At 43.7% G+C, this 72,089-nt stretch overlaps 1 protein-coding gene and 1 long non-coding RNA gene across 2 annotated transcripts; both read left to right on the top strand.

Annotated features, from left to right (window-relative positions):
- Positions 1-37,696: 37,696 nt before the first annotated feature.
- Positions 37,697-48,201, top strand: AGA (aspartylglucosaminidase). Its single transcript, XM_027077052.2, has 9 exons — positions 37,697-37,845; positions 39,688-39,841; positions 40,616-40,728; positions 42,025-42,137; positions 43,571-43,685; positions 44,632-44,707; positions 45,552-45,659; positions 46,372-46,505; positions 47,956-48,201. Exons 1-9 carry the CDS (start codon positions 37,719-37,721, stop codon positions 48,054-48,056), a joined length of 1,041 nt encoding a protein of 346 aa, XP_026932853.1. The 5' UTR covers positions 37,697-37,718; the 3' UTR covers positions 48,057-48,201.
- Positions 48,202-70,041: 21,840 nt separating this feature from the next.
- LOC128314210 (uncharacterized) lies at positions 70,042-71,627 on the top strand. Its single transcript, XR_008295702.1, has 3 exons — positions 70,042-70,173; positions 70,448-70,639; positions 71,396-71,627. It is a non-coding gene; the product is annotated as an uncharacterized LOC128314210 (long non-coding RNA).
- The last annotated feature ends 462 nt before the right edge of the window (positions 71,628-72,089 follow it).

Here is a 72,089-nt window from a genome sequence, read left to right as displayed (position 1 = left end):
ACTGATAAAAGGCAGTCTGATCCTCCATAGGCAGAGGCTTCTAAGTCTTTACACGGAGCAGAAGGGTATCAAAGTTTCTAGGCTGGATTCAGGAAATCCAGTTAACGTTACCTTTTAGCCTGAACACATGGTTTGAATACAATAGATGGTTTTCATTTTCGTGGTATAAAGTCAGATGATATTTTGGGATTTGACCCAACTATTCAGAAAAATTGCACATTCCCCATGAAAGTAAACGGATAGGCATTTTTTCCATCATCAAATCAGATTTACTTTCAAAAACGGATTCAACATTTCATTCCCTAGATCATGTTATCTAATGTTTTCTTTTGTCTTTCTTCTTCATTATCAAAAAGGCTTTATAATTTTAGCGTCCTATCACAGCAGAAGAAGTTATAATTTCAGGAAGTTATATGCTGTCATGGCAATCACAGCCTGGGTTGTGGAGAGTCCCATGTGCAAAAAGATTACTGTATAAGAAAGATGAATTTGGCGATGATGGATAATAAGTACGGAATAATATTGATACCCAGAGTCTTTGCTCCAGAGTTTTGCTCTCTGGCATCCCTTTTCAGAAATCCCCAAATTAAAGTGGTATAAATGTATTATTTGTATGTCTGTAACCAAATATCTATGACTTGACCCCCACAGGCAGAGCAAATGGGAGTTGTAAGCAATTACCAAATGAGGCAAGGGATAAGAAATCTGTACAGGCCCATCAGAAATGCTCTGCTTTTCTGTAAAGGGATTTTCCCTTCTAAATCAAACAGATGAAGGCCTCAACTCGTCACTTCCTTTTCTTTGGCAGAGAGAACCTAACAGGGAGGATGCTCAGTGGTGCATTCTGGCTAACACCCCTTTTCCCAGCCTAGTGCTATGGAGCAGGTCTTAAGAAAGCATGTAGGTCACCATGTTTCCAAGCACTGAGGCTGAAGGAGTTTGGACTTTTTTTACCTATCAGAACTACTATGAAATGTCATTTTAGTGTTTTATGTTCATACCAAGCTGAATCTGGATAGATTTTAAACAAGAAAATATAGCAGGTGAACTCTGCTTCATGCCATCTGCTATAATGGTTTGGTTTTGTTTTTCAATATTTTCATTTAAAAAAAATTTTTTTTCAACGTTTATTTATTTATTTTATTTTTGGGGGGGGGGGACAGAGAGAGACAGAGCATGAACGGGGGAGGGGCAGAGAGAGAGGGAGACACAGAATCAGAAACAGGCTCCAGGCTCTGAGCCATCAGCCCAGAGCCTGACGCGGGGCTCGAACTCACGGACCGCGAGATCGTGACCTGGCTGAAGTCGGACGCTTAACCGACTGTGCCACGCAGGCGCCCCATCATTTATTTTTTTTAAAGTAATCTCTACACTCAAAGCAGGGCTTGAACTCACAACCCTGAAATCAAGAGTTCCATGCTATAGTGACTGAGGCAGCCAGGCACCCCTGGCTTTTGTTTTGTTTTAAGTGGGGTCTCAGTCCCTTTATTCTCCTTTATATACCCAAAATAATATAAAATGCTATACATCATTCTCTAAAAACACGTCATACTCTGCTACATTCATGGATTTGGCTTGCCATTCTTTCCACTTGGATTGCTCTGCTCCAATTTTTACCCATTATGTCTTTCAAGACTCTGTTCATCTGCTAACTGCTCAATGATTACCTCGGACAGATAGAATTTCCCCTTACTCTGGGCTTATATAGAATTTTGGGCCACGCTTGAAGTATGTGTTACTTGTTATATTTATTTAGTTCTTTTCAAACTAATTATAGCAGCAAGGGTAAGAGTAGGAAAAGGGATGCTAACATATTCTCTTATCACCAATAGGCACTAATGCATGCCTATAAATAAAAGGGTGTCCTGGCAATCAAGAGTGAGTCTACGTGTTAGCATGTATTTATTAAATGCCACTTACTAAAATTTGTGAACTTTTTCAGGAAAAAAGTCTAACTATGGCAATGCTTTTATGAACTTATGGTAAGCAGAGGAAATCACATTTTGTATTTAAAATTTCAAACAACCAAAATTCCCTAAATACTCAACGAACACCGGAAACCATTGGCCAACATATGAAAATAAATAAAGAAAATTCATCTTTCTGGTAACCCACCTTCCCTAATCACTAACAGTTTCAGTGTGCCTCATTGTGAGAAACTGCAGTTAAGGAGGCAAGCCCAAGAAATGTCTTATATCTCTCCTTCAATTCTTGTCATCCCTTCTCAAGAGTCAAAATTGCCAGAGGAAGAGAGAAAATTCATCCTGTACGTCTCTTATTTTGGGTTGTTCTGAAGTTTTCTTCTTTTATCTATATTTTTCACGTGAATCAAGTTTTCATTCTACACACACTCTTTTTCTAATCCATAGCAAGGTTTTATATTATGATGTCTGCTTTGCTTTAAAGCATAATTGTTTATTTTTCAAATCCTTGAGAGTTCACCTTATCTAAATGAAACCTCTACATCTTTTCACTGGTTTATTCTTGCAATTGGTGTCTGAATTTTCTCAATTTTAAAAGTTTTAATATACATACCAAGCAAGAAATATTTTTGGTGTTTTTCCAAAGTCTCTCCTTTCTCAGTCTTTTCCAGAATCTCACAGGCTGGGTCATCATCACGCATATTGTGCCCTAAAGTTATCACCCTTGATCCTGAAGCAACAAAGCAGCAGCATATCTGATTTTAGCTCTTAGCTTTGAATCGAAAGGAAAATCTCTCATTTTATGTTATCTTTTCTATTATTTATTTTATATTTATATATATGATATATGATATATGTTACTTATATATCATATATCATATGTAAATAATATATAATATATAATATATAGCATATTTTATATATTATATATTTTTATTTACATATTATTATTTTATATTATCTATATTGCTTACATACATTATCTAAGCTGCTTAAATGTATTAATAAGGACTCCCAACTTAATATGCACTTATTTACTCGTTCTTAGAGACCTTTATGGATGGTCCCATGAAAAACACTATTCTAATACCTCAGGTTAGGGATCTGTAAACTTCTTCTGTAAAGGGCTGGATAGAAAATATTTAGGCCCATATTGCAAAAATATTTAATACACTAAAGATAGTAAAATACTAAATATACTAATAATACTAAAATATTTTAGTAAATATTTGGGACCCATACAGTCTGGGTCCCAACTACTCAGCTTGTCCATTATATCATGAAAGTAGCCACAGACAATATGTAAAGAAATGAGTGTGGCTGTTTTCCAATAAAACTTAATTAACAAGACACTGAAGTTTTAACCTCACATAATTTTCATGTTTCAAAATATCTCCTTCTTCTGATTTTTTTCAACTATTTATAAATTCAGGGGCACCTGGGTGACTCAGTGGGTTAAGCTTCCCACTCTTGATTTTGACCCAGGTCATAATCTCATGGTTGGTGGGTTTGAGCCATGCATGTGCCTCTGCACTCAGTGTGGAGCCTGCTTGGGATTCTCAGTCTCTCCCTCTCTGTCTCTACCTCTCTCTCTCCCTCTCTCTCTCTCTCTCTCAAAATTAAAAAAAGAAAGAAAGAAAGAAAAGAAGTGCATTGACTTTTAGCTCATGGACTGTTCAAAAGCCTGGGGTTGACTTGATTTGGCCCACAAGCCACCATTTGTCAACCCAGTTTTAAGGACATTAGGGAAATCATATACAGTGTTTGTAACTAGTAGGAGAGACATGATACATAGACACAATAGTAAACTAGAAGGTACTGTAAGAAATATAAGTTATCAGGAGACCTCAGAGAAGGCATAAATAAAATTGCATAAAGTATCATCTTATGCATAATTCTATTGGCCATTAATGGAATATTCTAGTAAAGTAGTGTATGCAATATTAACTTAGAGTAACTATAATTACAGTATCACCCATTAGAACCACCAAAGAATTCTCAATTCTATCTGCTCAATACAAGCAGAATCGGAATGAGTAAAGTAATAAGAGAAATAACTCACAAGAGTACCACGTCGAAGAGGAAGAAGAGGACAGAGTAGGACACCAAAGTACACACACAACACAGTGGAAAACAGCCCCTTCAATCTAGTGTTCTCAGGCAAGGAATGAATATTAGAATGGAATCAGGGTAAAGCAGGTGACGTGAAACGCAAACCAGTAGAATAATATTCACACCACCATGAACCGACTCTCAATGGTGCTCGTAGAAGGGGCACCTTAAAAACAACAGCAGTGCAGCCCTACCCTCCTCCAAACTATTCAACCTGTCAGATTTCAATGAAAAGGATAGTTCAGTTATGAGAAAACGGGTGATGGAGGAGCCATTTCAAGGAGCGCAGAGGGAGCTAGATGCCTGGCCCTGTTGAAAGAGATCATGCTGCGGAGAAATGGATTTGAATTATTTATGTTAACAACCAAGTCAAGACTCGGTCTAACCACATTTTTTTTTTTCCCTGAGAAGTGCCTATCACTGCTGACAGTTGGGCAGTGCAGGCATTGTTAATGAGTGATTTATTCACATACGATTATTTGCTCTATTAGGATATCTTTATCCGGGGCTAATCCATGATGCTTTTCCTTTATTGTAAATTTGGCCATTTTGAGATTTCAAACTTACTTTGGGCATATCACTGGATGGAATAACGATAAAGGGCTTTACCTTAGTGAAGGTCAAAATCAGACTGTCTTTTTATAGACCAGTGTTTTTATTTCCTCTCCATTTATAGTGGATTTATTTTCTTTTAATTCTCCTCTCCCTATAGTACCAAGGCTGGAAATTCTCCTCCATGCTGACGTAGAACTTCTGTTCAGACATTTATGAATACTACACCCGTAAGGTTAGCCTGGTCTCTGCTTGGTCCCCCAGTCCCCACACCGGTAATGCCTTGCGGTTGCCCTCACACTACTGTTCTCAATCTTCTTGAATTGGTGCAAGCTTTTACACAACACGAGCAAAAAGATCTTACAAAAGAACTTAATTGTCCAATTATCAGGTGTTATCAAAGCCTAATTAGGGGGAACAGAGTAGACCCAGTGACCTGATTCTTAAGAGGTCAATGGGGAGAAAAACATCATGTTTTCTGCTAAATGCAACCACTTGCAAAATCTTATGTTAGCTCTGAGAAAGTACTTCCTTTTTAAAAAGTTCTCTGCAGAATTTATTTTTATTTTTTTTATTTTTCAGAGAGAGAGAGAGAGAGAGAGAGAGCGAGCAAGCATGAACTGGGGACAGGAGCAGATGCAGAGAGAAAGAGAGAGAGAGACAGAGAGGGAGAGAGAGGGAGAATATCTTAAGCAGGCTCCACACTCAGCATGAAGCCTGACACAGGGCTAGGTCCCATGACCCTGGGATCATGACCTGAGCAGAAATCAAGAGTTGGATGCTCAACTGATTGAGCCACCCAGGCGCCCCACTAGAATTTAGTGGTTTAAAAAACAAAATAATACAAAACAAAACCCTGTAAATCAAATATGTTTCTCTTTCTAGGCTCTGTATATCATCCAGTTATTTCATTATATTTTATGATTATACAAATTTGGCTTAGCTATGACGGCCAGTAACATTCTTGCATTTTACAGATCCTTCCAGGAGAAAGTGGACTATTGTTATAAAGTGCTTCCTTACAGAATCTGGCTCCCAAAGGAAATGCAGCCCAGGTCTCCAGTATATGCCAAATAAACTTTACATTAAAGCCCTGGGGTTAAAAGGGGAAGAGGAAAGGAAATAGCATTTATTGAGTTGTCACAGGGTGCTAGGCCCCAGACCCTGAGTGCTTTATGTACTTTTCAGCATTTGATCCTCTGACCCCAGTTAGGCAGATATCAAGATCATTTTACAGAAATCTAGAGATTGATATTCCAAGGTTATCCAGCTACTCACAGACAGTGATGAGTCTGATAGGTCCAAAGTCTATATGGACTTTGGAACATAAACAATGTTCTATTTGTTAAATTGGAGGATGAAAAAAAAAAAAGATCAGCTTTGATTCAAACAAAAATGCAAGAACAATTTTGTTTTTTGGGTTTTGTTTGCAAATTTTTTTTTTTTTACTGTTTATTTATTGACAGAGAGTACACGAACAGGGGAGGGGCAGAGAGAGGGAGAGGGAGAGAGAGAATCTGAAGCAGGCTCCACACTCAGCACAGAGCCTGATGCAGGGCTTGATCTCACAACCACAAGATCATGACCTGAGCCGAAAGTGAAAGTCGTATGCTTAACTGAGGCACCCAGGCACCCTTGAAAATTTTTTCTTTGTTGAAAACCCCGCCCGTCTTTCCAGGCCTAAATCAAATACCTCTTCTTCCATTCTCTTCCCTTTCTGAGTCACTAACCAGAAGTGACCTCTCCCTCCTAACCCTTTCCGTGTGTTTTTTTTCAATCTGACCAAAATCATTAATGTATGGTATTGACGATATGATGCTAAATACCACAGAGTCCCTTCTTAGAGCCACAGACTGCTCACACTGGTTTCTCTCATTGAATGGCCAGTAGGTCAACTGATCTAACATCTAGAGGAATCTCCTGGCAAGATCTCGGACTGAATAAGAGCCCTTGATTATTGGTACTGTCTCTCCATATTCTAATTACTGCCTTGGTTCACGAGCCCTCTCTCAAGGATAGACCCCAAAAGTTAAAACCAGATATAGATCAGAGCACGTACCTCATGCTATGTCTGAGACCTATTGTTCTTGTTTCCCATCATGCTTTCTTGCAACACTGACAAAGATGTCTTACAATGACCACAGCATTCCAATTGCAGGGCTGGAAAAGCCTTGATAGTAATGGAATGCCTAGTGGACCCCACACCATATGTCCCTCTCCCCCTACCCATGATCCTAAACACATTTCAACCCCACCTATAATCACGTGCCCTCTGCCTTCTCCCTTGCAGGTACCCCCCTGACTTCTCCCTATAATACTCTAGGCGTCCATCTTACCGGTGGAGATGTGGTTGTTAAGGCTTGAGCCTGCCACCTTCCTCAGCTGCCAACCCCCGAAATAAATTTCTCCCTTTCTCTTTTCCAAGACTTCATCTCTTGCATCATTGGCTTCTCTTGCAACGAGTTTATCTGAGTTTGTTTGGCAACACTGTTGGCAAACCCAGCCAGGAACTACGCTTTTGACTTGTCCAGGCCCCCTGGGTGGGGACAGAGCAGTTGGCCATGGCAGTGTGCCAGGGCTTTGTCATTCATTTTCTGAGTTAGCTGCTGTGATAAATCAATAACATCTTTAATCTTTCTCCCCCCATCCCACGAAAAAAAAAAAAAGGCACTGAGAAGACCTTGCTCAAAATAATAACTTGATAAATATCACAGATAACATGTGCTTCTAAATTTGTGCCACCATCCATGACATTTACACACGCAAACTGCCTGACAGATGTGTGGGGTCAGAATGGGGAGCCTGGGTTCCGCTCCAGCAGAGAGCCTGGGGCCAGCAGTAGGATTGGAGCAGGAACTCAGGCACAGGCTATCTGGGTAGGTGGGGTCTCAAACAGCCTCGCAGTTTCTCTGTGTGACCAGAGGCAGGTGGAAAAAGGACACAGAAGACATGTATCAGGAATAACCTGGACAGGAGAGACCACTCAGCATGATGGACGGCTCATCTCAGCAGACGACCATACAGGCAAAGACATGAAGGTCGGCCCCGCTCTCCCCAGCACCCCTCCAAAGCCCTGTTACTCTCAATGTTCCCAAAATATACACTCAGTCCTTAGGTGGAAGGAGGGGGCAAAGTAGACTGGGATACATCTGCTAAGGAAAAGCAAGTGGCTCAAAGCATAACTTTTGTTAAATAGAAATATAAAAACACACATTGCAAGTATGAGTTGTAAGTACTTTATACGCCTGAACTCAATTCTCACAAAAAGCTATAATTTTTAACGCCAATTTACATAAGCGTAAACAGAAACATTTTATAGAAAATGAAACAGTCAAATAACTTGCCCTAAGTCGCACGGCAAGTAAGTGGCCAAGTTAGAATCTGATTCAGGTCGTGTCACTATTTATTATTATAATATCAACTAGTTAGCTGCCCCCTTTTGTATTAATTCATAGCTCTGTTTCCCAAACAATGACAATAAATTTCTAGCTCATAAAACTAAAAAAACAAAAATGAAACACAAAAAAACACTATGATAATACAAAAGGTCATGAAAACACCAACAACAATTGGCTAATGAGGTCTGTTTCCCTCTGTATTAATTTAATTAGAAGTATATCCCTGTGTTGTGTAGCATTCGCTAGAAAATTCAGAAGCCAATATAAAATGCACATTATTGATATATTTAGTAGTGTTTTATAATAACTATAATCCATTTTACTTTTTTAATGCATATAAAAAGGAAGTAATAATAATACACCAATCTTTATTATAACCTCTCGACCATCCACACAAGATTACGTTGAAAGATACGGTTTTATTTTCTTGCAGGAGAAGAAAGACATTTCTTTAATTAAAGCTCTATTTTTCAGATCAAGATGTTTTACTCCAGTCATCAGCCATCTCTCTTTTAGAAAGGAAAAGAAGAAGAAAGATCCCGTATTAGAGTCTGGCATTTTCTTCCAAATTTTTACTCAAGAAGCTATATCCACATAGATATGGATTTTTCTTTTCTAAGTCATTGGTATCAATAGCAAAATTAGAACCGACCAGAATAAAAAATCTGCTCTTCAAAATCATAACTAACGCAAATCTAAAGCACGTCTCATTGTCACCAAATTGAATTAAAACTGTCTTCACTGCAAAAGAATCTGAAATTTCAATTAACCTTATATATTTTTAAACTCTTACTTCTGATGTTCTCTTCCTTAACCTTTCCGTAGTTAATGATGTATAAGAATCATATTCCCTACGCAAACTAAAATACAAATATGCAAGAACCTCATTAAAAACCAATTGGTTGAGCTGTGGATTTGGTCATTATTTAAGTTAAATCATAAGCCTCAGACTGATTAGAAAGGATGAATACCCACATCTCAGTAACTATACACCAATCCCCAATCATGGGGCCTGATCCCCTGATAAATAAGAGAGTAAAGAAGGGAAAGAAAGCAAGAAGAAACCCAGACGTGAAGTAGAGTTGTTACGTACAGCTTGGGCTGGTTTGGAGGAGTTTGGAACGAAGCCATTTACCGAGAACCCATGTGGCAAAACGCTCCCTAGGGATGATCAGGAAGAAGGCGTTGCGGTCTGTATGGAATTGTTTAGATATTTTTCAGAGGTACCTGAAAGCAGATATCTCCTTTCCTTTCTGTGCCATTAATGTATGTTTCATGCACATCTGGAACTCTGAATGAAAACCCTAACACGAAACACTACAGGCGGTCCCTAAGTTATAAGCAGGTTTAGAATTCTAAACATGGTTTTATTTGGAATTTGGAATTTGTTTTCTTACAGAAACACGGGTATCAGTGGTGCTGAGGATCTACAAGCTAATAAAAAAAATCTATTTAAACTATTATGCAAATTGGGACGCCTCGGTGGCTCAGTCGGTTAAGCGGCTGACTTCGGCTCAGGTCATGATCTCACAGTTTCTGAGTTTCAGCCCCACATGGGGCTCTGCGCTGACAGCTCAGAGCCTGGAGCAGGCTTCAGACTCTGTGTCTCCCTCTCCTGCTGGCTCGCTCGCTCGCTCGTTCTCTCTCAAAAATAAATATTCAAAAGTAAAATAAAAAATTTTTTAAATTAAAAAAAATATGTAGTAAACTCTTAAATGCACAGGACTTTCCAAAATGGTACAAGAGTCAGAAGTAAATAAAAAAAAGTATGAAACAAATTAATCAATTGAATAAATCCATTTTATATGTTATTTTAATGATAGTGCAGAGAAAAATAGTATTTACAATAGGTAAAATGAGAACTCTGTTGACAATATTTTTTAAAGCCTGTTATATTAAAAGGGTTTAGATGTTCCTTTTTTCTGTTTTAACACTTACAAAATCCTCACTTTGTGTGAGGGTCTTTGCTAGGTTTTGTGATAATACTAATCCCTAAGGAGCTCACATCTTGCCTGATAGCATTCTTTCTTCCCCCAGAATAATTCCAATGAGAATATATTTTTTTAAATTAATAAAATATCAAAAAAGTAACTTGGTTTTCCCAAGCCCCTTGGTTCTTAAGTCCATAAAGGATTTACGCTTACTGTACAAAGACAGTAATCTCTGAAATGACCTCCCTTTGAAGGCAGGCTATTCTACTCTGCATTCTGCTTAACTTTTTCCCCAAATAAACAACTAGCATTTGAATTACAAATGTGTTGAGTGACACAAAGCCATTAACACTAGTCAACGGAATTAGGGAAACTGAGTTAAGTGCATTTCTCAACTTTCTCTTTATACATTTCTGCTGTTTGGTGTGATACCATGTATATATTACTTTTGTAATTTTATTTTTTTATATTGAAAATTTTATTTTTTTCACAGTCCCAAGGGAATATTTCATTTTATTTATTTTATTATTTTTTAATATGAAATTTATTGTCAAATTGATTTCCATACAACACCCAGGGCTCCTCCCAACAGGTGCCCTCCTCAATGCCCATCACCCACCCTCCCCTCCCTCCCACCCCCCATCAACCCTCAGTTTATGCTCAGTTTTTAAGAGTCTCTTATGGTTTGTAATTTTAAAAAGCACCAAAGAGGAAAACAAAAAGAATCTGCAGAAGCGGCTCCACCAACCTTAACTCTTCCAAATGTGCTTGCAATCACCTTACCAAAGATTGAATCTGGTGCCCTCTGTGGCTGCCCGCCTTGCCTTTCACTTTGACAATGGAAGAAGAGAGTGGGGTTTGAAAATAGCATGTACCAAGTTCTGTTGGTTGGCACGTCCTCATGATTTCTCGTAGCTAGTGCTTACTGACCCCTCCCCGCAGGCAGAAACCGTTTTAAGAACTCTGTGTTAATGAACTCATGCAATGTTGAGTTGCCATGCCTTGTATACAGTCGAAGATGGTTTTTCTTTCTGTTTTCTTCCTGTTTCAATCATTTTCTTATTTTCTGTTTGTTGCTCATATGCTGCAGAATTCACATTTGGTGGCTCAGAATCATTCTTACCAAAAAAGGGTGTTGCTTATAGACACATAGAATTTCTTTGATTTTTCTCACCACTTAGTTTTTTTTTTTTTAATTATCGTGCCCACTTTTGTATCATCATAATTATATCTATGTTCCTACTGGCACTTAATTCACTATAATAAATTCCTTTGTGCTTAAAATAGCCAGATGGGTTTCTAGTCACCAACCCAATGCAAAATAGCTCTCACTCTGCTCTTTATTCTTTCTACATTTAGTTGTAGGGCTTCTTCAAGCTTTCTACTCTCTCAGTATAATTTCGCTTAGCCTCAGAAAAGCAGGATAAAATGTAGAGTGTGCTGTTCTTGTGGCCAAATAACAAGTTCAAAGTTCAGCTCTCCTCCTGATGAGGCCACATGACCCCTGAGTGCTCTCATTTACATTCTAACTCAGGAGAAAGATTTGCAGCGTTTGCCTTGGGGCTGGAAAGTAGCCATCTTGGACTTCTGTGTGAGTGGCCGGGACCCAGCCCTAAGCCGGGGGTATGAAGATGTGTGGAAGGACAATGTCTATTGCTGAAGTCCTGTAAATGCAGAAGCATCACTGGACCAGGAAGGGAGAAGGTGGAAAGGAGACACAGGAATAAAGGGGGTGAGGAGGGTGGCCTTCAGCATACAGGGCAGGGATTACCATTGAGGCCACTCTCCTAAGAGAATGGTGGATACTGCTTTCTCAGTAGACAGGAATCTAGCAAAGAATCCTAGTCCTGGAGCCAGCCAACTCACTTGAAAGTCCAACCACATGGTTTGGATCTCACTAGGTAAGTGGAACATAAAAACATAGCGATATCGGGCCACCTGGGCAGCCAGAGTCCCTGTTGGTTAAGCGGCCTACCTCAGCTCAGGTCACGATCTCTGGGTTCATGAGTTTGAGTCCCGTGTCAGGCTCTGTGCTAACAGCTCAGAGCCTGGAGCCTGCTTCGGATTCTCTCTCTCTCTCTGCCCCTCCCCTGCTCACACTCAGACTCTCTCTCTCTTAAAAATAAATAAACATTTAAAAAAATAGCAACATAATTAAGCAAATAAAGCCAAAGTCTCCTTCACTATTTCCACAAGGAAAGTCTAAGGCTGTATATAGAACAACAACAAAAGCCTTTCAGATGAAGAATTCTATAAGCTACAATACCTTAACTGTAGAAATTCTTGATCCCAAATCTTGATTAGTCCTTTCAATCACTCAAAAAAACCAAAAAACAAAAAACCACTAACTGGAGAATTAGCGACAGTCATACTATATGCTGAGTGAAGGGCATTTTGGTGAGTAAGACAAAGCATTCACCTTCATGAAGCAGACATTCTTTCCCAGGGAGAGCAACACTAAACAAGTAAAAATGAAAGTAACATAATTTCATATAAATGCTAAAAACACAGAGCATAAAGAAGCAGGGAGTGGCTAAGCAGGTTGGTCGAGGAAAATGGATGTGTAAAGTTAACATTTGAGCAGAGATCTAAGTGTGTGGAAGAATCTATTATCCAAGAATCTGAGCAAAGAATGATCCATGTTGGGGGGTAGAAATGAGTTCAGTCTGTTCAAAAAACAGCAAGAAGACAAGTGGAGTTGAAGTGGGGGGAGAGGGAGAGAGAGGGAGAGAGGAGAAGGGATGTGAGAGAAGCAGTTTTTCAGTCTTGGGTGAGCATGAGAACCTCCTCAGGGAGCTGTAAAATGCCATTTGCCCACATAAGTTAATATTTTCAAACTTTCTCGATGTGCAGTCAAGATTAAGAATCTAGAGATGTTTTGGCCAAAAAGGATTTGGGTCTAGGTTTCATGATAAGCCCCAGGTAGCTTCTGTTTTATTTGTTTCTGTTTCTAATTGAATGTCATTATCGAATTTATATTTAGAAAAAATAATTCTGTCTGCAGCAAGATGGCAGAATGCAGAAACAGATGCAAAGCAGCCATAAGTGTACAGAAAAGAAACACCTGCTAATGGGTTGCTAAGGCCAAGGGAGGGGAGAGGGGGATGGCAGGGAAGAGAGGGCAAGGGAGGGGGGGATGGCAGGGAAGAGAGGGCAAGGGAGGGGGGATGGCAGGGAAGAGAGGGCAAGAGAGGGAGGGGGGATGGCAGGGAAGAGAAGGGCAAGGGAGGGAGGGGGGATGGCAGGGAAGAGAGGGCAAGAGAGGGAGGGGGGATGGCAGGGAAGAGAGGGCAAGGGAGGGGGGATGGCAGAGAAGAGAGATCAAGAGAGGGAGGGGGGATGGCAGGGAAGAGAGGGCAAGGGAGGGGAGGGGGATGGCAGGGAAGAGAGGGCAAGAGAGGGAGGGGGGATGGCCGGGAAGAGAAGGGCAAGGGAGGGGGGATGGCAGGGAAGAGAAGGGGAAGGGAGGGAGGGGGGATGGCAGGGAAGAGAGGGCAAGAGAGGGAGGGGGGATGGCAGGGAAGAGAGGGCAAGAGAGGGAGGGGGGATGGCAGGGAAGAGAGGGCAAGAGAGGGAGGGGGGATGGCAGGGAAGAGAGATCAAGAGAGGGGGGATGGCAGAGAAGAGAGATCAAGAGAGGGAGGGGGGATGGCAGGGAAGAGAGGGCAAGGGAGGGGAGGGGGATGGCAGGGAAGAGAGGGCAAGAGAGGGAGGGGGGATGGCCGGGAAGAGAAGGGCAAGAGAGGGAGGGGGGATGGCCGGGAAGAGAAGGGCAAGGGAGGGGGGGGGATGGCAGGGAAGAGAGGGCAAGAGAGGGAGGGGGGATGGCAGGGAAGAGAGGGCAAGAGAGGGAGGGGGGATGGCAGGGAAGAGAGGGCAAGAGAGGGAGGGGGATGGCAGGGAAGAGAGGGCAAGGGAGGGGGGATGGCAAGGAAGAGAGGGCAAGAGAGGGAGGGGGATGGCAGGGAAGAGAGGGCAAGAGAGGGAGGGGGGATGGCAGGGAAGAGAGATCAAGAGAGGGGGGATGGCAGAGAAGAGAGATCAAGAGAGGGAGGGGGGATGGCAGGGAAGAGAGGGCAAGGGAGGGGAGGGGGATGGCAGGGAAGAGAGGGCAAGAGAGGGAGGGGGGATGGCCGGGAAGAGAAGGGCAAGAGAGGGAGGGGGGATGGCCGGGAAGAGAAGGGCAAGGGAGGGGGGGGGATGGCAGGGAAGAGAGGGCAAGGGAGGGGGGATGGCAAGGAAGAGAGGGCAAGAGAGGGAGGGGGATGGCAGGGAAGAGAAGGGCAAGGGAGGGGGGATGGCAGGGAAGAGAAGGGGAAGGGAGGGAGGGGGGATGGCAGGGAAGAGAGGGCAAGAGAGGGAGGGGGGATGGCAGGGAAGAGAGGGCAAGAGAGGGAGGGGGGATGGCAGGGAAGAGAAGGGGAAGGGAGGGAGGGGGATGGCAAGGAAGAGAGGGCAAGAGAGGGAGGGGGGATGGCAGGGAAGAGAAGGGCAAGGGAGGGGGGATGGCAGGGAAGAGAGGGCAAGAGAGGGAGGGGGGATGGCAGGGAAGAGAGGGCAAGAGAGGGAGGGGGGATGGCAGGGAAGAGAGGGCAAGAGAGGGAGGGGGATGGCAGGGAAGAGAGGGCAAGGGAGGGGGGATGGCAAGGAAGAGAGGGCAAGAGAGGGAGGGGGATGGCAGGGAAGAGAGGGCAAGAGAGGGAGGGGGGATGGCAGGGAAGAGAGATCAAGAGAGGGAGGATGGCAGAGAAGAGAGATCAAGAGAGGGAGGGGGGATGGCAGGGAAGAGAGGGCAAGGGAGGGGAGGGGGATGGCAGGGAAGAGAGGGCAAGAGAGGGAGGGGGGATGGCCGGGAAGAGAAGGGCAAGAGAGGGAGGGGGGATGGCCGGGAAGAGAAGGGCAAGGGAGGGGGGGGGATGGCAGGGAAGAGAGGGCAAGAGAGGGAGGGGGGATGGCAGGGAAGAGAGGGCAAGAGAGGGAGGGGGGATGGCAGGGAAGAGAGGGCAAGAGAGGGAGGGGGATGGCAGGGAAGAGAGGGCAAGGGAGGGGGGATGGCAAGGAAGAGAGGGCAAGAGAGGGAGGGGGATGGCAGGGAAGAGAAGGGCAAGGGAGGGGGGATGGCAGGGAAGAGAAGGGGAAGGGAGGGAGGGGGGATGGCAGGGAAGAGAGGGCAAGAGAGGGAGGGGGGATGGCAGGGAAGAGAGGGCAAGAGAGGGAGGGGGGATGGCAGGGAAGAGAAGGGGAAGGGAGGGAGGGGGATGGCAAGGAAGAGAGGGCAAGAGAGGGAGGGGGGATGGCAGGGAAGAGAAGGGCAAGGGAGGGGGGATGGCAGGGAAGAGAGGGCAAGAGAGGGAGGGGGGATGGCAGGGAAGAGAGGGCAAGGGAGGGAGGGGGGATGGCAGGGAAGAGAAGGGCAAGGGAGGGGGGATGGCAGGGAAGAGAAGGGCAAGGGAGGGGGGATGGCAGGGAAGAGAAGGGCAAGGGAGGGGGGATGGCAGGGAAGAGAAGGGCAAGGGAGGGGGGATGGCAGGGAAGAGAGGGCAAGAGAGGGAGGGGGGATGGCAGGGAAGAGAAGGGCAAGGGAGGGGGGATGGCAGGGAAGAGAAGGGCAAGGGAGGGGGGATGGCAGGGAAGAGAGGGCAAGAGAGCGAGGGGGGATGGCAGGGAAGAGAAGGGGAAGGGAGGGAGGGGGATGGCAGGGAAGAGAGGGCAAGGGAGGGGGGATGGCAAGGAAGAGAGGGCAAGGGAGGGGAGGGGGGATGGCAGGGAAGAGAAGGGCAAGGGAGGGGGGATGGCAGGGAAGAGAGGGCAAGAGAGCGAGGGGGGATGGCAGGGAAGAGAAGGGGAAGGGAGGGAGGGGGATGGCAGGGAAGAGAGGGCAAGGGAGGGAGGGGCGATGGCAGGGAAGAGAGGGCAAGGGAGGGAGGGGCGATGGCAGGGAAGAGAGGGCAAGAGAGGGAGGGGGGATGGCAGGGAAGAGAAGGGCAAGGGAGGGGGGATGGCAGGGAAGAGAGGGCAAGGGAGGGGAGGGGGGATGGCAGGGAAGAGAAGGGCAAGGGAGGGGGGATGGCAGGGAAGAGAGGGCAAGAGAGCGAGGGGGGATGGCAGGGAAGAGAAGGGGAAGGGAGGGAGGGGGATGGCAGGGAAGAGAGGGCAAGGGAGGGGGGATGGCAGGGAAGAGAGGGCAAGGGAGGGAGGGGCGATGGCAGGGAAGAGAAGGGCAAGGGAGGGGCGATGGCAGGGAAGAGAGGGCAAGGGAGGGAGGGGCGATGGCAGGGAAGAGAGGGCAAGAGAGGGAGGGGGGATGGCAGGGAAGAGAAGGGCAAGGGAGGGGGGATGGCAGGGAAGAGAGGGCAAGGGAGGGAGGGGGATGGCAGGGAAGATAAGGGCAAGGGAGGGGGGATGGCAAGGAAGAGAGGGCAAGAGAGGGAGGGGGGATGGCAGGGAAGAGAAGGGCAAGGGAGGGGGGATGGCAAGGAAGAGAGGGCAAGAGAGGGAGGGGGGATGGCAGGGAAGAGAAGGGCAAGGGAGGGGGGATGGCAGGGAAGAGAGGGCAAGGGAGGGAGGGGGATGGCAGGGAAGATAAGGGCAAGGGAGGGGGGATGGCAAGGAAGAGAGGGCAAGAGAGGGAGGGGGGATGGCAGGGAAGAGAAGGGCAAGGGAGGGGGGATGGCAAGGAAGAGAGGGCAAGAGAGGGAGGGGGATGGCAGGGAAGAGAGGGCAAGGGAGGGAGGGGGGATGGCAGGGAAGAGAAGGGCAAGGGAGGGGGGATGGCAGGGAAGAGAGGGCAAGGGAGGGAGGGGCGATGGCAGGGAAGAGAGGGCAAGGGAGGGAGGGGCGATGGCAGGGAAGAGAGGGCAAGAGAGGGAGGGGGGATGGCAGGGAAGAGAAGGGCAAGGGAGGGGGGATGGCAAGGAAGAGAGGGCAAGAGAGGGAGGGGGGATGGCAGGGAAGAGAAGGGCAAGGGGGGGGATGGCAGGGAAGAGAAGGGCAAGGGAGGGGAGGGGGGGATGGGAGGGAAGAGAAGGCACAGAGAAATGGTGCAGGTGGTTGCAGTTGGAATGTTTTACTGAGAGTCTCTAGGGGGCGCCTGGGTGAGTGGGTAGATTGAGCGTCTGACTTGATTTTGGCTCAGGTCCTGATCTCATGGTTTGTGAGGAATGTGGGACTGACCGCATGGAGCCTGCTTGGGATTCTCTCTCCCCCCTCTGACACTGCCCCCCCCCAAAATAAATAAATTTATTTATTTTAAAAAAGAGTCACTAGGACTTGCTGATGGGTTGCAGATGGGTTTGAGGAAAGTAAATCAAGGCTGAATCCCAGGTGTTTAGTCTGAGCCACTGGAGGAAGGGGGTGCCACTCACTGCGCTAGGTTTTAAGTCTTTCGAAGCTTTCAGCTACGTCAGCTTTGAGCCTGAGACCAAACAAACCATGTTTGCAACTCACTGTTTTATCAAATGCAATTCCTAAGCATGTGTAGACATAACTCACACTGCTTTTCCTTCCTCCACTTGAAGGTAAGGCCCAGAGCAGAGCTGGTCTTGCTCAGGGATGCTCTATGACAAGGAAGTTATGCATGTTTTGTGTGGTTTTGGTTTTGTTTCGTTTTGTTTTGTTTTTGTAGGGAAGGGTTAGAAATTGCCGCGGGTCATGACAGAAATATTCTGAACGGTCTGTCTTACACTTTCTGGGGCAGAGAATTTGAGCTGACAGAGTGAGCTTATGGTAAAATTAATTTTTTACATCTGTGCCTCTGGCATAATACCGTTAGACCTTACACTTACATTTCATTGGAGTCCAACTCACGGCATATCTCTACAACGTGGTTTTGCTTTCTTGGCAAGGCACAGATTTTACTGGAAACAGAGAGTGCCATATCCAATGACCAAGGAAATGATTCATAAACAAAGAGGCTTTAAGGAGATGTTTTTCTATTGCTAGTTAATTTCCCTTTAGGGAGATATGCAGATATCTGTGAAATGGACAAATGTATTTTCTTTGGCATGCCTTGTCTAAGAGCAATGAGTCATGGGTATACACGCTATAGAAACAAGTGTTAAACTCTACCAGAGAACTGTGTAGCCATATTAGTCGCAGCTAGCCCCAAACTGGAAACAATGCAAGTAATATTACAACGGATAAAGTATAGAACAGTGTGCTACGTACCAATGAACACGAAAAACCTATGGCTTCCTGTAATGATGCAGATGAATCTCAGAGGTGTGGTATTGAAAAAAAAAGAAGCCGGACGCAAGAGCATACAAACTGTATGGATTCATTTGCACAAAGTTCAAAAACAGGCAACCTCTTCTACAGCAACAGAGGTCATAGGAGGGCTTATTTTTGGAAGGAGGTGTGAACTGATAAGGACAGCTATTGGAAATGTTCTATACCTTGATCTAGGTGGTGGTGATATGGATGCATTTTTATACGTAAAAATTCACCAAGTTGTATACCTCATATTTGTGCACTTATACATACATAGATATATGGACATATATAGATTATGCACTTATACATATAGATACATGCATATATGACATACTTAAAAGTCTTCTGTAGAAATATGTAGAAGCTATACCTACAGATATGATTTATAGACCTCAATACACTGAAAATGATAATAATGGTCATAATATAGGATTAGCCAAGTCATCATTAGAAGAAAAAATAAAACAAGTGTTAAAGAGTTTGGCTTCATGTATAGATTTTTCTGAAGATACCTCATCATACACATACGTAATGGTTGCATATCCTGAGCAACCAAATCAAGTATCTATAAAATAAGACTTAGGTTCAAGAGCGATATTAAAATTACTTAATTTTTATGCATTAGCATTAGTTAATTAGAATGGATACCTGGACTATTCAGAAGAGATGTCAACTATTATGACAGAACATCTCCTCTGCCTTTTATGAAGATGGTGAATGAATCCACCGAAGATGAAATTCACAGCCAGAAATGAAACCTTTCTACGATTAGCAATACACAGCTCTACATGACAAACGGTGAAGTTTACACAGTGGCCTCAGACACATGCAGATTGAGTTCAGGGTATAGTCTTAACCACTCGTCCCTGCTTCCTGTGCACAAAGACACCAGGAATATGCATTTGACTTTTGACTTCCTTTACTCATAAACCTTAGCCTTTGCTTGTGCTTTCTCAGATTTATTTTTTAAGCATGCGTCTGTATCAACTAACGTATATGTAATGTTTGTTCTTCTGGTTAGGCCCTGAATATGACGGGAGTGTGCTTTAGCTCTGTATTTCCAACCAGAGTTCTGGATGTCTAATTTCTCAAAGGAATTGCATTTTTCCAGGTCATACGGTGGGAGGCTTGGGCTTTCAAAATCACTGTGATGGGAAGAGTCACCTACAACACTTCCAGCAGGCACACTAAAGTGTCCAGTGTCATGACACTTCCTACTTGTCACTATTAACTAATCTCTTCACTCTGGGAAGAGTGGCTCCAGTCACTTCATGCACAGTATTGTGTAGGTCATACCTATGTTTATGGAATGAGTTTTTAAGGTCAACCAGTCCATTCGCAGCTCTTGAAACTATTACATTTGCTTCGTGTCAGATAAAAGAGAATGTCTGTAATAAAAAATCAAAAAGGGTAATTTCTATCCTAATATCTAAGATTGAATAACTTCATTGTTCAGGTTAAACCTCATGTTTAAATAACCTAATCCTTTAGGTGTCATCTTAACCAGATTTTTTTCCCAAAGTCTCCTCAATAATTATTGAGCTTGAAATTTCACCAAACGTGTTAAAAAGGATGAAGAATGCTGGAAGATGGTACAAAATTTTAGTGACCTAGAATGAAGTGTTAAAGTAATGATAACTTCTAAAAGACGTTTATGAAGATAAAATGAGTTAAAGTATATATTTGAGATTTGGTCAGTGTTGCAAAGTCATATTCTGTATTTTTTAAATGTTTTTTCAATGTTTATTTATTATTGAAAGTCAGAGAGGGTCAGAGCATGAGCAGGGGAGGGGCAGAGGGAGAGGGAGACACAGAATCTGAAGCAGGCTCCAGGCTCTGAGCTGTCAGCACAGAGCCTGATGCAGGGCTCGAACTCGCAAACCGCAAGATCATGACCTGAGCCAAAGTCGGACGGTTAACCGACTGAGACACCCAGGCGCCCCTATATCTCTGTATTTCTACAAAATAAGTGGGGGCACCTGAATGGCTCAGTCGGTTAAGCATCCAACTCTTGGTTTCAGCTCAGGTGATGATCTCATGGTCCCTGAGTTCCAGCCCCACCTCAGGCTCTGTGCTATCAGTGTGGAGTCTGCTTCAGATTCTTTCTCTCTCCCTCTCTCTTTCTGCCCCTCCCTTGCTTGCTCATGCCCCCCCCCAAAAAAAATTAAAAAGTAAAAAAATAAAAAACAAGCAAAAATGATGAAGTGATACTTTATACTCCTGACAGCATTATTTTACCAATTGCATAACTTTTGTAACTAAGAATGGGCCTAGAAATTGTGGAAAGTTCAGTTAATAGCAACATGATGATTATAGGGTTAGCAAGTTATAGATCCGCACATACGATTGAGGAGTACTTCATGAAATGTATCATTTGCATAAACTTCAAGTAAGTGTTTTCAGATCATTTCGGTTTTGCCCCAAACTTTCTTTTGTTCCTCTTTCCAAACCAGTAGTAATAAAGCCATCGTATATGTTTTAAGTTAAACCTCCAGCTTCACATCTTTCCTTCAGAGAGGATCACGTCTTTCACCACAGGGTAATCTCGATGCTTACAATTTTTCCTAGAAAGAATATGTGTTTTCTCTTAACCTAAACTACGACTTGGCTAGAGGCCTCTAATCCATGAAGAGGTTAACCCTTGAATAACTAATTCCTGTTTGGTAAGAATTGAGTTGGAAGATGTCTTGGCCTGTCTGGCCAACCCAGTAGTTTTTAAGCTTTTCCAAGTACCCTTAGACCACACGAGTGATTAACTAACCTTTCTTTGGGTATCTATAAATCATGCGTTATTTCTTAGGAAGAACAGAGCACTTCATGTCATGAAACAGAAACCAGACCTCGTACAACTCCCAGGCGCTAATGAACCAGACCCCCGTGCGCAATCTTGGAGCCCTGGGATAACATCTGGGGCTGGCACCATTGAGTCTGCACGGCACCCAGAAATGTTACAGACCATGTACATCCTTTACTGATTAACTGCCCTCGACACCTTTAAAAATCCTTGGGCCAGGCAGAAACCTTAAAGTTGGCCTTTAGACAAGAGTCTGCCTTCTCCCCAGTTGGGTCAGTCTCCTAGAGAAACCTCATATTCCTTTCCGATTAAAACGCATCTCTTAAATGACAGGCAGCCAAACTTGGATTTTGGTAACAAGTTCACCTCATGCAGAAGGACTTGAAAATGCCTTGAAAAACACCACCATTCAGCTCCTAAAGGATGCTGATGATACCATTTTCCCAATGGTTATGTAGCCATCTTTGGTCTACATGTTTATACACACACACACACACACACACACACACACACACACACACACCATAGCCCTTATAATTAAGTTGCATCAGTTTAAAGGGTAGGGGGGGCACAGCACAACTGTTGGTCAAGTTCAACACAATCACAGAGGTGGAAGGATCTTAGGGATCCAGTTAACATTTAATAGGTACCTGAGTTGTGTCTCTACAGCTTTGATCTATTGCACAGAATCCTGGAAAGATTTACTTCCGTCTAAACCAGAGCTGCCTTTTTGTGAGCAAAAGTCATTTCCTTTTGTACCATCTTCAGGGTACACAGTTTGTGGAAACTTGTGTCCTTCATTTTTCAGAACTTTTTTAAACGTATTTCAGTATAATTGAGGTAACGTTACTAGTCGAAACCACTCTGTTCTCTATACTCCAGCACCCATTTTAGTAACTAATGATTTAGTACCTAAATGATTCTATTGCCTTTTACTCCATTATCTTCCAAATTGCTTTCCTCAAGTTCTTTCCAAAATATGAAAAGGCTTTGACTTAAAAAAAAAAAAACCTGGGAGCCTGGGGAATTGTGAATCTAGTATATTTAACATATTCTAAACACCATCATTTCTTTGGTTGGTTATTTAAGAAGAGGCGGGGTGGGGGGGGGGGGGCGCCTGGGTGGCTCAGTTTGTTAAGCATCTGACTTTGGCTCAGGTCACTAACCATGAGTCCCAGCCCCACGCCAGGCTCTGTAGTGACAGCTCAAAGCCTGGAACCTGCTTCAGATTCTGTGTCTCCCTCTCTCCCTGCCTCTCCCTACTATTGCTCTCTCTCTCTCTCTCTCTAAGATGAATAAACATTAAAAAATAAAAAAAGAGACGACATGTGCATTACATATTTGCCTATTTTGAATCCTGGTTGTTTATGAGATCCCAATCAGATATATTCTATAATATGTTATAAAACAACATCAAATCATAATTTGGAGGCAATATAATTTAGGATAAAAGGATACGGTTTCCGGAACCAGACATTACGGATTTGTATTCTGGCTGTACTGTTTACGAGCTAGGAGAATTTGGGCAAGTTCCTTAACCCCTCTGGGTCTTTCCTCACCTGCACAGTGTGGGTAATAATAGTGTTGAGAGGATTAATAAATTAACACAGGGAACACTTCGCGTAGTGCTGGGTTCACCGTAAGCACGCAATAGATGGCAGCTGCTCGTCATCGCGGTCACTGCTGCACAAAGAACAGAACATACCGACATGCTTCGGCACCATCAATGCCACAAGTGCTAGTCCGTTTCCTGCCTGGAAACGAAGCTCACGTCCAAGTCAGGACAAGTGAGAACACAACAACAGGGGCCCGTGGGTGGCTCTGTCATGTCCCACTTAATGTGGGACATTAAGTGTCCCACTCTTGATGTTGGCTCAGGCCACGATCCCACGGCTCATGGGATCGAGCCCCGCGTCAGGCTCTGTGCTGACAGCATGGAGCCTGCTTGGGATATTCTCTCTCTCCCTCTCTCTCTGCCCCTCCCCTCGGCACACACTCTCTCTTTCTGTCTCTCTCAAAATAAACAAACATTTAAAAACAACAACAACAAATTCCTTCTACTGTAGAGCATCTGACCCCACAACAGGTCCCTTCACACAAACATCAAGCCGTCTTGAGTCATTTCCACCACTACTCATTTTTTCCCAGACAGTTTCACAACACAACATAGGGATTATATAAATATCCACATTCATCTCAAGTACTTTTAAAATTCACTCAGTCAAGAGAGTCACGCCCACATCCCATTTTTGAAAGAAATAACACACACAAGATGAAAAGCCAAAGTCACTAAATATTAGTTTTCCTTACACTTTTCTCAGTCTATCATCTTTTTGCTGTAAGAAGGGCTATTTACCATCACTGGATGGCTTGTAGACATCACGGTGACTTTGGTAAAATTAATTTTCTAGGTCCAATAATGAAACCTCTAACACCAAGTACAGGTAATTTTCAGTTTTCATTTGTCTACACCGCGAGGTACCGAAGCAGGAAACAAAATTATTTTTTAAAGTATTCGAGCTGAAAAGAACAGTCTAAAACTCAACAACCATCCACAGTTTAAATTTGAGAATAAAATATGATGCATACTATGTCTCTCAAATCTTTGTAAATTTAGAATTTTTGTAAATTTCCTGTTCTCCTTGCCGTTACTCCTTTTTGTCTCATGTTTCTACCATGTCGAGGTCAGCCCTTCATGCTGCACAGAGTTGCTTAAAATGGTACTATCGGCCCCATTTAGTCCAGGGAATACGGTATGGAGTGGGGTACCTGTAGAATCTGAGGGATGGATTTCTTATCGGGTATTCAAAGTATTAACCATGCTTTTAAAATGGCTATTTTTGAGGAATCACTAATGAATATATAATCCTGAGATCAATTCTATCTTTTTATTCTATTTTTTTTTTTGACAGAGCGAGAAACAGAGCATGAGTGGGGGAGGGGCAGAGAAGGTGAGAGAAAGCAAGAGCGAGAGTGAGGGCGAGCGAGACAGAATCTGAATCCCAAGCAGGCTCCAGGCTCTGAGCGGTCAGCAAGGAGCCCAACGCGGGGCTCGAACCGACGAACCATAAGATCGTGACCTGAGCCGAAATCAGATGCTTAACCAACTGAGGCACCCAGGTGCCCCTAGAAACAGGTCTTAAACTTAATTCCCTATTATTAAACTCTGTATTTAGAATCAAAAGCAAAATAAACCAGCAAACCTGACTACGCTGTGGTGATGAATTTCTGTGTCAACTTGACTAGCCTAAGGGACCCCCGGACTCCGGTAAAATGTTGTTTCTGGGAATGTCTGTGAGGGTGCTTCTGGAGGAAATGAGCATTTGACTGAGTAGGGCTAAAAGATCCACAAGGGCAGGATCACCTAATGTGTGGAGAGCCAAAAAGAACAAAAAAGAGGAGGAAGGGCAAATTCTCTCTCTTTTCTTGAGCTGGGATGTCCACCTTCCCCTGCTCTCCCGCCGTGGAGCTTCTGGTCCTCGGCCTTTGACCTCAGATGTGAGTAAGATCACTGGCTCAGCGTCGGGCTCTCTGGCCTGTAGCCTAGTACTGAATTACACCGGAGGCTCTCCTGGCTCTTTGGTCTGCAGACCACATACTGTGGGACTTTTCAGCCTCCAAAACCATGTGAGCCAATGCCTATAATAAATCTCTTTTTATCTCTGTACTTATCTGTAGCCTCATGGTTCTGTTTGCCGGGAGAACCCTGATTAATGTATACACATCAGATGTTTGCATTCGTAGCCTTCTCCGTGTGTTCTAGTTACTCACATCATCCGACAGAAGATTTTCGCCAAACACATTTTGAAAAGAAAATAAAGCAAAGGGTCTTTACTGAATCGCTTCTCTACACACACCCACCTTCAGTTTTTTCTGTGTTTAAACTAGCAATTGCGCCCGGGGGGCTTAGTCAGATCTCAGTTCGTGAGTTCGAGCCCTGTGTCGGGCTCCACGCTGCCAGCTCAGAGCCTGGAACCTGCTTCGGAGTCTGTGTCTCCCTCTCTCTCTGCCCCTCCCCTGCTCATGGTCGCGCTCTCGCTCTCTCTTTCTCTCTCTCTTGAAAATAAACATTGAAAAAAATTTAAAAAAAAGAAAAAAGCAATTGTGGTTCTCAGAAGAAAGTTCCATCTAGAGAGAAAAGGTGAGTTTTTCCAATTAGAAGACACGGAGTAGAATAAAGTATATTGTTTTAAAAAAAGAGGAAGCCATTTCATCTTGAGGCCAGCTAAATTATTTGACAGCTAACGTACATGAATATATACCATAACTCTACCCTGCTCAGTAATGAATACATATCAGTGCCATTTGCTTTGGAGAAAATGATCTATGAGGCATTGAGTAAGTAAAATATTGCAATAAGTTATAATAAAAGTCTGTTCCTTTGAAGATGTTAAAAAGCGATAGGGATTAATTCCATAATACAGGAAGTGATACACAGAAATGCCTCAAGACACCGGAGCAGTCTAATTTGTCAAGGTCTTTTTCTTTCTCGAGATTTCGTGATTAAATATACTCACAAAAGGTCAAGGCGGCACTTGAAGATCCACCCCTTGAACACAGCTGGAAGAGGGAAAGGGGTGGACCTGACCACGGCAATGACTACTGTGAAAAATGTTGTTGCTCCCTCCTACTTCTCATGGCTACCGACAGAACGATCACTGCCTTTGTTGTCCAACTCGGCCTTTACACATCACCTGGCTCTTCCTCCCATCGCGCCCAGAGAGACGAAGAAAGTCCGTTCGACGGCAGGTGCGGCCCCCTCCACAAATAATCTGAAGAAGACTGAACAGCTCCGTTCTCTTCAGCTCTTCTGCTTTATTTCCCACAAAGACAATGAAACGACCGAACAATTTTTTGTTTGCCTTTAGTTTGGCCAACGCCGTAACCGAAAGTGTAGAACCAGTCAATGTTACCTCTGGCTAAAATTTATTTCTGAGGACTGTCCCAGAGGAGCGATTTCTGAAGAATAATAGGCAGCTTTCAATTTACTTTATCACAGCTGGATATGAAGTTAAATCCCTGGCTAGAATTTAACCACCCAGAACCAAGCACCAGATGGCTTGTGTGCACCTCAACCCGACAGCTGTGTCCTGATATGCACAGCTGGGCTTCCCATTCGAACGACAATATTTAAATGATAACATTATGTAATGCAGAAAAATGTGTTTGGGTAGCGTGGGTCTTGAAAACTAGATTGCACAGTTGCTCTTAATAGTAAATGCACAGGCTCCGCGGCTAATTCGCATTCCTTCTATTTGTGGTGATGGGTCTTGGCTGGAGATAAGAGTTTACTGCCACGTGGCAATGTTCCAGTGCTATCTGCCCGTAAGGACTCTCCTGGGTGCTCACCGTGTTAGGTTTCCCCTCACATAAAAATAAGCACAACAGAGTTTTCACCGCGGAGCTGGAGACTTCTAAGGCTTTGCGACAATTGATAGACACCGCATTCTGCCAAGGTGGAGGAATTAAAAGGTACTTGGTAGAAAGCAGCTGCTGTCGAAATTCTTCAACAGTTTGCGGACTTGACTACTCATTTCCTCGTTGAGTCACAAATAGCACCGGATGACAAACATAACAAAACCAATACCAAAATCCAGCACTTTCAACAAACAAACAAACGCAAAACTGCGCGAAGGGCAGCCCTCAACGGAAATGTGTTTGAATGCATTTCAGACGAGAATGAAAAATCTGACCTATTTCAAGTGAGTGATGAATGAATGATGTGCGAGGCTTTAACTCCTAAGATATATAGAGGCGAGCTTTTTTTTTTTTTTTTTTTTTTCACAGTTTGACTGAGGTTCCCTGCGGGGCTGTGCAAACTTTGATGAAGGTATGACTCACCCCGGTGATGCAGAGGAAACGTATCCTTAATATACACCCAACGTAGTTGAAGATACAAGAAAGACAAAACATTTGTTTAGTAGGCAGGAGACCTGGATATCTTATCTCACTGCAACTTTTAGCTATTTAACTGCTATAAACTTGAATTTCTTCACCTGCAAAATGGGGGCCATCGATGAGATGGCCTGTGTGAGCGCGTTCAGAAACTTCTATGAAACAGAAGAAGGTGGGGTGAGCATCATCGCTGTTTCGCTCCCTGGGGCACCTCCTCCACGGCGCTCCTCTCCCTCGCCTCTGTTCTGAGTGAACTAAAATAGAAGATCCAGGCGTGGCCGACAGATGCCTGCGAATCACTCTGAGAACTAATAAAGGCTAAGGCAGAGGAAATCCCTTACTTTGAGAGTCACATGGGCTTCCTGGCATTAAACCCAGATTTGGCCAAACTTAACCCAGCCAGGCAGGAACGAGCAGGGGCAAGGAATGACAATCCTGCCTGTCACTCGGCCTCCAGAGGGTGAAGGGCACAGGTGACCCTGTCCAATTTAGTCTCCCCAAATCTGTCACTGGAATAGCCGCTCAGGGGAAAGGAGTAGAGAGGCCAAGGGCTCAGTGAATACCCTCAGCAGGAAAGAAGCTGGAGCAGTGAGGAAAAAGGATCCCTCCCTAATTTCGCTCAGCTTTTCCCTCTCTTCCTCCAGGCGACTGACACGGCCATGTTGGGTCAGCCAGGGTCTGGGTTCCTCTCCTCAGGAGGACCCTGCGGTTTTGCAGGACTGTCTGACTTCTGCGCATATGAAGTCCATCCCTCCACACCAGGAGCCACCCCCGGGAGTGCCTTCCTGACACCACTGGGAGCAATGCAGATGTCACCCTCCTAGGATCAGAAACACGTCAGAGCATTAGAGTAATTAAATCAATGCCAAGGTTGCTCTGCATCCAAAGGCAAAAATGTATTCCTTATCCCATTTGTCATTCTGACTTATGTCCGGTCACATGGTCCGACAGAGCTAGTGGAACCTCGGTGACAGGCCTAAGTCCTTTCTTCCCCTTACGGGACACACCTAACCCAGAGCAAGCCTGCACACTCTTCCATCAAAATCTGCAATCTCACCACTTCTTGTCACCTTCACCACTCCCCGCGGGCCATCCCAAGATCTGCCTCCTTTTCCACTGCTCTTCAAGGTACAGTCTATGAGTTTGGCGCTTTCGGTAAGTCCCAACAGGAGGAATATGTCTGGTCTGCTCACCACTGTATCTATAACACATAAAAACATGTCAGAGTAAGCAACTAATACACACTTTTGAAAAGAAGAAAGTGAAGAAGGAGAAGGGGATAGAATGGGGGATAGAGGAATAGGGAGAAGAGGGAAGAGGGGGGGAGGAAAGAAAAGAGAATGAGGAAAGGAAAGAAAAAGGAAGGTATCAGCCACTAAGGACACGCCCAGGTTGTAAGTCTTCCCTTTTTCACTCTGAGGATTGAATCTGCCTTTAAAAGCCCAGAATGTACTAGTCAGCAGTAAATGAAAAGCACTGTTGTAATTTATTACACCCTCCTTATTTTTGAACTCTCTCGCCTTGGACTTCCACTAAAATAGGCAGTCTGCCCTCACTAGGATTTCCAGTCTCTCAAAACCTTCCACTGACCGTGTGTTAACTCTCCATCACACACACACACACACACACACACACACACACACACTCCCAGGGTTCAGGAGCACAGTGGATTTTGCCATGATCAGCTATACCAATAAATTTCCCACCAAACCAAGTAGACTCTCTCTCCAGTAAGGGATAATTCTCACTTTTTACATTATAATTGAGGTACCTTGAAATGATATTACAGCAAGGCAAAAGACCGTGATCATTAGGATTCACTAATGTCTGGCTATTTGATTTAAAAATGGATCTTTGTTTATGCTCCACAATCTTTCTTGTTCAGTTATTGCCATCTTTATGAGACTTCCCGTAATGAATCCTCTAAAATCTCTCACCAATTTCTCGTCACCAGTTCCATTTCAAACCTGCTATAATCTTGGCAGGTGATTTCCACTACTCCTAGAAAAGATCAAGATTATCAGGCGGTAAGTCCCCCATTTTCCTTTCATCTCTTATTCTCAAAAATAACCATCTTTTTATCCCAGAGGGGGAACTGCCCTTTTCCTCTCAATCTCCCACTGAGCACCAGCCACATAATTCGGATGTTGAATGAGGTGTCTTTGATCCCTGAGATCTAAATAAGATTGGCTCAAACTCCATATTTACACTCTGCTGAAGTCTAAAGTCCTTCAAAAAGTTTCTAGAAATTTAGAAAGGTCTTGAATTCTCAAGGCTGCCTTGGTATCTGACCTCTTCCTGTATGTATTGTTCCTATGATGTACTACACCGAACCAGAAGTGACATCCGGCCTTGATGACAAAAAAAAAAAAAAAAAAAAAAAAAGGAAAGAAAAGAAAAAAACATGTTGCTGAGCATTGTAGGGCTCAGCGAAAAGGCCAAGCGACATCCTTCTGGCCAATGAGAATGAAGCCATATTCTGCTGGCAGTATGTGGGGAATGCTCCCGTTCTCCTGCTCAAAAGGGTAGGGTGTGGCTATCACACCCTTGACTTGGCTTGAGTGGGCTAAGTCTAGAGCCACAGTAGCTGTCTTGTGACCATAAGGCAACGAATAAGTTCTGACATTTTAGAGCTATTGAACCAACGCCAAAAGTTTTACACTTATTGTTTGGTACAAAAAAAAAAAAAAAAACAGAAGCAAATCTCTTTTTTCTTGAGCCACTAAGTTTTCTCTTATTTGGTACTGCAAGCACTTAAAGGTGACACAAAATTACGAAAGTTTACAATCACAGTTATAACCCTACACCGAAGAATTTCAGCCTTCAAAGATGTATGATCTAAGCCTTCACTACAAGAGCCATGCGGTAATCAGGGCACCTAAACCACCAAGTCCCATGAGGGCTTTGAGATGCAATGAAAATTATAAAGATGGTGGGAGGGTCGAAAACCCTCTCCTCAGAGTGATACCTCGTGCGATAATCATGTCTTCAAACCACCTGACTCCTTGCATTTGCCCTGAATTTCGAGACCTGCCTAATTTCCAAATCTGCCCTGATTCGTAGGAAACCCAACTATTAGTAATAGACGACCTCACAGCTCATCACCTGAGCCGTGCAACAGTCCTGGATTCCCACTGTCGACCTTCACTCATGACCCAGCACGACACTATTTTAATTGCTACAGCCAACTGTATAAACGCAGTGTAATGTCTGACAGATTAACTCTGAGAAGTTATTTATATATACAGAACTACAATTTATTTTTTTTTAATTTTTTTTCAACGTTTTTTATTTTTATTTTTGGGACAGAGAGAGACAGAGCATGAATGGGGGAGGGGCAGAGAGAGAGGGAGACACAGAATCGGAAACAGGCTCCAGGCTCCGAGCCATCAGCCCAGAGCCTGACGCAGGGCTCGAACTCACGGACCGCGAGATCGTGACCTGGCTGAAGTCGGACGCTTAACCGACTGCGCCACCCAGGCGCCCCCAGAACTACAATTTAAAAGGCAGTAGAAAACGACACATTTTTGTTCAGCCATAAACGAATGTTACACCTCCACTAAAAGCGTTGTTGTATGAGCAGGTAGAGGTTTTCGGGGATGCTCAAAATATTCTATTTGCTGGCACGAGGAGTGATGCTATGGGTGTTCATTTTATGCAAAATTCTTTAAGCTGCCTATTTGTTTTATGGACTTTCCTAGATTTACAATGTACTTTACAATATAAGGGGTTTAAAACAGCATCAAGAATATTAGTGACATGCAAAGAGGTTAAAGATAAAAAACAACGTTACACGACAATGTGCACGATGCTAAGATTTTTCTCCAAACAGATATATCCAAAATGTTAAGAGGTATGTGATCTTCTGTGACAGTGAGCATAGAGATTGTTGAAGAAGCACGTTTCTAAAAAATGAAAAAAGTAAATACTAAGTCATATGTAAAATAATCTTCGTATGAACCATTGGGAAGTAACATACTAGTTGGATAGTCACACACAAGATACATTTGTTCACCGTTACGTTTTCCCCTTTAAGTTATGATCGACATAAGATTTATTTTACATAGTGACAGGACTCACTAACAATGACTTACTGTCCTAAAGTCATTGTTACTTTAGCATTTTGCTTTGTTAAAGTTCTTCACTAAAATAATCTGTGACACTAGTTAACAATGTCACAGTGATTTTTAAAATGGTAGGAAGACATCATGAAGCGTGTTCTGTTGCCCTAGACCTTTATTATTATAATGGATCACATTCATGAAGGCATCATAACATTATAAACAACTGTCGTAAAGAACAGATTACACTATGTAACATGATGTACTATCTCCTTGTTATGATACCTTTATTGTAGCGCTGGCTGGTATTAATATGAAAAAAACCTGAAAATATATTGTATGTAGTTTATTTTGAGAAGAAATCACTTAATAGGCCAGTATTCCACTACACGGTCCTATAAGTCACCAAGGTGACTTCTAAAGGTTAAAAAGTCAAAAACAAGTTTGTGACCTGAATCTGTCACTGATGTGACAAATGGTTTCAGGGTCATAAACCAGAAAAAATATTTCAGAAACGAAGAATACTTTCTTTCCTCATTTACAGAGTAGCACTTACTTCTGTATAATGAAACACACGCTAATTTCGTGCAGGACGTACAATCAGAAAGTAACATCACGTGCTCACAGATTAACGTAAAAACAGATTGAAATTAGAAAGGCGGTACCACAACCCTCTAACATTAGCAACAACAGCTGCTTCTAGTTTGCGAAACTGACAAGGGCAAATGCCAATCAAACAAATAACTTGTATTTAGATAACCCAGGTTCAGCGGGGAGTTTCTGAAAAAGAAATTATTATTTCAATGCCAAGTCACGCTTACAGCTTTGAACAAGGAGCCAAACATGGGCATGTTTCTCAAATGGATTTCACAGCATCAGTGCAAGAGCCGGAGGGGATGGCTTAGTTTTTTAAGCCTCAGATTTGAAATACCGAGACTCCCTGCAACTCCAGCGTTAAATCCTCTGTGGAACCACAGCTTCAAATGCTATCAGGAGAGACTCAACTCTTCATCCCTCTGAGACTGATAAATTGAAAGCCATGAAGTTTAGAGGAAATGGAGGGGGGCCTGGAGCCTGATGAACCCCCTCCCCTTCCCCACCCCGCACAGGAGATCTCTATTTGTAATAATATCACTTAAGGCTCCATTTCAGGCTGTCGCCTTGGTAAGACTTGAGGCTGATGTTTTAAGACATTCATAAATCTCACAGCCCTGCAATGGACCATGTTTATAAACATGTAAAGTTTAGACAGCTCAAAGTAGGTGGACAACTTTATTTTTAATTCCTATTTAAGATAGTCGAGGAAATTCTAAGTGCTTGCTTTAAAAGGCATTATAGGTAGCTGGCCTACTCTTTATAATTCCTGTAGAAACTTCTGAATTTCAAATTGATTTCTTTTTGCTGCTTTGTACATTTCTGGACCGCCCCCTCCCTGACATCATTTGAAGGCTGCTGGCTAAACGCCAGTTAAACAAAAGAAATTGTATTTGGTCTGCATGGCACTCTACCCTCACTCACAAAACTTTAAGAACACTCACGTTCTCCGTGTTTCAGATAAAGAAAAATGGGTGCCCCGGGAAGATTAGATGGGTAAATCATGGCCAACAGGTTGTTGTCCTAGGTTTTAAAATCCATGTCTTGTGGGGTGCTTGGGTGGCTCAGTTGGTTAAGCGTCTGACTTCGGCTCAGGTCATGATCTCACAGTTCGTGGGTTTGTGAGTTCGAGCCCCACCTCAGGCTCTGTGCTGACAGCCTGGAGCCCTTCGGATTCTGTGTCTCCCTCTCTCTCTGCCTTCCCCTGCTCACGCTCTGTCTCCTCTCTCTCTCCCAAAAATAAACAAACATTAAAAAAAAAAATTTAAATCCACGTCTTGAGAATCTCCCTGAGATTCTATTCTATCTTATTGAATAAGGAAGTAAGTTCTATTTAGGAACATAAACATCTTACCAAAAGAAAATCTTACCAAAGAAAATTATGTAATGCTGTCCACATTGTAATAAAAATAATCTATAACTAATTGTTTCCTCAGTAATGCTACCTATCTCTGCTGTTACGCATAATAAATGATTTAAGAGAATGAAAAATTGGACAGGATGCTGGGAAAGTCATGGCACAATTTTTTTTTTTTAAAGGTCCACTACCTACTTGGTCAACAGACGTTTCATTCAGATTCACCTCAAACTAAAGCATAAGCCTCTAGTTCTATGAAAACCTACAAATAACATGAGGGGCCTTCCAAGACTAAAACTCAAACTATTCTCAAATGTTAGTCAAAGAAAAATTAATCCATTAGAAATGCAAATACCCAGAGCATGTTACCACCTTTATGATAAGAGCTGCAGATAGGACATTAAGTTTAGGTTAACTGGATGGTGGACCCAATGGGTATTTTAACAGATGCTAAGAAGCCACCAAATAAGTCTGATTTCTTTGGGGTGGCATATTAATTATTTTAAGTATAAATATCCTTGGGGAAACTGACCTACTGAAATCTTTTCTCAGACATTCCCATTATAGTATAATTTAGCTGTGTTGCATTTCTCTGACAGGAATTGATTTCAAGTGGCAGAATTTTTTCAAATGGAAAAAAGAGTGGACTTAGTGGAGGTAACAAAGTTCGGGCTCTGTCAGCTACAAGAAACACAAATGCCCTAAGAACAAAGGAGGAGTGACAGGCAGCAGTGGGCCGACTTCTCATGTATTATATTACACAATTTTATATTATATTACATATATATTATATATACCATGTATAATATATATTATATATACTATATATGGTATATATAATATATATGTAATATAATATAATACATACCATATATAATATATATTATATATAATATATACCATATATAATATATATTATATATAATTATGTATAATATGTAATATATAATTATATATAACATATTATATAATATATTATATATTATTATATTATATAATATATATTACATATTATTATATAACATATTATATTACATAATTTTTTGCTGAAGTCTTGTCCTGGCTCCTGAGGTATCAAAAATACTAAGGCTCAGTTCGGGTGCTAATGAAAATTAATAAATGCATGATATAGGTTTTCCTTGCTTTCTTATTCTGTTTCATCCCCTCTTTTAAATTTCACATTTACCCTGATTACAGCAGCACAGATGACTCAGTCCTCCTCCCCAATCACATAGCAGAGGGGCACCTGGGTGGCTCAGTTGGTAAAGTGTCTGATTTGGACTCAGGTCACGATCTCGCGGTCCATGAGTTCCAGCCCCGCGTGGGGCTCTGTGCCGACAGCCTGGAGCCTGGAGCCTGCTTCGGATTCTGGGTCTCCCTCTTTCTCTGTGCCCCTCCCCCACTCACACTCAGCACCCCCCCTCAAAAATACACATTAAAAACATTAAAACAAAACAAAAAAACACCCCCCCCAAAAAAAAAATCCCACAGAAGTTTATATCAGTTCTCCTCAATTGCACCCACCTTTAATTAACAGCGCTTCCCTGCCTTGCAAGAATTCCTCCAGGCTACTTTGTGCTGTTTAAATTGTGTCTTCACAGCAATGAAGCCTTGAAGATTTGGAAACTTCACAGCTCCCACTAAGTGAATATTTTAAAAGTCTGGAGAAATTTGTAAAAATGTTTGTCAAAAGCAACAGGATCAGGTACTCCAGAGCCCCAAAGGGATGATGGGTTCGTGCTGGCGCATAGGGCCCAGACAACCACACTATCAAAAATAAGCAACGTCTGCCATGCATGTTGCTAAAAACGGAGTTGTTTATGCGAAGGCCTAGTCACCAAGACAAGACTTACTTACCGTTTTGGCTCTCCCAGAAACAGAACCTTAAACCAGTCAATCAGGAATCTCATGATGAGCAGGTAATCTGCCGGATGGTCCCCGGCCAACCCCCAAAAAGAAAGTAGTAACCTTGTAGGAATGAACCCACTGTTTGGACTACTGTAACTTCCTTGTTCCCGTCTCGCTCTCCCTATAGAAGTCTTTCATTTTGTGCAGCTCCCTGGAGCTCCCTTCTATCTGCTAGAGTGGATGCTGCCCGATTTGAATCCATTTTGCTCAAAGGAACTCTTGAATTTGTCAGTAGGCCTGTTTCTGTCTTAACAGTTCTGGGGCGGGAAGAGAGAACCCAGGGAGCAACAAGCAACCAGGTGAAGGTACCTGTGAGTCCCGGGAGCTCGCTGCTTTCCTGCTGCCTCTGGGGGTGCCAGCTGGGTCCTCCTGGGATCTGGGATGCTGGTTGGGTCCTGCTGGGATCTGGGGGTGCTGGCTGGGTCCTGCTGGGATTGGCAGCATTTGCATTAGGAGCTTTCAGACTTCATCTGCTGGTTTGTTTTTCCCGCTCAGGTCTGACCTAGAAGCTAGATGGGTTCTGGCTTAAAAACCAGGACAGGTCCTCCTTAGAAACTGGGCCGGGTCCAACTCGGAAACCGGGCCAGGTGCTCCTGCGAAACCGGACCGGGTCTGGGTCGGAAACTGAGCCAGGTCCTAAACTGGCCAGAGTGCCGTGGGTCTGGCATAAGCTGGACCAGGTCCAGCGTGAGGTGAGGGTGAGTAAAATTTTAAGTCTCAACAAGCAGGTTAAACTTACCAAAACTAATCTTGAATTACAGTGGCCACCATGGAGAACTTTAAATCACTTTTGATAAACTTACCCATTTTAGGAAGTGCCCTAGAATAAAAGGGGTCTTGGTGAAACACTACCATAAGGCGGGGAGGAAAATTATTTTTCCTCCTCTACAGTTTCTGGGGACCAGGAGGAGACTTGTAGGACACCCCACTCCCTCTGCAGCCTACACACAGGATCCCGGGAAAACTGGCCGAAGCTGGCAAATGGCAAGAATTCTTACCAGGGTCAGCTCTCCCAGATCTCCGTCTGGGGTGTCTGGTTGAGAGAGGAAGGTAAAAGTCCACTCTGTCCCTTCCTTTCCAAATTCAGATTGGCAGGCAAAAAAACATTTGAAGAATTAGATCTTTGAATTGCGACACATGAATTTGCTTTTAGGTGCCCTCTGGCTGTCAATCCTTTCTCTCCCAGGGACAGCTGTTGCATTCTTCTTTGTCTCATTTTGTGTCTGGAGAACTTGGCTTGGCACCTGTCCGGATTGGGCGCCCAGAAATATGGCCATGCAGAAATGCGGGTTGCACTCCATTTGTGCCTGTGGTGCTACTGATTGCTGTCGGCCCTCAGGAAAATTGTCTTTATTTCTTCCGGTTATCTTTGAGAGTGGCTCTGCTCTTGGTAGGGTAGGAACTTTTAAACCTTCTCTGAGGACGCCTCTTAAATGCAAAGGGTTGTTCCATACCTTCAGGGAGCATTTACTATTTGTCTCACCTGAAGCCTGACAAGATATTCAAAAGGATGCTTTTTAATGTCAGAAGGTGGCCAAATTGGAAATTGATAGAGTTTGATAAAAACTTTTTTAGGTGGGGCGCCTGGGTGGCTCAGTAGGTAAAGCGTCCGACTCTCGGTCTTGGCTCAGGTCACCATCTCACCGTTCGGTTCCTGGGTGTGCACCCTGCTTTGGGCTCTGTGCTGAGCCCCTTCCTCTCTCTCAGCCCCTCCCCCGCTCATGCTTGCAAGTGCCTGCAAGCCTTCTCTTTCTCACAAAATAAATAAATAAACGGAAAAAAAAATAACTTTTTAAGGCCTTGTCCCCTAAGCTAAAATGAAGCTACGTACCCAAAGGGAAAGAAAAAACATTCTGAAGCCCTTGTAGAAGGATTTACTAAAACATTGCAAAGACACACAGCTCTAAAGCTAGAAGACAGGAATGCTTTGATTTCCATCTCAACCGAAAATATTCTCCCTGATATAAACATGCAAAGTGGCCGTAACAGATTTGAATGCGTGGGTCAGCCAAGTGACATCATTCGGGATGCAACCCAAGTCTTTGAGGAATTAAATACAGCTGTACCTGTCTTACAAATTAAGTCTTGACAAGAAATGCGGCTCCAGAAACAATTCAAAGGCCACCTATTCCTTTTATTAATCCCCCAAGCCTCCCCTATTAAAAAGATGTAAGTAAAACTTTACCAATGAACTTTTCAACAATACATTTTATAGCACGTCTACTTAAAAATAGTTTTCAAAATCTTTACTATTTTCAGTTTCTCTTTTAACAATGGCAAGTCTCCATTCCACCTTTATTCAAACATACATTTAGCACTTAAAGGTGTCAGGCACAAGGTGGAAGACACTAGAAACGGGAGCCGTTCTTGCCCTGAACCCCGGGGAGGGTGCACTTCGGTGAACCCTCCTCTCCGCTTCTTCCGGCTCAGCGACTTATCATGACAGCACATCCTGCAAAGAGCTGTGGTTCTCAGCAAGCGTGATTCACCCCTACGCCATAGCCTCCGCAGATCTCTGAGGCCAGGGATCCTGGAGTACATTTTGAATTTGGAAATTTGTCGACTTCAGCTTTTAATGTAAAGAATAAGGTTAAAGCCAATGAAAATGTTCCCAGGGCCACGCAACCGCGGACTGCGTAAATTTCATACTGATTTCTCAACACAGGACTCAGTCTGCCTTTACCAACGGGGACGGCAATCATTCGGTCAACTCGAAGAAAACACAAACCCCGGAGGACCTGAAGGGTCCCCGAGCACCGAGCCACAGCGCCCCCAGGCCAGGAACCTCCGGGGGTGCCGCGGCTTCCGCGGCTTCGGCGGTCCCGCGGCGGCCAATCTCGCGAGACCAGAGAGAGCCTAGACCGCGCCCCCGAGGGAGCCGCCGAGCCCGGCGGCGGGCGGCGGGAGGCGGGGCGCGGGGCGCGGCCGATCACGGGTTCCGCGAGCGCGGCCCCGCGGGCCTCTGTCCGCCGGGCGCGCGGCCATGGCGCGGAAGTGGAGCCTTCCTCTGCTCCTAGTGCCGCTCCTGCTCGGTCCAGGCCTCGCGCGCAGCTCCAGCCCTCTGCCCCTGGTCCTCAACACTTGGCCCTTTAGAAACGCGACCGAAGCAGGTGCGCGGCGGCGGCCGGGGGCGGGGGCTGCGGCCGGCGGGCTGACCCCTGGGCGGGGACCGGAGCCTCACCTCCGGGCCTTCCTGCACCTCCTGCACCGCTGCGCCTCTTGCACTGGACCCTTACGGAGTCCTCCCTATCCGCAGCCGCTTTTTACGTCCCCACTTCGCATTCCGCCTCTGTTCAGCCCCGCGCCCCCATGCTTTCCGCCCTGCTGCTGCCTGACCCGCAGCAGTTAGGGCCTTTCTGCTGGGACTCCTCCACGGGCGCCTACGCGGTCTTGCCTGACATCCATACTGCTGTCCCGGGGGGGGGTGGGGTGGGGGGGTGGCTGTCTCTTGTCTACTGTTCTACTTCACCTTTCTAGCCCCTCGGATCTCCCCAATACCATGAGCTCAAGTGCAGCTTTGCAAACGGCTATTAATTTCCCATACAGACCCTTTTTACATTTACTTTCTGGTGTTCTGTGCTGACATTCTGTATTTGCCACCTGCCGTAGAGTTTCAGTCTTGGTTGGCCATTAAAATCATCTGTGGAACTTCCCGTGCCTGAGCCCTACCTCCTGAGATTTTGATTTAACTGCTGGCAACAAGACGTTTGTTTTGTTTCCTTTAAAGCTTTCTAAGTGATTTTGATTTGCAGCTAAGATGGAGAACCACTAAGCTATCACCTCTTTCGCGATTTATTGCTCTTAATGCCCAGTCTGCGTGAGGTGCCTATCTACTGTGCTTTCATTCAATCCTGTCCATGCCATGAACTTGTCATTTATTCATTGGATTGCATATGTTTGTCTCATTCATTCCAAGACCTACTACCCCAAGAGTAATTTCCGACTCCTTTCCCCCCTCCGTCTGAGGCTGCTGGTACAACTCACTGGGGCAGAAGTGGCTCCAGAGCTTGGCGGACATAAGTTTGGGTGTTAGAGGCAGTGCATCTGATTCAGAAAAGGCGGAAACAGGCTGTGAGAAAGAAATTCCCGGCCTTGAAGCCATGATGAGAGAAAAAGTGCAGTGGCCAGCGCAGGGGACGTATAAAGGTTCTCTGTAGTGAAAGGGGGAACTTCTTGAAATACACTTTCAATTCTGTAGGTCCAGTAGTTAATGCTTAAAAATGACCCATAGTAGCACCTTCCCTTCAAAGAGTTCTGTTTTTATTAGTAAGACATTGACCACCAAAGATCTTTCCACCCCTTGCCAAGGTACGGGGCTCCAGAGAACAAAGCAGTGCCCAAATGGCTTTTGAATCCTGTTCCAGTTGTGTGACCTTGAACAAGTTCCTTAACCTGTCTGGGTCTGTTTGCTCCAACTTAAAATGAGGAGACTAATTGGACAGTACTTACCTGAAAAGCTATTGTGCAGATTAAATGGATTAAACGCTGTGAAGCCCACATTGTAATTATTTGCTGTTAGGAAGTGGTTATTGAGACTTGCCATGATTGATGTTACCTTAATAAAAGTCCTCGTTGTGTATATTTTTAATAATCTAATGATACAGAAGAAATTTATAAGCCTGTGATTTAATGAACTCTCAATTTAACTGCCTTTTAGTGGCTTCAATTATAAAATTGAAGGAGAGAAGACATTTCTTACACAGCATAGAAATATTAGTAGGTAAAAAATAAAAAACCCTCACTTTACATCAATAGTGTTTAAATTCTTCACAGTAAATAGTTGCATTATACAATTTGTATCACTCATTTACTTAATAAAGTAAAATTCTGTTTAAGGGTAAACATGAAAATATTTTTTTAGATGAGTGCTCAAAACATTTCTGGTTTGTTGCATTTGGCATTGGAAAAAAAAATCAATATATAAACCAGCACTTCTGGGATTTGATTAACAGCGTGGAGGACGTTAGCATCTGGAGGCTCTCCCTTGGATGCAGTTGAGCAGGGCTGTGCTGTGTGTGAGAGGGAACAGTGTGACGGTACCGTGGGCTTTGGAGGGAGTCCTGATGAACTTGGAGAGACCACACTGGATGCCATGATCATGGACGGGTAAGAAATCTTCACCCCATGTTGAGTCACACTGATCAGTCTTCTACTGATCTACTTGCTTCTACTGAGAGCAAGACGGACGAATACGTAAGTTTCATCAGGTCAGAACCCCTAGCTTATGGTGCCCAGCCTTTCCAAACACAAGTTAAGAGAAAGTCATTAGAATAATAGAAATTTCACATGGATGCCGTAGTCTCCTTAGAACACATAGAATCCCACACTACAGAAATACGTCTCTAGACGTGGTAAACAATCACTTAACTGACTTCTGTGTACGGTGTGGTTTGCATGACCTGAAGCCTTAAAACTCTTTAGAAGCCATGTTTAAAAGTCAGGTAGTGGGGGGAGGGGGGCGCACCTGAGCGGCTCAGTCAGTTGAGTGTCTCACTTTGGCTCAGGTCATAATCTCGCAGTTTGTGAGTTCAAGCCCCACATGGGGCTTGGGGCTGTCAGTGCAGATCCCGCTTTGGATCCTCTGTCCCCCTCGCTCTCTGCCCCTCCCCCGCTTCCGCTATCTCAAAAGTAACAACAACAAGAAAGCTAGGAGGAACTTTGAATTGTGGTGCTGTTGGAGTATGCTGTAGGTTGATTTGCTATTCCTTAATTTATCTGATCATGGGAATTTGTATGCACTTCATGGATGTGGTATCATCTTTACGTTAAGACAGTGGAGTTTATCCTACAAAGCTATTGCTTGGAGTAAATCAATGTAGTTTTTATCTGTGAACCTGAGAAAGTACCTTAATAAATCTTACTGTGTTTCTTTTCTTGCAGCACTACAATGAACGTAGGAGCAGTGGGAGGTCTCAGACGAATTAAAAACGCTATTGGTGTGGCACGGAAAGTTCTGGAACATACAGCACACACGCTTTTAGTGGGAGAGTCAGGTATATTTTAGCTACACTGGAACTGCATCTAGTCCTTTGTCTATATTCCTCACTGTGAAAATATAAAATAGTAGATAAAAGCCAACGCAAGGTCAAATTCTAGCTGTTTTGCTTAACATCTATTTACCATCAGATAAGTTACTTCTAAATTCACACTTTCTTCATCTGTAAAATAGGTTTTAAAAATTAGTTCATTATCTATGGGGAGATAATTGCTGGATGGAAATATGAGTCAACATCATTTCTCCTCCTAAACTAGTTGCACAGAGCGCAGAGCATTCTTAACATCAAAAGATGGGCAACAGTGTATTTTTGTCCCTTGCTTGAACGTCTTCCAAGTTATATGCCAAAAATCATACCATGATCTATAATCAAATATACTTTAAAAATTTTTTTTAAACATTTTTTTAAGTTTATTTTTATTTATTTTGATGAGATATAGAGAGCAAGTAGGGGAGGGGCAGAAAGGGAGACAGAATCCAAAGAAGGTTCCACGCTGTCAGCACAGAGCCTGATGTGGGGCTCAAACTCATTCACTGTGAGATCATGACTTGAGCTGAAATCAAGAGTCAGATGCTTAACCAACTGAGCCACCCAGGCACCACCAAAATACTTTTTTTAATATATTTTTTTAATGTTTATTTTTGAGGGGGGGGGGGAGGGAGGGGCAGAGAGAGAAGGAGACACAGAATCCAAAGCAGGCTCCAGCCCTGAGCTGTCAGCACAGAGCTGGGCATGGGGCTCGAACTCATGGACTTGTGAGATCATGACCTGAGCCAAAGTCGGATGCTTAACAGACTGCACCACCCAGGTGCCCCCCAAAATACGGTTTTTAATGTTGTATTAGCTAATAACTCCAGTAGGCGTCCTTCAATTGTGCGGAAATCCAGAATTAAAAACTGCCTGACAAACAAAAAGGTCTGTTTGTTACTCACGCATAGAATCCAGTTGGCCCCTTGTGTGGGGTCTCAACACTGGGTATGGCGCCCTAGTTAGAACAGTAAGATTCTGTGTCGGTGAGCGGGGTGCTTTCCCTTTTGTGATGTACAGGAAGGTGGATCGTGAAGGGGGTGGAACAGAGAACTGTTACCATACGCACCCCAGGGTCTCAAGAAGATCAGTTGAAACTGCCTTAACACCGTTCCCGTCTGAATATTGCTCTGAAAGTCTTTGTGCGACCCAGGATGGTATACCCCACTTAAGAGACCGCTAACTGAGAACACTCCACGTACATGTGTTTTGTTTAGAAAACCGTGCTTAACTAATGTACATTTTCCTTCTCTTCCTAATCTCCAGCCACCAAGTTTGCTGAGAGTATGGGCTTTATCAGTGAGGATTTATCTACCAATACTTCCCGAGCCCTTCATTCAGATTGGCTTGCTCGGAATTGCCAGCCAAATTACTGGAGGGTATGTAGACATAATTCTTACAAGCAGATCATTAGAAAATACTCAGTGACATCCTGTCTGCCCTCTGTTGCCTAAGGTGCTGGTTATCACCCTGGCTGCACTTTAGAAACAATGACTGAAGGTGACTCTCTGGGCATGGATGTTCATGAACGTTCCTTAGCTGCTTCTCATGCACATCTCTGATGGAAAACTCCTGGTTCCTTGCAGTAGTTTTCAAACTGACGGATGTGCCGCAGGAAGAGGGGGCATCCTCAGTCAGACCTGCTCTGCTTGTATTTCCTTGTGACAGAAGGTTCCAAGTCTAAAAAAAATCAAAGTTTGGAAATCATTCATCTAGAATATGTCTTACATTTTGTCTGTGTGGAGTATACCCCTTATCTTACCCTTATTTGACTGGATCTATACTATTTGGTGTCTAGTGTGTTACTGCCGGGATAATTTATCCTTAAATCACTGGGACTTTGAGCATAACTCAGGTTTTCTTTGCCATCCAGAACCCTTCTGTGGACTGCCTTGGTCTCATCTGTTTCTTCCCCCAAATCCTAATTACCTTTGAGTAACTAAGGAGTCTCTGGGCTTAGGTAGCATCTAAAAGCGGCAAATGGATAAAACCAGGTCAGGGGAGGCACTAAGTGTGCTAATGAGTAAGACATAGGTAGTAGGTTTCTTGATCAAATACTAATCCACATATACAACCTAAATTAATGGATTTGGATTATTTTCTTGTGTCTTTGTGATCCACAGAGGAATCTACAAGTACAACTTAGAATATGTTCACACAAACATAGCTTTGAAATAAAGAAGGGTTTTGGGTTTTTTTTATTTAAAGTTTATTTATTTATTTGAGAGAGAGAAAGAGAGAGAGAATCCTCAGCAAGCTCCACACTGTCAGCATGGAGCTGGATGCAGGGCTTGATCTCACGACCATGAGATCGTGACCGAAGCTGGAATCAAGAGTCAGATGCTTAATTAACCGCCTGAGCTGCCGGGAGCCCCAGAAATAAAGGTTTTTAAAATAGATTTTCCTTTAAATCTCAGAATTCTTCATTGGCCAGGGAACAGATTCTGAAATTTAAAGGTAGGGCTGTGTACCTGATTCCTTTGAGGATTAAGATCTAATAAAAAAAAAATCTTCACTTGTATCTGCCACTGTGCTGAGAACTTTAGCCGTAGAGAGAGAAAAATCAGGGATCGTTTCCAGACATAGATGTCTATTATTCTACGTTATGTAATTCTGAGATAAGACTAGGTATTAAATAGAATTATATCTATCTGTTCACATAAGACTCAGCTAATCTTTGGTTTTTAATTCATAGCTTTCTGTTACCAGACATCCTTTTGGTTTCTTGCTCATGTTTAGTCATTGTATGGAACTGCTTGCCAATTTCTAAAATGCACTTTCCTAAAAAATAAAACTCAAATCTTGTTTGCAGAATGTTGTGCCAGATGCTTCAAAATACTGTGGACCTTACAAACCACCTAGTATCTTAAAGCAAGATGGTCCTACCTATAAAGAAACAGGAGATAATTACAGTCATGATACAATTGGTAATTTGCCTTTTATATAACTTTTATGGTTAAAGTTCAGCCATTTTCTTTTTTTAATTTTACTTTAGAGAGAGAGACCATGAGAGCTGGGGAGGAGGCAGAGGGATAGAGATAAAGAATTTTAAGCAGGCCCCACACTCAGCTCGGAGCCCAATGCAGGTCTCGATCCCACGACCCTGGGCTCATGACCTGAGCTGAAATCAAGAGTTGGAGGCTTACCTGACTGAGCCCCTAAGGTGCCCCAAAGTTTGGCCATTTTTAATTGCCTTCCTGTAGTTCTTAACTTCTTTATCCCTATTTACAGTGCCAGATGGTGATTTTAACTGTTTTAACTGCTAAATAAGCGTGCACACACATTCTTTTCATCACATCTATTTACATTGTGGTAAATTACTTTATACAGGGCTCCTAAAATCTAGTGATTATCCACTTGTAGATATTTAAATCTTTATTTGATATTTGGTTGGGTTTTTTTTGTAGTTTTTATTTATTCATTTACTTAAGTAATCTCTTTACCCAACATGGGGCTCGAAATCAGGACCTTTGGATCAAGAGTCACATGTTCTTCTGACTGAGCCAGTCAGGTGCCCCTATTTGATGTGTAGTTAGTTCTTTAATAATTTTATGTTGTTTGCCATATCTGAGCTATAATGTTGAAATTTTCCCTTATTCTATATCAGTGATTTTTTTTGGAATTACCTTTGAAAGGTAACTGAGTAACTTGAAGAGTAAGGATATGGAAAGTCTACCAAATGATGCTGACACTGGGTTCTGAAACAGTACAAATGACATAGCCAGTATAAGTTTCAGTATTCCTGAGCTTCCTATTTTCTTCTACCTGAAATTAATGAATGAGGATATTTATATTACCAACAGTTCAATTATTTCTTTATACTTGAGGTAAACCTCAGAGTTGATGCAATGATTTTTTTTTTTTAACTTCTAGGCATGGTTGTAGTCCATAAGATGGGGCATACTGCTGCTGGTACATCTACAAATGGTATAAAATTCAAAATACATGGGTTAGTGTTTCGAAAAGAACAGATCTCGCAAATATGTATTGAGTGTAAACCAATATGTGCAAGGTGCTAATGGGAGATGCAAAACATAAAGCACAACCCTACCCTCACAGCTGAGATAAGTAAATGTGAACGAAAATAAATTAGTATGTGCTAAGTGCCACAGGAGTGGGCGTCACAGCTAGTGCTGCGGAGCTCAGGGATGGGAGTGGTGCCTGAGTAAGCAGGGCAGGCAGTTGGGGAGACCAGCAGAGAGATCCTGGGGGCTGAGCCTGAGCCTCAGGAGGGGAAGGGAGCTTGAGTAGTACACGCTCGAGATCAGGGCTCCCCCTGGAGGGGAGAGAAATAGCATGAATGTCGGGTACCTGGGAGGAGGACCGGAGCCAGATTTCAGAGAGTCCTGAGTCACTTTAAAGATTTCTGGATTTTGTTTTAAAATAGCAGAAAAACACTGAAGGTTTATTACAAGGAAAAACCTTGGTAAAATTTTGGCACATCAGATAGAAAGCAGGAGTAGATTATAGATGAGGAAAACCAGTTTGAACCTATTGAGATAATCCAGAAATCTGATGATAAAGGATAGTAATAATTGAACAGTCACTGTAAATCTGTGCCGTCCTGATATATAACCAACTGGTATCCAATTCTTACATAATTAGGTTTATGGAAACCTTAGCTGAAAAACTAATGAAAACCTTTGATCTGTGTGTTCTGATGAAGAATTTACTTAAAACGATCCTGAGTGGCGAATTAGAAACATCCCCTATTGTGGAAACCTCCCATAAAACAGTGTGTGAATTCACTCTTGGTCTCCTGTCCTAAATCACTGTGCTGTGCCCTCACACAGTCGAGTCGGAGATTCACCGATACCTGGAGCTGGTGCCTATGCCGATGATACCGCAGGAGCAGCCGCGGCCACTGGGGATGGGGACATCCTGATGCGCTTTCTACCAAGGTGTGAGTCCTCACATCTCTGACCCTTGGAGATCCTTAGGGGAGATGTTGTCTGTCAAGACAGAAAGTGATGGTTTGTGCCACGCAGTCTGATTTTGTGGGTACCAGCCCTGCTTAGAAATCCTACCTCCACACTCTCCACCTATCATTTTTGATGATAATTTAAATTAAGTAATCATTGTCCTCTGAAATAGAATATTTCTTGCTTTACTTCACAGATGAGAACACTTATGATGCATTTAAATAATTTATGCAAGGCCACTGAGTAAAGGAAGGGTGATAATTGGCGATAAAAGCGGGGAAGTCAGTCACGGTGTGCAATTAATTACTGAAAGATGATCATTACGACTGGATGTTTTGCACATGCCCAGTACTTCCCCCACTGTTTGTAGCCCCATTTCCTGTTTAAATAGAACCTCTCTCTTTTTTTTTTTTTTTATCACTTCTGGCTGTTGTTACTGGGTAGCAGTTACTCAGCCAGAGCCGAAGATAATAGTCCTCATCTGAAATTGAGGGACAGATTAGCTGAAAAGACAGACATGGGGTCAAGGTTTACTTCCTTTCGTGTTGATGCTTTCACAGGTGCTACCAACTTCTCTGTATGTATTTCATCACACATGTGACAGCTCGGATGGTTTTAGGTGTCTTAACTTCGCGTTAACACCCTTGGACTTTGTTCTGTGATGCTTAAGTTTCGCCTCTGTTTAAACCAGCTACCAGGCTGTAGAGTATATGAGAGGAGGAGAAGATCCGACCGTAGCTTGCCGGAAAGTGGTTTCAAGAATTCAGAAGTATTTTCCAAACTTCTTTGGGGCTGTGATATGTGCCAACGTGACCGGAAGTTATGGTAAGTTTTATGTGGAATTCGTATTTGTGTGAACTTGTAAATGCTGTTGCAAACATATGCTAAAAAATACTCTGGTGTATTTTTGCTGCAATACAATGGAAACAGGGACCTATCGGGCAGGCACCAGGTAAATGTTAATTGTTGATCCGTCAAGACCTCCAGAGTCCTTAAATATACCTAAACCCCCCCTTTGGTTGACTGCTAGTGGTTATGACCTACTCTTTGGCTCTTAATTCTTATCTTTGACATTGGTCCTACGTCAGGTTTAGCTTCAGCTCCAGTACATGCTGAGATGGGCCAACTCTAGTCAGATGCTTTTATTAATTCAAGGTCGATAGGGACAAATTATCTTCCCTGCTTCTTTTCCATTCATTATATTAATGTCTCAGTCATTTAGACCTTCTTGGGGCTCCAAGATACAAAATGTATTACTAATTAGTAAACCAAAGAAGTTGGCAGAATTATTTTTGCACAGCATTTGAGGCATGTCCTTTGCTTCATTAACTTTCTATATGAGCCTATCACCGTTTCAAAGTGTTTCAAGATCAACCACTGCTGCTTCTCATTAGTGCATTTTCAGATGGGGAAGAGATACAGCTTACTGATCAATATAACTTATTAGGTTAGACTGCTTATTATTATTGTTCTTTGATCTTTTCCTTCCCACAGTTCTGTATTTGAAAAACTTGTTTGAGGAATTCCTTATTCTTTTTTAAGTGCTGAGATACCAAAGTCAATAGACGTTATGGGGGGGCGGGGGAGAAGGCTTTACATTTAAAGTCGGTTTGATTGATTCGGTGTTAAGAAAGAAACCGTAGAAGGCTCAGAGTTGGATTTAACAAGATGTAAAAATGACAATTATATAATGGTAGATGAATTTAAAATTGACTCGTTCCTTAAATTATTAGCATTAGAAGAGGCCCCTGCAAGGTGTTTGCGGGGGGGGGGGGGTGGCGGGGAAGAAGCCCCCTATTGCCATAGGGGTGTGTGGCTGGAAGGGCAGCAGGGAATGGCGTCAGTGAGGCTAACTGGATTAGACACAGAGTGTCTTAACAAAGAGCTCCTCTCGCTTTGCGTGGGAGTAGGAAAGAACAGGGAGAAAGGGGAGGGGAGGATTAGGAATGCATCATGGTCACGTCCTAGTGGCTAGGGAAATAAAATGTGAAGACCTTGCCTAAAAAAAATTATTTTTTTGCCAAGAAAAGGCTATGAAAACAAGGTAGTGGTAGCAATGACCGCGTGCGTGCCTAGAGTCCCAGATCAGCCTGTATTCTGAGGTTCAAAGAGATGGCCTTGTCTCCGCTAGTCCGTGCACAAAGCATGCTTCTGCGTGGCTCTGTTCGCGTTGGGTTCACGACCGCCACCGGCAAGGCGAGGAAGCTACGTGTGTATTGACCGTACTCACGTGCGTTCTGTTTACCCGGATAACTTGCTCTCTTCTTGGCCCCAGGTGCCGCTTGCGGTAAACTTGCAACCTTTACTCAGTTTAGTTTCATGGTTTATAATTCTCTAAAAACTCAGCCAAGTGAAGAAAAAGTAGACTGCATCTAATCCTTCTCGTCTGTCAACATCTCTGTTTAAAGAAGAAAGAAACAAAGGCTGAAGCGGTCACGCACCGGCCTCATCTCACGTGCCTCGTGTATCCTACCTTCTCTGTGTAAGAGAAGCGCAAAAATAAACGTGCGCTGAATTAGCACTTGCGGTTTCTACATCGGAAACGTTTTTGATGATCTTTTTATCTAAGCTTTGTATATGCCCTGAACATGAATGTGTGTGTGTGTGTGTGTGTGTGTGTGTGTGTGTGTGTGTGTATTTTCTGTATGTTTAAATTTTAAGTGATACTTGGATCTCTGCTCAGTGTTTCAAGACATTGCAACTTTGGGGATTAATTTCCATAGTGACATATTGAGGCCAAAAGGACTAATGGGTGTTTGGATACTTACAGTAATTAGAATACCCAAGTTTTTAGACCCTAAGAACAACCTAACAATGAATCACAGCATGATTAGTCCTGATTCACTTTCATTACCTTACAGTGATGGGTCTCTTATCACTGATTATCAGTTTTACATAATGCTCCCTACTGACTGGAAGAGGAAACAATGCTGTTAATAATAAAGTTGATTTTTGCATGTATTCGAAAATATTGGGCAGTCTTCTGATGAGCAACTGTGTTAATTTTTTTTCTTTTTCTTTTCCTTTCCCCCCTCTGATGGAGTTCTTAGCGTGTGAAGTTTTTTCTCCAGAAAAATCTCTGATCTTTTAGCTACTGATACCTAGTATGATAATTTGTTCTGAAAATGTTTTCCGGCACTTGATTGATACTATGGTGTTACGAATCTCATGTGTAGAGGTTGGTGATGGCACTTAGAAACAGGTAATGGAGCGCCTGGGTATCTCGGATGAGCATCTGACTGTGACTCAGGTCATCATCTCACAGTTCATGAGTTCGAACCCCACGTCGGGCTCTCTGCTGACAGCTCAGAGCCTGGAGCCTGCTTCGGATTCAGTGTCTCCCCCTCTTGCTACCCCTCCCCTGCTTGCTCTCTCTCTCTCTCTCAAAAATAAACAACAACAACAACAACAACAACAACAAAAGAAATAGGCACTAAAATGGCATCTAGCTTGGTATTGTTTTCGTCAGTATTCAGTCAACTATCTGACAACAAGAAAGGTGCACATGTGCCTTTTCTAGCATCATCTTTTCCTTCAAAATCATCTTTTACATCGGGAGTCATTCTTAAACCTGTATGTACAATATTCTTCTCAAAGCATAGTATATCTGCTCTGATCTTTTTCTGCACTCATCGTAATATGCAGTGTTCTTTATAACTTAGGGCTAGAAACCTATAGTTTTCAGAATGCTTTCAGGTCACTTGTTCTCAGACCTGGCCTGTATAATTGCCTGGAGAACCTCTTCACAAACACCCTCAGCTCGAGCTGTGAGAACCTAACAGCATCTTGAACCGATCTGCCTTGAGGACCTGTGTGTGACCTGAAGACTTCTGGAACACAGCCCCAGCCCCCCCCCCCCCGCCAACACACACACACACACACACACACACACACACTTTTTTTTTGTATAGTCACACCTTAAAGACATCCTTGGGGCAAAACATCCTTGATCTGCTCTGGAGATGGGACCACGATGCTTAAACATTTCCTTCTGGGTGATTCCCCCAGCCACTAGGGCTGTAAAAAGCAGTTTTACAGGAGGTGGGGTTGTGAACCTCTGCTTATCTTGCAGCTTCCCAAGATACGTGTCTGTCCCTAAGTCCCCTCAATAAACCATTTCTTGTCAAGCTGGACTTGGCAGCCTTTTTCTTCGGTCTTATGGTGGCTTTGGCCTTTGGAGGTCATTCTGCAAATACCTCCTTTTCATGGGACACTAGCCCACCAAATCAGAGTCTTTACAAATGAAAGTCTGAAATCTGGAATTAGCAGCGACTAATGGGAACTTGTAAACTAAGAGAGAAATAATCCTACAGCTTTACACTCACAGACCAGAAGAGAAAATCTTAGCTTTTGACGGTTCTCATGAGGTATGGGGATTTGTGTAAACCTGACATTGAGCCTTGGAACAGGGAAAGGATGCCAGATTCAAACTTGCAGAATGTTTATGTTAAGGTGGGACCCCCTGTTTTATGTAGTGGTTATCTGTTCACATTTTAGGCAGCCAGGTGCTACCAGCAGAAAAATGGGAAGTCTGGGGCGCCTGGGTGGCTCAGTCAGTTAAGCGTCTGACTTCAGCTCAGGTCATGATCTCACGGTCCGTGAGTTCAAGCCCCGCGTCGGGCTCTGTACTGACTGCTCAGAGCCTGGAGCCTGTTTCGGATTCTGTGTCTCCCTCTCTCTCTGACCCTCCCCCGTTCATGCTCTGTCTCTCTCTGTCTCAAAAATAAATAAACGTTAAAAAAAATGTAAAAAAAAAAAATGGGAAGTCTTTATGACCTATCATTCCCCAGCAAATTAGGAGTTTAGCTGATAAAAGCAACCCACTTATGTTTTTAAAAAGTATTTTTTCGGGGCACCTGGGTGGCTCGGTTGAGGGTCTGACTTGGGCTCAGATCATGATCTCATGGTTTGTGAGTTCAAGCCCCATGTCAGGCTCTGCACAGAGCCCGCCTCGGATCCTCTGTCTCCCTCTCTCTCTGCACCTGCCACCATTCTCTCTCTCTCACTCTCTTTGTCTCAGAGATAAATATTAAAAAATATATATTTACTCTTTCACTTTTCTTCTTCCTGATGGAAATAATTTCCCTGTATATCTCATGTAGAAAGACAAATAGAATTAGCTTTGGAAATACTATTTTTAGGTTCTAGATTTGAATACCGTATTATTTCAATGCTGCAGATGTGTTATCTTTTCTTTTGAAAAGCTAGAAATGCTTTGTTGTCCCTGGTGATGTGCACAGAGGGAGCTCACCTCTTTGATGATGAGCTTCTGGTTAGCAGCGTTCCGTGGGGTTTGCAGGGAAGACACGTGGGAAACTAGTGCAATAGCACAGTTTGAAGAGAGAATCGTGAGCCAATCATAAATGGAACTTAGAACTGGTAAAACTTGGTGAAAGCGAGAAAGTGCGTGGGACGGCAACCCTGGAAACATTCATCATGACCTAACTTTTTATGGCAAACAGTAGTCGGGGGTTTGCGTCACATCTATCCTGGCTGTGCCTCTGTGTAGGTGCGAGGCTATCAGGTGCTTGGGGTCAAGGTAAGATCAGACTGCAACACTTTCCTCTCCATTCTGCGAGGTTGGCTTTTTGTTTTTGTTTTGTCTTTGACCCCACAGAAAATGTTCTATTCCTTGCCTATTACTGTCTATTAGTACTTAGGAGAAAATAAATTGTCCTAGCACACACACGATTAGTCACCTTTAAGTGTTTCTGAGAACATTAACGCTGCCACTTGGATTTCGTTAGTCAGGTTTTCTATACTGTGTGGATACAAAGAGTTACACACACCCTTCCCACCACCTCATTCTGTTCCTGCCTCTTCCGCTCTTGACTTTCAGCTTTCCTTTCCTGTAAGGTTTCTAACATAACAAAGGAGTTTCCTGGGCTTTAACTGGGGCATTACCTTAGCTCAGTTTAAAAACAGCCATCAGAAAAACAAAGCATTATGGTGTCAACTGTCTCAAAGTTTCTTGATTGTTACCCTAGGTGAACAAGACTCAGCTGTTTGGTATTTTTTAGCACAACAGGTAAAGAGGAAAACCTTAGCCACAACTAGGTAATAAATATGTTGGTAATTGCATCTTCATTTATTTACTTTGATTAATCCCTGGAATTTTTTTTTTTAAATAATGGGGCAGCAGGGGCACCTGGGTGGCTCAGTTGGTTACACATCCAACTAGATTTCAGCTCAGGTCATGATCTCACCCGTAAGATTGAGCCCATGTGGGATCTGCTTCAGATTCTCTCTCTGTCCCTCCCACCTCACACTCATAAATATAGATAGATAGATAGATAGATAGATAGATAGATAGATAGATAGATATAGAAAGACAGACAGAAATAAGCCTTTGTGACTGTGAACCAGAACAAACTACCTTCTTCTGACTGATATGTAAAATATGCCTAAGTAGTTGAAAAGTTTTATGGAGGTTATTAAACTTACTACAAATGAACTGTTTAGAAGACAAAAGGAGTTAAAAATAAACACAAAAAATACCTAGAAAGATATCGGTTAGAAATTAATCAAGAAGTCAAAGGCATTGCCGGGGAGGAAGGTTATGGATGGCTTTGTTAAGAATTCCCTTATGTGTTTAAGAAGACTGTATGTGTAGTTTGGTTCCAACTATGACATTCTAGAAAAGACACAAGGATGGGAACGGTAAAAAAGATCAGTGGTTGTCAGGGATTAGGGAGGAGGGTGGGGTGAACAGGCTGAACAAAGGATTTTCAGGGCAGTAAGACTGCTCCGCATGATACTACAGTGGTGGACACGGGTCACTGTGCATCTGTCCAAACCTACAGAACATAGAACACCAAGTGTGACCCTCATGGAAACTACTGGACTTTGGGTGACAAACCCGTGTCCATGTCGGTTCATGAGGTGTAACAAATGTCCCATCCTGCTGCAAATGTTGACGGTAATATAATAGGGAAAGATGGGATGAAACAGGCCGAGAGGGAAAGGTCAGGACCTGAGGTCCCAGGGTGGGGAAAAACACCTAGGTTGGAACAACGCTGGGAGGGTCTGACCACAGCAAACCCCCCAGGTGTAAGGTTCCTCTTGAGAATGTAACAGACACCACCCACTGCCCCACAGGTTCTCCTCAGGAATTTGACAAAAGACCTGATTAAAAATAAGTAGTGGACCACAGAACACTTGACCCCACAAGGAATGATATGGCCATAGACCAGCCCCCATACAATGGAATCGAACCAGTCAGGAAGGGGCAACCCAGCCCCTAGCACTGTCAAGCCAATAGGGGTAGAACCTGAGAAGGAAATAGAGGGAAGGGAAGGGGGTGCTGACCTTAGAAAACCAGGACTTGCCTAGACTCGTGAGTACTCACCTTCAAATCCCCCTCTTTGTAAAGAGAATGTTCCTACTCTTCCTTTCTGATCCTGTATCTAATAGTGTCCACCTCCTCATTCTTCGAAGCGGAGAAACAACGAACCCCAGGTATTGGGGCGCGACATCGTGCAACAGTAGGGGGAAGCCGGGCCTGTGTGGGGAAAGGGCTGTTAACGGAACTTTGTGTACTTTCTGCTCAGTTTTGCTGCGAACCTAAAACTGCTCTAAAAAATTGAAGTCTGAAAGGAAACAAAATGCAAATACTATTTTCAGTAACAAGGAAGAAAGCTCAAGTTTTGAAGGTCTTGCATGTGACTATGGGCTGGAGTCTTATATAATAATAGTCTGCATCAGGGCTCTCGCGGGGGTGGGCGGGGTCCGTCGGTGAAGCGTCGGACTTCAGCTCAGGGTGTGATCTCGCAGGTCGTGGGTTCAAGCCCCGCGTCGGGCTCTGTGCTGACAGCTCAGAGCCTGGAGCCTGCTTCGGATTCTGTGTCTGCCTCTCTCTCTGCCCCTCCCCTGCTTGTGTTCCATCTCTGTCTCTCAAAAAAAAAAAATAATAATGTTACGAAAAAATTTTTTAAAAACAATAAACATTAAAAAATAGATAAATAAATAATAGCCTGCATTGATTCAGCATTGAACAATACTGAACAATTTTATGTGTGGTGTCATTTTATTCTACCAAAAACTGATTAAGGAAGATAATACGAGTATTGTGAGTTTTGATATTTTACATGCACTGACTACAACCCTCTCAGGCAGGCATAGCACTGGCTTCGGTTCTGGACTATTCTTTTCAACGTTTCTAAAGCAAAACCTTGATTGAGATAGTGTCCCTTTCCCGGGCAAGGGGCAATTTGCTTGCTGTCCAGCATAATAAAAAGAATCTCTTTTTTTTTTTTAAGGCAAATGTTAGGCAGATTTGCTTGCAACCTCCTTATAAAAATGAGGGTTTCCTGAGCTTGAGTTTCCTCAGTTGTGATGCAGCCTTACTGTGTGCTGTGCCCACCCAAGCCCACTGCTCTGTACCCTCACCAGACCTAGGAGGGACCTGAATAGGAAGACCATGCTGTTTGCTGTGCTGTATAAGCAAGCAAGTCCTTTGTCTCTGACCCAGTATCTCTTGTCTTCTGCCAGCTTCCATGAAATTAACAGGCTACCTTGTTATCCGTCAAGTAGGATGAGATCTCCAACTCTTCACAATTCTTGGCACTCTGTCAACAGTTATTAGTAGGAAATCCCTTATTTTGTTATTATTCCCTGTCTGTTGTCTATTTGAGGTAAATGATTATAGACCTGCAGTTAAGTTGAAGATAAGGACAAGGAATGTAGTTTCACAAATGCAGACTCTAAAGAATTGTTTTACAAAGGCCAAAGACAACCGTCTGAAGCTGTTCACGCAAAAAATGTTAAAGTGATTGTGATAAAATTTCAAAAAGATTCCTTATTCTATTCAGGAATCCCATCTGAAACCCTAGATATTATCATTTCTTTAAATGAAATAATCAAATTCTACTCAGGAATCTCGTCTACAACCCTAGATATTAACATTTTTTTAAAGAAAACAATCAAAGGGATGATAACTAATATAATTCAAATTATAACAAGGTGTACAACTAAATAACACATACCAAATAATGGATAGATAAATGATACTTCAAGAGTCCTTCCCTGTTAAAATTGTTATAGATCTTGAAGTACTCTTCTAGGATACTGACCTAAAGTTGCTAGAAATATACACGTACACTATATACACAAAAACAAAAAAAAATGTCTATTTCCAACACCAGCATTTACTCAAGTGATTGCTTTTGGTTTCAGAAGGCAAATAGGCATAATGTATTTTAATTGAGATATTATACAGAGTATAATATACTTTTCAAGCCCATCATTTTTCCTTGTTGAACTCCTTTTTAAAGTGTCATTACATCTGATGCTTGGTGATTGAATTTGGAGCTATGGACATAATTGAAGTCATTTAGTATCTTAACAGTTTCATTAAATTCATTTGAATAAAAACTGGTGACATATAAATATATATCTTAATTGGATGCTAATTATGAAGATAAATTAAGACCTATTTATGTCATTTTACTGGCATTTTTAAAAAAGAATCCTACACCTTTGAAAACACTTCCAAAAAGACATATTTAAAATTTTTACTTGTTTTTCTTGAATATTATGCTGTTTATGATTACTCAGTATAATTCCAACCCCTGTCTTAAGAAGTTAAAATGAGATAACGAGGTCTACAAAAAAATATAATTGCTTCTGGCTCATATGTGCCATATGATGTTTTCCTACCCAACCCAGGCTCAGCCAGCAATGTGCCAATGGAGTGCACACCCATTTGAAGAATAAAATAATCAAAATAAAAAATGAATATAATGGGGGACACCTGGGTGGCTCAGTCAGTTACACATCCGACTTCAGCTCAGGTCCATGAGTTTGAGCCCTGCGTTGGGTTCTGTGCTGAGAGCTCAGAGCCTGGAGCCTGCTTTGGATTCTATGTCTCCCTCTCTCTGCCCCTCCCCCACTCATGCTCTGTCTCTCAAAAATTAATAAATGTTAAAAAAGATATTTTTAAAGTAAATGGATAGAATGGAACTTAAAGCTGCCACGATCAAACTTATTTGCTTCTGAGTTAAAGGGACAGGAAGTTATTTATAGTTCTAATGCATGGACCGTGCACGAAAAAATGGGTCAACTGATTTGAACTTGGGACCTTTCTATGCTGCATTAGATGTGCCTGCTCTTTATTTTCTTTAATTAAAATGTGGTTCCTATAATGTGGATGGTGACATAATATTTATGAGAAAATTAGATCTAAGCGTGGATGTAGAAAAACAGAGTCCCTTCCAATTGCTAGCAATCTATCTCTATTTTTTTCTAACTTAGGTAAAACCCTTCACCACCATCAGTTTCAAAATACTTTCCACTCCTAAGTAAAACCAAAATCATTTGCCTTCCTATTTTGTTCTGCTCATTGTAATTAAGGCCAAATGAAAATTAAACCAAAGATGAGTTCAGAATAAAAGTAATAGCAGACAATCGAAGCTCCCTCAATTCAGTTCTAGTGAGGCTAAAGCAATATATTGGATCCCACTTTTACCAGTGGGGCCAACTGTTCGATCATTAATACCTTGCAATCAGCCATGGTGGGAGCAGGCATACCACACCTGTCAGCAAACACTACTATTAGGACTTGTTTTTCCCTCTGGAGAAACTGTTTACTAGCACACCATTGGCCAGAAGCATTTTGAGATCCTGTAGCATATGCAGCACACGCACGTGCACACACACACACACACACACCCCATCTTAGAAGAACTCTGGAACCGGATTGTTTGCGTTCATACTCTGCCTCTATCACTTATTAGCTGCAGGCTGTTGAGCAATTAACTTACCTTCTTTGCTCCTGTAAAAACGGAACAAGGACAATAATAGTAACTACCTCATAGGACCGTTTTGGGGGACTCGTCTAAAGTATTTAGTGCCACACGCAGAAGGTGCTCAGTAAATGTTGTCTGGGATTATCATTGTTACCTAGACCGGAGCAAGAAATTAGATTCTGAAGAGTATCTTTGGGCAAGTGTATCTGATAGAGGTCACGTAGTCTCACTGGCCACCATTTGTGTCCTACTGGGCTCCTTACACCCTGATTCCCTTGTCCTCCATATGCTGCTAGAAACTGCACGAACACACAGGTGTGGCGCCAGCTCCCTGCCTGGGACAGCCAAGATGGCACTCGTGCACACCTGCACACTTCCTTTCCTCGTCCCCACTGCATCCTCCCTACAGGTAAAGAAACCCGGAGCAGGAAGCGCCTCAACGAAATGTGTTCCTGAGCCCGCTTGCTTAACGTGTGAAATTTCACTTATGGGTGACTGGTTTATTTCTCAATTGCTGCCTGGTATTCAAAGACTGGCTTCTCATACCCCCTTCATGTTTAAGACCTTTTCAGGAGCTTACAAGTCAAGATGCTCATTTCCTCTCCCTCTACTACTTTGAAATGACTTTAAAAAGGAAGAGGAAGAGAAGGAAGCCCATAGTATCAAAGGAAACGCAAGGAGACAAGTGGAAGAGGTTTTGGAAATTTGGAAGACGGAAGAGCCATGTCAAAAGATGTAGAGTGAAGGAGGTGATACGCAGATGTGGTGTAGAAGGACTGGCGTGCTCCCAAAACTCTAAAAAGAGGAAGAAATCAGAAATGTCAGGAATGACAGCGCACCCGCGAAATGTAGCGTTAAAAACAAGCGGACCTATATAGACCCCTCCGCAAGCTCCCTGCCACGCACACACACACCCCATTCCCAGCCTGCCAAGCAGGGCAGAATAAAAGGAAGCCTCGTTTAAAAGGGAGTAGGAGGCCACAAGGCCGATGCCTTAGGCTTACCTCTGCTGCCCTCTGATCTGCCTCCCCACATAACGATGGAATTACGCAAGCACTGTTGTTGATTTTCAGCTATTAGAATCATTTAAGCCTTAGCTTTTCCTTCCACAACACCACACACACACACACACACACACACACACACACACACTACACACCTTGAATGAACGTGTGTGCAGAACTAGAGAAGCTAGTGTTAGGGTTGGAATCTTCATGTCAACTTCTGGAACCACACACAATTTTAATATGGTTAAAGACTAGACTAACTGTATACTTGCATACATGGGTAACAGTACGATTAAATAGAAATAACAGAAGATGGGCGATGGAAAGGGGAAGAAAGATCAAATAAAGGAGAGGGAGATGAACAGCCTCATCTCACAAAGCAGAAAATCGGAACACTGTCGGTAGGAAATTAAACAAGAAACAAAGGCATAAATGTTTATAGGTAACAAGAAAGAAGCTATAATATGACTGCAGTGATTTAAGTACAGTGAGAGATACAAAACCTGCATCATCTAAACTTGATCAATCATAGAAGAGGCAGAAATATCACTCCCCCTTAATGACGTGGAAGTAACCACCACTGGGTGTGGAAATAGGACAAAGGAAGATCACGGATGATTCCATGATAAGCCTTCCCCTGCTAGAATCTTTAAAAAGTATTTCTATTCAGCTCTAGCTCTCTCTCTGTCTTTTTGATAATATATGAGAGCTCATTAGAGTTCACTTTGTAAATATAAAACATGGTTTGCAGGATTCTAGTTTTAAAAATGAAATACACGAATGAGATCCCCAAGTCGATCTCCCATATTTTGGAGATGAAGAGTCTGAGCTTAAGAGAGAAGTGAGTCATAATTCAGAGAGAAGGCCACATAGCTAGTCAGCGTCAGGCACATGTCACCTGTCTCTACCTCTGACATCCAGGCTTATCCTGCAACCGCTACAGTTAATTTTGCTCTTTGGGAATCAGGTATTTCATTTCTTTCCCCTTCTTCAGCAGTATCAGTAAATTATAAGGTTCGCAAATTCTAAATCAGATATGACACCAGATAACCTCCAATATCTTCACGAGATTCTTAAGAAATTAGATCCCAGGTAAATTGATAACCCCAAGTGTCCACATTCTCTTAACAAATTATGCTGTTCAGTCAATATTCCATGTTCTTGGTGGGTTACTAGGGGATATAGTTCAGGCCACCGTAACGAAAAACCCTAGAATGGGTGGCTTAAACAACAAGTACGTGTTTCTCATTTCCAGAAGGTGGGAAGTTCAAGGAGAAGGTGCCCGCAGATCCAGGATCTGGTGATGCCCCGCTCCTGGTTTCCAGATGGCAGGCTTCCTGCTGTTCTCTCACAGGGAGGACAGAAGAGTAGAACCACGCCCTCTTGTGACTCTTTTATGGGTATTAACACCTTAATTAACTGAGTGGAACCTTCACGACCTCATCTAATCCTGGTTACTTCCACAAGGTTCAACTTCCCAATTCCATTAAATTGGGGACTGGATTTCAACACACGAATTGTAACAGGAGGAGGACACATTCGGTTCATAACACCAAGCTTCTAAAACTTTAATTTGTATACAAAATTACAGCCATGGAAAATAAATTCACTCAATCTCTGATTCTGATATTTGGAGGCACAGAGGACAAGTCTATATTTTGAATTGTGATTATAGAACCTAAAGCCACTTACTAGGGATTATTACCCTTGGGGTAATTAAATACACACACACACACAAACACACATACACACACCTATCTTGTAAGATAATTTGTTTGAATTATCTGGCATCCTTGGCAGTTTAAAGTAATATGCAAAAAAAAAAAAAAAAGAAAAAGAAAAAAACTCATGATACTATTTACCTGTTTACCTCTTCTGCTAGATCTGGTTCATTTTTATAAAAACATTTTTTAAATATTTATTTATTTTGAAAGAAAGGGAGCGCGCACGTACGCGCAAGCGGGGGAGGGACAGAGAAAGAGGATCCCAAGCAGGCCCCACGCCCAGCACGTAGCCCAACTCAGGCTCGATCCCAGTGAGACCACAACCAGAGCCGACATCAAGAGTTGGACACTCAGTTGACTGAGCCACCTAAGCACCCGTCATTTTATAAAAACATTTAAGTAGATATTGCTGCCTCAGGGGCCTCATTTATCCAGATGTTGGTGCTGGAAGTGAATAAAGAGCGCAAACACCAGAGACACATAATCATCTGATCTTTTACTGAAAGGGCGGGCCTACGCCAGCCGACTCCATCTTGTTCTGTGTCCTTCACCTTGACCACACCTCCTCCCCTTGAGTAACCCCCCCCCTCACCTGCCTAACAGGACTCGACCCTTCCCCAGGACCCTTCCCCAGCCAATCGGCTGAGGCCATAGCCATTACCTCACCAACTGCCCCCAGGCCCCAATAAAACCTTTGTCCTTTTGAAACTCGCTCTCCTTCCCTGGTATCTCACCGCTGCGTCGGTGCAGGTAGGGGATTGAGCTCGAGCTAGCTCGAATAAAGGCTCTTTGCTTTTGCATCGGACTCGGCTCCCTAGTGGTCTTTGGGGATCACGAATTCTGGGCATAACATTACAACTACAGGGAGATCCTCCACCATCACACCACCCCTAATTCCCTAGAGGATCCTACCTGTTCTCAGAGGAATTAATCATCAAAAGAAGATGCAAACAGCGTTGTTTAGCGAGATCCAAACTCGACTAAGCTGTAGAGGAGTTTAGGCTCAATCAGCCTTTCTGAGTTAATTAGAATCTCTCCTGGTTTGGCCTGGAAACCAACCTACACCGCCATGGTGATCCTGGCCTCAAAGGTCTCCATGGGGTTGGTTGAGGCCTTTGCTGATTCTGCCTGGCAGCCCAGTCCTGCCTCCTTCCTTGCCCTTCCGGGAGCTGTGCAGGGCTGCCTTCTGGGTCTGGACACACGCTCTCCGTGTGTTGGCACCCACCCGGGTCTGCTTATTCCTTCACATCACTTGCCCGGCCACGGACGTTTGCGCTTCTGATCCCCACCGTGGAGGAACCGTAATGGTCTCCTTCCATTACTTATTTGTCTCTCAGGCTTTGAACCGCTATACTTGAGCTACACTAAAAAAGCATCAACTGAAAGTCAGAAAACACAAAGGCTCGACTCCAGAATTCCACACAGAAGGGAAGGACAGCAATGGAACTGAAAAGGGGGCTCCGGCTGTTCTCCTGAGTTGCAGAGCAAAGACATGGGCATTTTTATGGGTCTACCTTGGTGGGGGCTGATGGGTAATAGGGGGGTGCCCTTCAAACCATCGTTTGGCATTGAGACCTGTTCACACTCAGCTCTGCCATGATCTAGTTATGCGTTCCCGGGCTTTTGATGTCTAAGCCTTAGGTTTCCACAACAGAACTCGTGAGGTGAACTAGAGGCTGGCTACTCTGAGTACAGCCCCCAACCAAACACCATCGGCATGATCTGGGAGCTACTGAAAAAATGCAGGACCTCAGGTCTCACCCAAGGCCCAGGGGCTCAGAACCTGCATTTTCACAAGACCCTCAGCTGACTTATGTGCACATTAGCATCTGAGCGAGATATGGCACGTTCCCTCCCTGATGAATCAGCCTCGTGGATCTGAGAAAACACAACGCTGGGATTTGAGCGCCTGAAATTGGAACTCTTTTTCTGCTACCACAGTATCTATGTGCCATTGGAGAAACGACTTGACTTCTTCGCATCTGTCAAATTGGGGATATTACTACTTGTTTTACGACGCTGATGCGGCGGCTATAAATTATGAAGCACCCTACCACAATGCCTGGCGTACAATAGGAATTGAACAAATTTTAATTCTCCTTCCTTGCTGGCTCTCTCCCGCAGAACCAATATTTTATGAACCTGCGGATCTTATTTCCTGCCATAGACTCATATCCTAGCGCCTTTGCCCCCAACTGAAAAAGAAACTAAAGTATCAAATCTTGCAAAAGTCACGCAAAATTCTAAAAGCTAACAGTTACCAGGTGGCGGCGAGTGGAATGGACCGAGGCCTTCATATGCAATACCTCTTAGACATAAACTAGCTTCTCCCTCTACTGCTGTCAGTGCAGCTAAGAGACAATCAAGCTAACATTTTTGTTTGTCAAACTACCAAATTGATGCTGTTGCTTGGGGGCAGGGTGTGTGGATCCCCGGAGCGCTGTCTCAGAACAGGGCAATTGTGGACCCAATTACCTAGTTCATGCTTTTAGTCTTTCAAAGTAACCCCTAAGAAATCTGTTTATTCTTAAGAGCTGTTAGGGGAGAGAAATGTCTCCCAAGATATCCCTTTTAAGACTGTTCCATCGTATTCTGAGGTGATATGTTTTGTCTTCTACTGAATACGTTGTTATTCAAAAATGCTCACTTATCTTTTACACTCTTCATTTTGAATTCAACTACACTGTGACTTTTCTGTAAATCTTTTATGAACAAGGTCTCTGGTGGGTCCTCTTTAATTGGTTAAGGGTGATCAGCAGAGAGCATTGTCAAAACTCCAGACAGTGTTTCTTTTGAAACTCGGGGCACCAAACTTTTCCTGGGATAAGATGTCTGGATGCAGATAAAAACCCACCGTGCTGTCCTGCCCGCAAACACTACCTGAGCCTGACTTGTCAAAACAAGAAGGGCTTTCAAGTCCTCCACCGGCAGTCAGGGCTTAGAAGGGCTTTGTTTTTCAAAACTGAATTATTTGTGTTATGCTTCGGACAAAAGGGGTTGAAAGAAGGAAGGGGATCGAGGTCTTTGCTGAGAACACATTCTCGCAGGGATTCTTCCAGGAAAGACTAACAGAAAGTATCAAATACAAAAATTTCTGAAGGCCTTCCTCCTGTCATCTTGCGAATCTGGACACAACTTCGTTACCCGGTGGGAAGGAGGAAGCGTAAACACACACAGGCACCCACCTGTTGCACGGACACCATGCCCTGCTTTTTTCCCCCTTCTTGGGTTATTGTCTGTTCCAGAGAATTCATGTTTGAGTACATACTGGCTTCGTTCAAAGTCCTTCCCTGCCCTCTTCCTTCCACCCCTTCCTCAAATTTGTGAAGATATTCTCTATCCTTTCTCAGCTCATATCGCGACACGCACAGATGCTTCCCAGGTTTTTCTGTGTACAGCTTTGGATGGTCCCACTGGCTAGTAGGACTATAACTCCATTTGTAATTCAAGGTGTTCCCACATACCGTAATAAACTTAGAAATGGCACTACAGTCAATGCTAGCATGTATATTTTAATTCTAAAGCCCCTATGCTATCACACTTACGCATTAACTGAACTACTTTTTGTCTGGTGTGTAAATGTCATTTACTTAGCATAGACATTAAAGGCAACCTTACAGGGGGAAAAATGAGCTATTTTTACACTGCTTTTAAAATCATTTTCAAGAAAAACTGGTATTCAAAATCAAGATTAAACTAAAAATCAAAACGTGGGCAATATTCTGCATGACTTCCTAAGGTATATTCAGGGAAAGCAAGCGGATTCTAGAATTACTGGACATCATCCAGAAGATTCATTTCCTGCCAAGGTACTCAATCCAGACCTAACACTGCATCAGCAATTTCTCGATTCTGTATTCTTTTTGGTTTACCATTCTATTTCTCATCACTATTCTGCTGGACATAACATCCCTCTGCTGTTTAGGATATTTAAAAAAAAAATTTTTTTTGCCAGCTTTGAGAAGTTGTTTTGGTTGGATTGGCATAATTGCTCATCAGAACCACACTTAATTATATTACTTTTAACCTTGTCTTCGTCTTATTTGGGATTTACAATGCACTTACAGATGTCATGATATGTATTGGTCTTGCATTTTAGAAAAATCATTGACAGTCCTCTGTATATCCAGGAAATCCATTAATCCCAGCACATCTAGATGTGTGTTTTCCCCAAACCTGCCTTCATCCGGGCAAGTCCTAGCCAGTGGTTAATAAGTAGGGCTTTCCCACAGAAAGCCTCTGCCGTATGACAAAGAACTTTCTACAGGTAATGGAGGCAGAGCTGTCCACTCTAAACACAGACGCCTTCCTGGGAGTTCCTTTCCCGTCTTTTTGAGATTCTGATCTGCTTTGGGAGAATGGCTCACAGGGTCAGGGATAGTTGAAAGAATGTGCACGGGGCACAATTTTTATATCTCTCTTTCACCTAGGAGATTTTTCATAAGCCTGCTCAGAACCTCTCTGCTTGGTATGCAATACAGAAATAACGGGGTAAGTCTCTCATAAATTGAATTGATCTGACCATGGATTTGAAGTTACTGCCTTTCCCACTGAGTTAAAGCCAAATAGAGTTGCCTGCCCGGCCAGCTTTGATCAGTAGCGCGGTACTTTCCTCTTTCTGACTGAAATGCGTCCAGTCCCTAGCACTGGTTTTATTCAATGTTCTTGTTCACTTCACTGGAAATACTTTAACTCTGGCACCTGCTGGCTGTGAAAGTGATTAGGATTTCATGGGACCAGAGCGTTTCATTTCTAGTAAGACACACCACGGCCCATAAATTAATACAGGATTATGCTTCAGCATTTACTCTGCAGGCTTGTTTTGAACTGAAAAGGAAAGGCAATTGAAGGGTGAAGAAAAAAGGAGATGATCAGATGAAAAGTGAGCAGGTGTACAAAACCTGACGGTGCGCATTCGCGTAAGCGCTTTCTTAGGAGGGAACCAAGAAACTTGCTCCCTTTGCTCTGTGAATGCTGACGAGCATCATTCCTTCCTCTCAAAACCTGGCTCATTCTGCCACCGGAAAACATCTTGCCCTGCGTCAGAATGTAGACGGGTCGTCCCCATTCCCTCTGCAAGCCAGAGCAAACGCTGCGGCCACAAGGCATCTGAGCCTTGCCTTCCAAGCACCCCCACCATCGTGCCAGACGTAGGAACATCAGACCCTCCAGGCCAGCAGACCCCAAGCTGAGTGCTCTCAGGTGACCATGCCAACATCAAGAGGAGCAGGAGAATTGCCCCGCTAAGCTCCGTCTTAATTCCTATCCCCCGAAATAATGAAAGGTAATAAAAAATATTGTGGTGAGCAGCAGCCCAGGAGCCAGATTCAGCCCACTGACGGTTTTTCCACGGCCTGTGAACTAAGAATGGCCCTTACATTATTAAATGGTTGCAGATGATCAAAGTAACAATAGCATTTTGTGACACAAGGAAATCACACGAAGTTTAGTTGTCCTGTGCAGTGCAATCGTTCCGGAACACAGCCACGCTCATCGGTTGACGTACCGTCGCTGTCTGCTTTCAGGCTCCTGCAGCAGAGTGGAATAATTCCAAAAGAGATGTCTAAAATATTACCGCATGACCCTTGACAGAAAAAGTTTAACTCTGTTTTGTTATTTTTAGTGTTTATTTATTTATCTTTGAAACAGAGAGAGAGAGCCGGAGAGAGCATGACTTTGAGCAGGGGAGAGGCAGAGAGGGAGGATAGAGAATCCCAAGTAGGCTCTTCACTGTCAGCACAGAGCCCAACAGGGGGCTCCAACTCATGAACCCGTGAGATCCTGACCTGAGTCCAAACCAAGTGTCGGATGCTCCACCAACTGAGCCACCCAGGCGCCCCTTAACTTCTGCTTTAAACCACTAAGTTTTGCATTATTTTGTCACATGTCAATATGGATTTTGCAGATGGAATACCCAAGAAACACATTTCAATGTCACAGGTGATCTCTCAGCCACATACCCACATAGTTAAAACTCAAGAGGAAGCCAAAAACTGAAAAGAAACAAAAAAAAAAAAGAACTTTCTGAATGTCTCCCATTTGTTGTATACAAATGCAAACATTTTATTCCACTGGGAAACAGGATGGATGTAACATTTCACGGACTCCCGCCATATTTGAGGCACTGCTCTGGGCCACGGGGATCTAAAGGTAAGTAAAAACCCATAAAAACTGTGCCCTCCTGGAGCTGACAGTCAAATGAAGAAGAAAAACAGCCATCGACCAATTCCACAACACAATCGGCAGTAGGTTTATCAAAATGATTTCAAAGAGTACACTGATCACTATTCCACAAAAATCTGACCTCGCCTGACAACAGCCAAGTTTCCCCAAAGATGTGATACTTAAGTCAATATCATAATGGTAAGTCACAGTTAATTAGACAAAAGGTGGGGGCGGGGGAGCGGAGCGCTGAGAAATGCAGAGTTTTCCAGACTTTGAGAGCATGGGGAGATGTGTGTGACGAAGAGAAGCCCAAGATTGCGGTCCTTTGTGAACCGTCTTCCTTGTTTTCATTTGTATCGTAAGAGTCATTGAAGTATTTTAAGCAAGAGACATGGGGAAAGAGAAGGACCTTGGTTCAATGTTGTCAGATTCACATCTGGAAAATCATTTGCGTTTGTGGGAAAAACAGGCAGCCGAAAGCAGAGCGGCATGCCCAGAATGGAGGAGAAAGGCTGGTGGTAACCAATGGTGGGAGCGTAAAAACAAAACCTCCTCACAACCCAGGAATCCTCTCCATGAAGTGAGCAGGGAAAGAAAATCCTTGTTACTGAGTAAGCGTTAAACCAGAGAGGGCTGCACATCGCGGGCAATCCGCTACGGAGTTGCCGAGGCAGAACGGGACCTCACTCTTGTATCAGGCTATTCCCCGGCACCGGCCACCAATCCTTAGAGAACTGGGACCCCCGCGTGGTTCGGCGACCCCAGGGGAAGATTCCAACTGCATGGGAGACAGCAAAGATCATCACCATGGCAGCCACCAGGAACGAACGTCCCAACACTTCTGCCCACTGCAGCCACCACAGGGCGATAGGCCTGCGTGCACCCCTCCACGGGTGCAGTGAAAGGGCCCCGCCCCCCCCTTCACAGAGGACAAATAGAGCAGGAGGCTTGGACAGGTGTCATATGATGCACACACTTGGCGTGAAGATCAACGGACCCTCGTGGAGCCCAAAACAAGGAAAGACAGTCCCACTCGAGATGATAAACCCCACACAGCTGTGTGGGCCCCTTAGGTCTCCGTAGGAAGGTTCTAGCCCCAGGCCTGTTCCTGTGCTGCCAGAAGACTGTGCGCATGAGCCTGCCTTTCCCAACAGCCAAGCAGACACAACCCGTCACACACCGGTTCTCAGGATAAATAATTAGTCCTTCAGTGAGAGGACCGGCCAGCACTACTGGTTACACGGAGTCCAGCCTAACTTTACCGGGTAACTGGGGGGAGACCACCCAGGCTCGCGAACTGGCTTCACCCAGGGGAAAAGAACGCACTTCCCCGATCTTTTTGACAGGGAGTGGTTGCGCAGTTTGAAGCAAGGCACCCCCTAAAATCCTGTTCCTCCTTCCCCCACAAACCTGGAAATGGGGGTGCCGGACTCTCTATAGGCTTACGTTTCAAAGAGATGGTTCCCAGGTCCTTTAGAAAGACACGCGAAATTGACCAAAGGCCCATCAAGTTTTCAAACAGAAGACCAAGGATGTACAAGTTGTCCAAAGGAAATGTGCTGAGAAAAAGCAGGGAGGAATCTCTCGAAGAGGAGAACCAGGCCTCTTGTTTTTCACTTGTTGTTCTCCTCACACTGGTGCAAGAGAAAAGACAATGCATTTCTAAAAGGATGCAGTGTAGGGGAAGAATAATATCCTTTGAGCTTAGGGTCACAGAAATCACTGAGGACTTTAAGGAAGCCCGTGACTACAACGTACTTACAGCAGAAGCCGGACAAGCCAGACATGAGCGGCAGGTAACAGCAGCCCAGGGGTTGGAAGGAGCGGGCCAAAGCCATTAGCGCTTCCGTGGTGACACTCTCCTAGTTTGCTTTTGCTCCTCTAGATGCTTCTCAGATTTCTCTTCTTATGCCTCTACCTTGAATGTCTGTCTTCCTCTGAGCCCTGCCCTGGCCTTTTCATCCTCTTCCACGCTTTTCCTCCGTTGTCTCATCCACTCGTCTGACTCCAAGTCTCAGCTACAAACTGAAGACTCTTAATCTGTTTCTCCTGCCATCCATCCATCCATCCATCCATCCATCCATCCATCCATCTCTCTCTCTCTCTAACTTGGACTCATAGATAAACACACCTACGGGAAAACTCAACTGGGAGTTCACAGTCATTCCAAACTCATCAGGTACACGTGGCACTCACTGTTCTCATCAAATATGTTCCTTCCTCCACGTTTCCTGTCTCAGAAGATGGCGGCACCATTCACCCAATTGTTCAAGACATTGATATTCTCTGGTCTGTCACCAAATATGAAATCAATCCAATTTATCTCCTTCATATTTCACATCCGTACATGCCTCTCCTGACTGAGACTGACCGGCAATTCCTCAGACTGGCCGTCATTTCTCTCATGGAGATTATTCCAAAAGCTACCTAACTGATCTTCCAACTTGTACTCATGGCTCTTTTCAGATCCATTCTCAAAAATTCAGCCGGACTGAATTACAATAACCCGAACGTGAGAACAGATATAATTTTTTCACAGTGACATTGGTGTCAGGATAGAGCGCTTGTCTTTAACATGGTTTGAAATGACAAGTTCTTGAAACCGGCAGTGACCTCCCTCTGGGAGCTCAGCTGTCCGGATGCTGACACTTCCCTAAGGGCAAAAGGCAATCTTGGCCCAACCCCCCAGGATCCCGTGAGACTTCTTTAGCATAACAAAATCCCTTTGGAGACTTCCTTTATCTCTACCCGCCCCCCCCCCCCCCAAGATATATGTTAGCAATTATTCTCCAAGCATATGGCCCACTCAGACCTCTGAAGGGTCTCATGACTGAGGTTTTACCGGACAGTATCAAATGACCTTATTCCAACAACAGCTAACCTCAAGGTCCTGGAAACCTTATTTCCCAAATTCCCTAAAGGCCTGTGCTGTCCTAACTCCCTCCCAACCTGGACATATATAATCAGCCACCCCTCAGCACCCCAGTGCAGCTCTTTCTGCCCACGGGTCCTGTCCCCAGGCTTTCAGAAAAAGCACCGTTTTGCCCTGAAGACATCACAAGAATTCTTTCTTGGTCATCAGCTCCAAACCCCAACTCTTCCACATCAGTGTGGGCACTGTTTCAGTGTTAACTATCATCCTCCCAGTTCCGATGTAAGGCTTTGACCTTAGTAGGCAATCAATAGATATTTTCATATAAAAGAGAAGGAAGGAAGCAATAAAACTCTTAGGCGGAGCAGCCTTGGGACTGGTCACCAGGGAATTTTGCAAATGCGTAGGACGCTGTGCGGTAGCTGAGACAGGATGAGATTGATTTACAGCGTAAAAGGCAGGGGGAAGGCAGGCTTCCTAACTGCTCTTCGTACCTGGAGGCAAATACATCTTGCTTTCTTGAGCTTGAAATTAGAAAGAGAATTAGCTGTATTAAAGCTCTAATAATAAAAACACATCTACGAGTGACACAAATGGTCTCTGTTTACATCGGTGTATGACAATTAAGAAGATGTGACAATCTGCAAGAATTCACGGCTCAGGTGTTTTGTGCAAATGTGACAGAGAAAAGGATGCCACCTTGGCATTAAACAGGGTTCTGACCTTGGCCGGTAAAATATTAAATTTCAAGTTTCCTTGTACAAATCTTCTCCCTGGATCTTTCCCATTTAAGTACTTTAGTATCAAACTAGAAAATAAAGTAAAGGAATCTGAGCCTTCTCTTTTATTTAACTCATGGACTCTTGTGAATCAACTTCAGAACTAACCACGTCTCCCCTGGCTCAGCCAGGTACGAAGCAGCAATGGCAGGATGGGGTCAACTTAGGGGGCATCCCCTGCTACCCCATGTCACCAGCCCCGTGGCATTCTGACACCCTTCAAGAAGGGAATCTCTTCACACAGTGGCTGCTAGCCCAGTGGGTATTGAGATGTTTGCTCTCCAGTGAGACTATCCTTCAACTTCAGAACGCCCATGTCTAACATGTTGGCATAGTTAGTAGATGTACCCAAGTCAGGGACTTCTGGGAGGAAGAGGGAGGGGGAGAGAGAGAGAGAGAGAGAAAGAAAGAAGGGAAGAAATATCTGGTGGGGATTTTCCTCAGCAAAATAATTACTCCTTCCAAGATGCACTCAGCAAAATAACTACACCTTCAGAGTCACATCTTAACGTGACGGAAACAGAAAACATTCATCAAGTCAGATTTTTTTTTTCTTCTTTGGTTTTCCATCGAGGGACATTTCTATAATCGGTAGGTTTGTTTCTGTCTAATATATAGGAATCTTTGCTTCAGGGCATGAGGAAGATTGGGGGGTGGGGGCGGGAGGGTGCAGATATTGCTTTGGCAAGACTTTGCCCGGGTCTATTTTGCTCTCGGATTAACACTGTGGCCGAGGGACGTTGCTTTCTACACGACTTGGGTGAAAATCATTGCTCTTTCTTGCATCTGAAATCACTCTGCTGAAACTTTAGCTCTGTTGGACCAAAGTCCTAGTTTTAGACTTCAGCCCGGCCCAATTTATAGGATAGTATACTCTCAGGCAGCGCATCGTATCCTTACTTGGAAGCTGGGGTGGGTGTGTCACGTTTCCCCTGCCCACAACTTCCGTTGGAGGAAGCTGCGGAAGCACATTATGCCCCGAGGGTGTCACACTTTCCTTTCCCACCACTTCCTTCCAGGTATTGGAGGAAGCACATTATGGCCCCGGAGGCCGGAAGCGGCCGGTTCTCACAGCCCCGGGAACAGAGCTGCCATTTTTGTTTGGGCTGCTGAGTCAGGAAACTGACATTCTCCTGTTGTGCTTTTAAAAGTATTTGCTCTAACTTCATTTTTTTTTCCCTCTGACAGCTGAAGCAGAAAGGTGGATTAGCTTTCTTGATTCCAATTATCTTCCCCCGTAGTATATTGCTGATACGCTACTGTGTCAGATAACTTATGTGAAGTAGAAGAAAATGTCACCTAGTAAATGTGACAGAGCTGGAGGGAGGGCTTGAAAGGTATTTCTTGTCACTGATGGGGCTCCAAGAACGTTTTTAAAGACAGGTAGAATTCACTTGAAATATCTGAATTGGATTTTTTTTTTCCTGCCAAATTGGCTGAAAGATTACCATGCACATGTCAACTTTTGCTTTTAGAGAAGACCAACTGAGATCGTCGATGTTGTGCTCTACCTGATTTCCTTCTACATCTGGATATGAGAATGGAAGGTGTTCCTCACGACACCTGAGTTTTCCTCTGTTTGTTTGTTTGGTTCACATCGTCAGACAGGAGGTCATATCTCAGAAAGACGGGGTTGTCACTGCCTTAAGGAGATATCTGGGACAACGGTTAATATCTGGTGACCACGTGTGTCTTTGTGTTTATGTTTTTGTGTCCTGAGGTGGTAAGAGGAGGCTGAAGTGCCTGTGTGCTCATTCAAAGCCTTTAAAAAAAAATTAATGTTCATTTATTCCTGAGAGAGAGACAGAGAGAGAGATAGAGCATGAGCAGGGGAAGGGCAGAGAGAGAGGGAAACACAGAATCTGAAGCAGGCTCCAGGCTCTGAGCCATCAGCACAGAGCCCGATGAGGGGCTTGAACCCAGGAACCATGAGATCATAACCTGAGCCGAAGTCGGAGGCTCAACCCACTGAGCCCCCCAGGCGCCCCAAAGCCTTTTGATTACACAGAACTGCCTGCAGTTTCTGACTTTTGTTATTTGTGTCATGATAGCTTATTATTAAATGTTTTAAATGTACAACTTTTCTTGTTTTGCCTGATGAATCACCTGTATCTTTTTACCACGTTGAGAGAATTTGAATCAGAGTTAAAATATAAAACGCTGCCCGTATTTTTGAGACAAGGACACCGGTCTGGAAACTTTGTAAGAGGAAGAAACCACGTCCAGAGGTCAGATTAAAGAGGAAAGTGGGTAATTACTTACATGGACGAGACAGAAAGGGGCTGCAGGGAGTTAAACTTGAGTTCTTTGCCTTATGGACTTTATCACGGTGTCGTAGTGTGATATCAGGATATCACGGTGACATAAAACCACTAAACAAAATTTTGTGGTTTAAGCCAGGGCTCTCTGCTAATTCTTCACAGAATGAAAAGCAAAGACAAGAAATGTTTCTGACCTGCCAGAGGGGATCGTGACTTCCACGAGGCAAGACTGCAGCTCGCTTGATTTGTTCACTGCTTTCCATCCAAAAACTTCTGAATCATTCTCAGCACCATAGTGAACATACTCCTTTTTCCCTTCGTGACAGATGTAGTCCTGCAAACATAAATAATCTCAGGCCCTCACTCTCATTTAGTTGATTACTAGCATTTCAATAAAAGCAAAACATTCTCGGTTGAGGCTCTTGACTTGAGTTCCTCTTAGTATGTAGTAGGTCTGTAACAATGACCTCCGGTCCCCAATGCTCTTCATCTCAGTCCTTAAGCATCGCCAGAAAAAGAAAACCGCCCTGATCATTCTCAAGATGTCTCGCCATGAGCAACAAGCCTCTTCAGCTGAGTAAGCCATCAACACGGCCCTTACTGGAGCCCTGTAGAGACGGTCAATTTTATCACTTAGGGTAATAGTGAGCAGAAATGGGAGATGATGTGGGGTGAGTAGGAAGAAGAAAACAGAGCAGGAAACCAATGGTACTTCCTCTAACATCTGCAAGAGACCTGGGGAAAAAGTAGACAAGCAGGGAAAAGCAAGCTTGCAGAGCATCGAAGAAAGACTTGCCAATTCAAAGTAACTTTTTCTCTGTGTGTTAGCTGGCTGACATTTCCCCCTAAAAACACC

Source organism: Acinonyx jubatus, chromosome B1 (assembly GCF_027475565.1).
Source record: "Acinonyx jubatus isolate Ajub_Pintada_27869175 chromosome B1, VMU_Ajub_asm_v1.0, whole genome shotgun sequence".
NCBI lineage: Eukaryota > Metazoa > Chordata > Mammalia > Carnivora > Felidae > Acinonyx > Acinonyx jubatus.
The sequence above is the reverse complement of the archived record's forward strand: the minus strand, read 5'-3'. Positions and strand labels throughout refer to the sequence as shown.

Bases quoted from the DNA above. Each gene is read 5' to 3' on its own strand.
- AGA (XM_027077052.2), top strand. From the start codon at position 37,719: ATGGCGCGGAAGTGGAGCCTTCCTCTGCTCCTAGTGCCGCTCCTGCTC. The intron at 40,729-42,024 runs GTATATTTTAGC...CCTAATCTCCAG, and splicing joins GCTTTTAGTGGGAGAGTCAG to CCACCAAGTTTGCTGAGAGT. The intron at 45,660-46,371 runs GTGTGAGTCCTC...TGTTTAAACCAG, and splicing joins CTGATGCGCTTTCTACCAAG to CTACCAGGCTGTAGAGTATA.